Source organism: Mercenaria mercenaria, chromosome 8, assembly GCF_021730395.1.
Source record: "Mercenaria mercenaria strain notata chromosome 8, MADL_Memer_1, whole genome shotgun sequence".
NCBI lineage: Eukaryota > Metazoa > Mollusca > Bivalvia > Venerida > Veneridae > Mercenaria > Mercenaria mercenaria.
Genome location: NC_069368.1, coordinates 23,230,337 through 23,302,425, shown reverse-complemented (window position 1 = coordinate 23,302,425; position 72,089 = coordinate 23,230,337). Strand labels below are relative to the sequence as shown.

The 72,089-nt window shown below is 34.9% G+C and overlaps 2 protein-coding genes and 1 long non-coding RNA gene across 5 annotated transcripts; all 3 read right to left on the bottom strand.

Annotated features, from left to right (window-relative positions):
- Positions 1 to 21,684: 21,684 nt before the first annotated feature.
- On the bottom strand, positions 21,685 to 25,572 carry LOC123565461 (uncharacterized). The gene is made up of 2 exons (XM_045359328.2): positions 22,556 to 25,572; positions 21,685 to 22,393 (listed from the first exon to the last, which is right to left on the bottom strand). The coding sequence occupies exons 1-2, from the start codon at positions 25,570 to 25,572 to the stop codon at positions 21,685 to 21,687; spliced, it is 3,726 nt and encodes a 1,241-aa protein (XP_045215263.2).
- Positions 25,573 to 31,296: 5,724 nt separating this feature from the next.
- Positions 31,297 to 37,312, bottom strand: LOC123522880 (uncharacterized). 3 transcript variants are annotated; one of them, XR_008371988.1, is made up of 3 exons: positions 33,825 to 33,871; positions 32,588 to 32,692; positions 31,297 to 32,161 (listed from the first exon to the last, which is right to left on the bottom strand). XR_008371988.1 is itself a non-coding variant. In XM_053549535.1 (3 exons), exons 1-3 carry the CDS (start codon positions 36,952 to 36,954, stop codon positions 31,796 to 31,798), a joined length of 558 nt encoding a protein of 185 aa, XP_053405510.1. In that variant the 5' UTR covers positions 36,955 to 37,312; the 3' UTR covers positions 31,297 to 31,795. The 3 variants fall into 3 exon arrangements, 2 of the variants coding, with proteins under 2 accessions (XP_053405510.1, XP_045156304.2); XM_053549535.1 differs by lacking the exon at positions 33,825 to 33,871 and adding an exon at positions 36,868 to 37,312; XM_045300369.2 differs by having other exon boundaries at positions 33,775 to 34,089.
- Positions 37,313 to 39,322: 2,010 nt separating this feature from the next.
- Positions 39,323 to 52,896, bottom strand: LOC123560795 (uncharacterized). Its single transcript, XR_008371987.1, has 4 exons — positions 52,666 to 52,896; positions 51,147 to 51,254; positions 41,296 to 41,502; positions 39,323 to 40,876 (listed from the first exon to the last, which is right to left on the bottom strand). It is a non-coding gene; the product is annotated as an uncharacterized LOC123560795 (long non-coding RNA).
- Positions 52,897 to 72,089: the final 19,193 nt, after the last annotated feature.

The following is a 72,089-nucleotide window of genomic DNA, read 5'->3' as shown; positions in this document are numbered from 1 at the left end:
TGACGCCTGTCAAAATAGAGTCTATTTTATATTTTAAATTTATATAAAATACTTGTGGTTTTGCGTGCTAAAGCGTGGCGCGTGGCCGTTAACTGTTACCTATTGTAATCATGAGTTGCATACACACAATAGAATTTGAATAGCCGCGAAGCAGGGTTTTAAATATACAAATATCATTCATCTACAAACTTACAACATGACCGCTGCACATAATTAAAAACATGACCTAATCATAACACAGAAACAAACTATAGAAATATGTCACGTATATCAACTACTCACGATTTGCATGATTAGTGCAGTTTTATGAATGAAATTCCATAGTGACAAAATTTACTACTGTAATCTCATTAGTTTATACAAATACTACACACATATCATTTGATGAATAGCTTTTATGTAGTAACGTGTGGTAACAGTTATTTTATAGTGTATTAGTATATTAGTACTTGGATACAAAAATAGAAATGAAACAAATTGGAAGGATACGATTATGCAATAATTTTCAAATAGTAGATTTCTGCCATTTCGTGTGTTCGTGTCGGCGAGGCGAAATGTCGAAGTAACGAAAACACGAAAGGTCGAAATAATGCTTATTTGTCGTGTGTTCGCCTTTCAACTTTCGAGGCGAATATACGAAGTTAAGAAACATTGAAGGCGAAATAACGAAATTTCAGAGGCGAACACACGAACTTTTGTATTAATCACTTTTCGTGTCGGCGGGTATTAAAACTTCATGTTGTCGCACTTCTTTTGTCGTGTCTTCGCATCGAAATGCGAAAGGCGAACACACGACAATTGAGCTGTTCTCGACCTTTCGTTACTTCGACACGAACACACGACAAATGTTTCATGTAGGTTGCACACAAAATAAATGTATAAGAAGTTATGTGAAAGTCCGTCTTAAAGATCTAATTCTGCTGAGAGAAAAGGATATTATCATCGTACGTATTACCAAGTAAGGGTGTAGCTCTTCCCTCAACGGACATAAGGTTTATAGCAAATTTCATTTCAACAGCATATGTGTAATTGTTATGCGCATGTCTACCGGAAGGCGAATACACGAAATGACGAAATTGCACATTTGTCGTGTGTTCGTGTCGGCGGGTCGAAGACACGAAAACACGAAAGGTCGAAAACTGCTTATTTGTCTGTGTTCGCCTTTCGCATTTCGACACGACAAAAGAAGGGTGACAACACGAAGTTTTAATACCCGCCGACACGAAAAGTGATTAATACAAAAGTTTGTGTGTTTGCCCTTGAATTTTCGTTATTTCGCCTTCAATGTTTCTTGTCGTCATGTGTTCGCCTCGAAAGTCGAAAGGCGAACACACGACAAATAAGCTGTTTTCAACCTTTTGTGTTTTCAAGTCTTCGACATTTCGACCCGCCGACACGAACAAATAAGCATTATTTCAACCTTTCGTGTTTTCGTTACTTCAACATTTCGCCTCGCCAACATGAACACACGAAATGGCAGAAATCAGCCACCATAAGATTACGCTAGGGAAATTTATTTATGAAATTATTCAGTACCAATTAGTGGATTGAAGGATAAGTGGATTTAAAGGAGTTTTTGATATATATACTAGTAATACAAAATTGTGTATTCATTGGATATACATGTATGTGCGCATGCGCAAAGTTATGGACGTTCAAATTTTTGTGGCAAAGAAAGTTTTATATTTTGGAAAATAAAAGTGATTATAAGTACATAAACAATGTGAAAATAAGTGGATTTTCAGGGATTATATATGCTTAAAGCATGCAAGTGATAAACTTTTGATATCTTGGTTCTAAATAGGAAAAAAGAGAAAAAAGTGTAAAAGTTCACCTCAGGACAAAGACAGTAACAGTGAGAAAAGGTTAGCTATGACACATAATTTACAGCCAGTTACTCAGTCTCAGCAGATACTTCAACAAAACAGTCAATATCAGCCAAACACGATATGAATGATTTCAACAGGCAAGTCCAAACTTTGTAGATCAAAATCAACAAACGTTCTCTCCACCTGTTTTTCAATATCAACCTGTCGGAAATTCGGGGTCACCGACTAGGCCACACTATATTCAACAGTCACTAACACCGATGACCCCAGTGACTAACTTGAGCAGTGATCACTTTACTACATTAATCCAACGGCTTGATCATAAAAAAAATGAAACTGTCGCAACGAGACTCTATACAATCAACCGTTAGCGGTATTACAAGTCGTCTAGACAGTTAAGATCAAAAGGTCAAGGTACTGGAAACCAAAATTTTGGAAATGGAGATCAGCCGTAACCATGACAGTTGTATAGTAGATTTAAGTAAAAAAAAAGTTCGATTCAGTGATGTTGAAACTTAAAACACTAGAAAAAGAGAGGAGTATGCGTAATAACCTGTTATTCTTTGGAATTGAAGAAAAGAAGGGAGAGAAGGACTACGATTGTGTAAATAAGGTGCTGTCTTTTATAGAAGAAATGTTAGGACATTCAAATGCAGCATCGGATGTTAAGCTTCACCGGGCTTACAGAATAAGAAAATACAAGCCTGCGAGCGTAAGGCCTATAGTTGCAAAGTTTACATATTTTCCAGATAGGGAAAAAGTACGCATGGACTCTAAAAAGTTAAGTAGGCCTTATGGTATTAGTCAGCAATTTCCGGTTGAAGTGATGCTGACGGAAACTGATTCCGGTCATTGCCCCCAAAAATTCACCAATACTGATTTATTTAGACAGATAATGATATTATATTTTATCAGCATAAAGGAAATGCATATGTGTGTGGGGACACAAATTCAAGGACTGGGACTAAATCCGATTTTATAAATTACGATGTACCAATATGAGATTATGATTATTTTGATATTGATTCATTTATACCGCGGACGACGACGGATCGTAGTACAAACCGCTTTGGGGAACAATTACTTGATCTTTGTAAATCAACGGATATTCGCATTGTAAACGGGCGATTAGATATGAACGCCAATCACGTTAAACCTACATGTTATACGTATAACGGGAATAGCGTTGTTGACTATTTATTGACTTTTATGTTCATGATTTAACCACCCACTCAAATCACGCTCCGATTTCATTTTCGCTGAAAATAATGACAACGCCAGTCAGCGCAAAACCGCAGAAACGTACGATATATAAATGGAACCCCGATTACAGGGCGGATTTCATAAACGATGTTTCGCGCGACATAGAAATGCTTTGTCGAGATTTAAATGAATGCAAAGAAATTAATCATGATCCAGGTATATTAGTTAATTTATTTATCCGAAAGAGGTAATGTGTATTTTGAAAACTGCTGTACGACGACAGTTCACACATATTTTAGCGATAATAACAGAAAAAACAAACTGTTTTGATGATAGTTGTAAGCAAACATATGCTTTATATTAAAACGCCGTGTCAGAATTTAATGCTAACAAAACAATTGAAAATAGAGAAATGTTGTATTTAAGAAAAAAAGGTTATAAATATCACTGTAGGAAAGTAAGACGGAATTTTAATAGAAAACAAGCCTCAACTATGAATGAAATGAGAAATAAAAAAACCTAAAGATTTTTGGAAGTTGTTCCGTCAAAATAAATCTACAGGTTCTGATGATAATATACAAATGGAAGAATTTTACAATCATTTCAAACATTTAGCATCAATAAAGAAACAACCAACAGGAAATATATGCAGAAGTCGTTTTAAAAAAATCCAAGTTCAATTTTGTCAGATAATTATTTTATTAGAAGAAAACGATTAAAAATAACTATGATATATCAATGTGTCCATCCAGCAGTCTGCGCCTCGTTTTGGATAACAATGTGCAGATTACTCTGCATGTAGCCATATAATGGGAAAAGGGTCTATTGCCTGTTCCTGGGTTCGTCTGGTTGTGTACTTGCTATCTAACCTACTAGTATTACCTATGGTGGCCTCTTTCGCATACCTACTATTTACTGTGGCCCCGGACAAACAGAGTACATATATATTTATAAACGTGACGAGTGTTATATTGAACAAATAAAGATGCGTTTTGTGTAAATGTGCAACAAGGCCGGGACTAAAGAATTATAGATGGAACTATATGCTTACATTTCTGTACACTTCACGCCGTATTCAATGAATATATGGTAACTGCAACGAATACCTGCTAAATTCTAGATGCAGTGATAAAATAAAGTGTAAGACATTATTTTCATAAGTAATAAACATACATTAAAACAGGTTTTGGCACAAAACGGGGAGGACAACATTCTTTTTTTTTTTGAATGACAGACCTTGCTTATTTCATACAATCGTGTTCAAATGATAAAGCTTTAAAGTCCGCCCCCACCCCACCCCCACCCCCGAAAAAAAGGAATATATGACGAAATCCCCCTCTGAATCTGTGGAATAATAACACTAAAATTAAAAACCAAGATTAAATGAAATTAAATGAATCACAAGTTATTATATTATAAATATCATTATTTTAACGGAATGAGGTGAAAATTTGGATATGATTGAAAAGATCAAGGGGGTGGGGAGATTTTGTCCGGTAAGATATTACTTTACAGTAAGTTTAAAATTCGAATAATGTTTAGTCCTAAGTTTGTATAACTTTATACATATTAGTTTCAAATTTGACAGCAGGATTTTGAGTACACACTGTATGGAATTTGCCCAAAATATCGCTCTTTTCGAGCCAGGTAACCTCAAGGGTATGCACGGTGGTATGTTTAGGTCATATGTTATTTTTTTTAAGATTAAATTATCTCGTACGGACGACATCTTATCTTGAGTGATCAACATCTTATCTCGTGCGCACGACATCTTATATCGAGCGATCAACATCTTATCTCGTGCGCACGACATCTTATCTCGAGCGATCAACATCTTATCTCGTGCGCACGACATCTTATCTCGAGCGATCAACATCTTATCTCGTGCGCACAACATCTTATCTTGAGCGATCAACAATTTATCTCGAGCGATCAACATATTATCTTGAGCGATCAACATCTTATCTCGAGCGATCAACATATTATCTTGAGCGATCAACATATTATCTTGAGCGATCATCATCTTATCTCGAGCGATCAACATCTTATCTCGAGCGATCAACATATTATCTTGAGCGATCAACATCTTATACTGTGCGATCAACATCTTATCTCGAGCGCACGACAACTTATTTATATATATTAAGGCCCTTTGTGTGTGCATTAAGGTCACCAGTAAAACATACGGACAAGTTGTTAATTAGGGTCCCGCCTATTCCGCTGTTATTTAAACTTCCCACAAGTACATGTACAAGTTTATCACATCATTTGGACAACATTCTTTTTTTTTTGAATGACAGACCTTGCTTATTTCATACAATCGTGTTCAAATGATAAAGCTTTAAAGTCCGCCCCCACCCCACCCCCACCCCCGAAAAAAAGGAATATATGACGAAGTCCCCCTCTGAATCTGTGGAATAATAACACTAAAATTAAAAACCAAGATTAAATAAAACTAAATGAATCACAAGTTATTATATTATAAATATCATTATTTTAACGGAATGAGGTGAAAATTTGGATATGATTGAAAAGATCAAGGGGGTGGGGAGATTTTGTCCGCCTTGGTCAGATAGAGCAGGGGGTGTGTGGGGGGGGGGGGGGTTGTCCGGGGTGTAGTTTGTCCGTATTCCCAAAAATACATTTCATTGTACAGTCTTATGTTTTAAGATTAACCGTTTCTATTCATATATTCGTATAAGGAGCTATTCCGCGTCTAATCTTTACTACTAACCTTATAGGTAAGATATTACTTTACAGTAAGTTTAAAATTCGAATAATGTTTAGTCCTAAGTTTGTATAACTTTATACATATTAGTTTCAAATTTGACAGCAGGATTTTGAGTACACACTGTATGGAATTTGCCCAAAATATCGCTCTTTTCGAGCCAGGTAACCTCAAGGGTATGCACGGTGGTATGTTTAGGTCATATGTTATTTTTTTTAAGATTAAATTATCTCGTACGCACGACATCTTATCTTGAGTGATCAACATCTTATCTCGTGCGCACGACATCTTATATCGAGCGATCAACATCTTATCTCGTGCGCACGACATCTTATCTTGAGCGATCAACATCTTATCTCGTGCGCACGACATCTTATCTCGAGCGATCAACATCTTATCTCGTGCGCACGACATCTTATCTCGAGCGATCAACATCTTATCTCGTGCGCACAGCATCTTATCTTGAGCGATCAACAATTTATCTCGAGCGATCAACATATTATCTTGAGCGATCAACATCTTATCTCGAGCGATCAACATATTATCTTGAGCGATCAACATATTATCTTGAGCGATCATCATCTTATCTCGAGCGATCAACATATTATCTTGAGCGATCAACATATTATCTTGAGCGATCAACATCTTATCTCGAGCGATCAACAAATTTTCTCGAGCGATCAACATCTTATATTGTGCGATCAACATCTTATCTCGAGCGCACGACAACTTATTTATATATATATTAAGGCCCTTTGTGTGTGCATTAAGGTCATCAGTAAAACATACGGACAAGTTGTTAATTAGGGTCCCGCCTATTCCGCTGTTATTTAAACTTCCCACAAGTACATGTACAAGTTTATCACATCATTTGGGAGAGCAATGCATATAATCGGTCATCCTATCTTCAAAATCAAATGAACATAACCAATGATGCATACTGCATGTTAGAATAGCAAGAAATTTCAGTTCGACTGATAAATTCGCGCAGAAAAATTGCATGCATGAATGAAGGGAAAACAAGGAAATTCTTTAATATATGGGCGAAGCCTACATACTAATTCTTTTTTTGTCAAGGACTTAAATTTATTTCTTTGCATCATCACTGATTTTTTGCTGCCTTTTTATCAGTTTGCGTATTTAAATGTCTAACCCTGCAAACATGTGAAACGGTTATAAGTATAATCGAAACAAAAACAAAAACGGTGGCAGCCGTACGTTTTTACTAATGATCTGAATTCACACAAAGGTCCTTAATATATATTGATAAGATGACCGAGAAAAGATGTTGATCGCTCGAGATAATATGTTGATCGCTCAAGATAATATGTTGATCGCTCAAGATAAGATGTCGTGCGCACGAAATAAGATGTTGATCGCCCGAGATAAGATGTTGATCGCTCAAGATAATATGTTGATCGCTCAAGATAATATGTTGATCGCTCGAGATGAGATGTCGTGCGCACGAAATAAGATGTTGATCGCCCGAGATAAGATGTTGATCGCTCAAGATAATATGTTGATCGCTCAAGATAATATGTTGATCGCTCAAGATGATATGTTGATCGCTCGAGATAAGATGAAAAGCGCACGAGATAAGATGTTGATCGCTCGAGATAAGATGTTGATCGCTCAAGATAATATGTTGATCGCTCGAGATAAGAAGTAGATCGCTCAAGATAGTATGTTGATCGCTCAAAATAATATGTTGATCGCTCAAGATAAGATGTCGTGCGCACGAAATAAGATGTTGATCGCTCGAGATAAGATGTTGATCGCTCAAGATAAGATGTTGATCGCTCGAGATAAGATGTTGATCGCTATAGAGAATATGTTGATCGCTCGAGATAAGATGTTAATAGCTCAAGATAAGATGTCGTGCGCACGAGATAAGATGTTGATCGCTCAAGATAATTTAATCCTAAAAAAATAATTGCATGTCCTAAATATACCATCGTAGGCATGCATCATTTTTAGATAATTATAATTACATGCACCTTACTCTGTGGCAGAGAGAACTCAGCATGATAATAAGCATAATTAAATTATGATCTCTAGATTGCTTATGATAAGGAAAACACATTTCTTTTATATGAGTTTGCAATAGAGAATTCTTTGTTTCATGCTAAAAAAAAGACATATTTCTTTTTGAAAACATTTTTATTTTCCAGTTGAAAGTATGATAATAAAAAAATGAAGAACAAAGGGTATGAAATTGAAACAACGTTTTATCTACAATAGAATGAAATTATAAAGGTATTTTTACTATAAACCAATTGTTAAAATTAAGAAATAATTTTTAGCAAAACCGTGTTTTAGCACTATTTATACATGATGGACGGTTACACGTCGGGCGTAATAATTACACTTTGAACCCTTAGGCAAGTCTTTGTATCTAAATGTAAATATACACACTACTTATTTTTGTATGTACTACTCCCGCACGATAATTTAAACGACAGTATGTTTATATTATCGTTTGATCGTTATGGTTCTCATGCATCGTTGAACTCAAAAAGGTTGTCAATAATAGAAGTTAAGTGCATACTATAATATTATACAAAAATATTTTCTGTATTGTAACGATTTAATGAAGTAAATATCATAATTATCAAACATGTTATCGTTTGAGTTATCGTGTGGGATTTATATTTGTAGTTTATGTACATTTCAGTACACCCATAAATTATCAAATATTTCTTAGCTATCTTTTATGCTATTACTTAATAAATAAGATTTGACTTTTTCAGTGAAACAGTATGAATAAAAAAGGTCTGTCTAATACTTGCATTAGGAGTAATCAATTAATCCGGAATTCTAGAGATACAGATCGGTACTCCAAGACACTTCCTAGTTCTTATTTAAAACTTCGACAGAGGCTTTTAATTTCCAGGACTATTATCTAAAAGGAATATTGAAAATTATGCATATCTTCAGTCTCTTTAATTTTGTTAGTTTGTAGCTATTTCACGTCAGCGTTCCGATTGTTCATTTTGTTTTCAATAGTAATTTAACACTTTGAATTTTCCAGCAGTCATTCATTTATTTAAAAACTAAAAAATGAAAATCCTACATGTTCCATACCCATGTCCTTTAATTCTGAATATTGTACACAGTTACTAGCACTGAGAGAAAGAGTTTTCAAATTCTTGTAGTCAGTTGAAATGTATGAAGAAATCATTCATTTTTCTTTAATTTCGTTTGTGAATATCAGGTGGGGGTGGTGGGGGCGGGGGGGGGGGGGGGGGGGGGCGGGTTTAAGAGAGAGAGAGAGAGAGAGAGAACATAAAACTTCGTAAAACCTTCTTCAGGGATTAGGGGTGTCCTCCTAACACATGTCATAACATTTTGATTAATTTCTACCCTGTTAATTGTACTTTGCTACTATGACATTTGATTAAAATACACAAGTTTATTTATTTATCTTTCTATCCTAGATAATCAATTTAAAGGTTGGCCTCTTGATTGCACGACAACAAAAAGAAAAAGAAAAAAAAGAAGTATAAGGAAATTTTTGCTATATTTGTTAAGAGTTGTTTTCATGGGAACATTTTTTATTTTAAAAGAGTTGGTCCTGCCGAACAATTTGGTATATATGAAAAAAAGTCTAGGGAGGGGGTGTATGATAGACGTTATTGGCCCCCACCTAATAACTACATCAAGGATTTATCTGAATCGTGGCCTTTTAAACAAACAAATCTTGGTTAAGTCTATAAAATATTGTGACAGATTGCCAGCATAAATTTAAATGTACACACATTCTGAGATATAGAAGTCATGAAAATTTAGGTACAGACAGCCCGCCCCATGTGGTTCTGGAACAACTTGTGTATAAAAAGCATTGGAACCACTGTCTCATCCTTGATGATCGTAAGGGGCGATTAATAATGTCTGAACACTTGGTTTTGCTGTGACTCTGTTATTCAGGCAGGTATAAAAATCTTGATTCCATACTTCATGTTTCTATTTTGATGTAAAAGAGATGTTAAACCAAAAGTTTTTTTGTTTTTTTTTGCCATATAACCTGTACTATGTTGGTGTACAATAAAACCCGAATCAAATCAAATCAAAATTTGCCCAGTGCAATTCTTAAAATATGCAACTGTAACGAACAAATTATGCAAAAGCAAATTTCGTTTTAAACTGCTAACAGTAGCCGGGACGGGTGGGGGTCAGGACATAACAGTTTTGTTAAAGTTGGTCCCATAATCGTAATTCTTATTTCTTTTCATACAACTATTTCATTAACTTTGTACAAAAATACAAATGTCTAGAATTAGATAACAGTCATGAAATGAAGGAAACACATAAATGCATTAAATTCTTTTATGTGCCGGACATTATCAGATGTATCAAAGTGTTTTTTAAAGTAGGCTGGAGTAATATCAATGAAGATGCAGTCTATTGCCAGTATGTATTTGATGTATGTCACATAGGTGTTTCAGTTTTGAGTGTATTATATTCTATGCTACATGTATATTAACAGAATATTTTTTTCTGTACTCAAAGTATGTTCAGAAATGGCCAATACTATGGAATTTATCTTTTTTATCTTTCAATATCTGCCTTTTTCATGGCAAGCAATATCAAAAATTCTTATCTGATATTTCCGCGATATTTTTTTCTCATGATTGAAGAAGTTCGTTGTTTACTGAACAGTTCGCTTGAGTGTTTATTTGTAACTTTTTAGCTCACCTAAGCCAAAGGCTGATGGTGAGCTTTTGTGACCGCTCAATGTTCGTCGTCCGTCGTCCGTCGTGCGACGTGCGTTGTGCGTCCGTCAAATATTTCTAAAAAAAAATCTGCTTTAACGTTAAATGTCGCAATAATTTGTCCACCGTGATACGTCGCAACACCAACGCTAAATGTCACACTGCTTATTTAAAACTAGGGCATTTCATTGTGTCTGCAAAGTAATGTCGTGTTAGCTTTAAGCCCGACAGAAATATAGTACTTTTTCTAGGGCAGCAGACTTTACATGTAACTGCTATACAATTGATTATCCTTATACTAATTACCGTTACATATTGAAACAAGAGGGACACGATTACCCTTGAATAGAAAGTCAAAAAGAAAAATTATCAAGTCAGTTAAAAGCATTACCTGGAATAAAACAACAATTAGCGTTATTAAGTGATGAAATAAAAGATATACAAACATATCAAGGCTTACCACAGCTATTCCAAGAACCGCTACCATCATTACCGGACTCCTCTGAATGTGTTAAAAATCTTGAAAAAATATTGGCAGATTATGAAAATAAAATAAGAAAAGAACAAGCTTTAAAACCAACTTCCACATCAATAGATTGGGGAGATGAACCTGTCGGATGGGTTCCTCAAGATGAACTTAAAAGATTAGAAGATTATGGAAGAGAAAAGATGGGAATAACTGAAACATCTGATGATACAACTGAAGAATTTGAGGCAAATTTAGATATAAATATCGATAAAAATGTATTATCAGATTGGAACTTACCTGTATTATCAGAGTTAGCAATAAACAAAGATAAAGATGACTGGATAAAAACAAAAAAAGAGGTTACCGAAAAATTAAAAAAATGTACTCGTAGAATAAATGAAAACAGTAAAAATAATTCAGATGAAATAGTTGAATTTACAAATGTAGAACCTATGGCTGCAGGTGAGTATGTTTCGGAGTTAGAATTAGACAGAAAAAATCTTAAAAGATATAGTGAATGCTTATCAAAAATGATTAATGACTCAGAGGTATTTGGAAAAGGAATAAGATATCATAACCCATATAAAGTTTCACCAAATGGTCAATATGGAAATTTAATTATTGATCTTAATAAACTTTATGGTCAAAACAAATTAATTGCTAAGGATCAAATAACTGGAAAAGAAGTAATTAACACTAAAGTAGATGATGATTTGATTGATTTGATTAATAAAAGATATAACAATAATAAAAAACATTCAATTCATTCTAGAAAAATATTTAAAGAATTAACAGAAAAATCATGATTACCTATAAATAAAAGATCTATGAAATTTAAAAAAGTAATCAGAGGACAAGGTTATGATGTTTGTTCATGTAATCCAGAAGAATTGGTTAATGAGTTGGAGTTAATTTGTGGTTCAATTAATGCTGGAAATAATAATGAAGAACTAAAAAATGAAGGTATTAGAATAATTGATGAACTATTAAAAATGAATTCACTCTTACCAGAACAACATGAAATGTTATATAAAAATTATTTTTCTTGAATTTAAATTTTAATTATATATAAATGGAACAAAAAATAGTATTAAGTTCTGAAACAGTTAAATATAATAACAAAAATACTCTGAGTGATTTTACAATCAGATTTAGTCGTTCTTTAATTTTAGATAAAAATAAAACTTATCTTGTTGGTTTGGATAGTATTAACACTATGACCTATTCTTGGCATAATATTAGTGATGAATATGACAATAAAATAATTCGTTATAATAATGGTAAGGGTAAGGATTGGAAAGATATCATATTTACAAATGGTTCTTACAGTTACACAGATATTAATAATTATATTAGGGAAACATTAAAAAGTAATGGTGATTATGAATTTGATAAATCAGACATTGCTCCAATAAGTTTGGAATTTGATTTAAGTAGTTTTAAGATTTTGATTTCAATTAAAGATAATTTTATGTTGGATTTAGAAAAATCAAATTTTCATACATTGCTTGGATTTGAGAAAAAATTTGTAAACAAAACTGAATGGGGAACTACAACACCAAATATAACTAACTCTGTGGATACAATTTACATTCACTGTGATCTTATTGATAATTCACTTGTTGATGGTAATTTCAGTGATATTATTTATGCTTTAAGTACTGCAGATTTAACAAGAGCTTATCCATTTACAAAAAAACCACAAAGAGTTGGATATTCTGAAATTAATAAATATATTATAAATTCAATTAGAATATATATTACAGATGTATTTGGTAGAATAATTAATTTTAATGAGGTTGAAACAAGTTTTACACTAATTTTAAAAGAAATATAAATTTTAGTTTTATATAATGTACAAAAAAGTTTATGACAAAAATCTAGGAATATTTATTTATGTTGATGCTCACACAGGAAAAGAAATTATACGCGGAACAGGTATCTTTGACACTTTAACGAAATTGCTTTCAAGTTCAGCCGCATCTTCAATTAGCACAGCTGGAAAAAAAGCTTTGGAAACAGCAGGAAAAGCAGCATTTGAAAGTGGAACAAAAAAGGTTGGAACAGAAGTTGGAAATTTAGCTGCTAATAAAATTGTTGAAAAATTTAAAAAGAAACCTGCTCCGGCAGTTGGTAATTTAAAGAGTAACAGTAAAAATAATAATAAAAATAATAATGATAATGAGGAGGATATTAATATAAGATTGAATAGATTATTGTCAGGATCTGGAACTTCAGCTCAGCATAAACGTATTAACAGATTAATTTATAAAAATTAAAATAATATATAGTATATACATGTTTAGAACAAAACAATATTGTGAAAGATATGAACTAACTCCTATTCAATTAGATATAGCTTTAATATCTGTCTTGGGAAATAATGTTAAGCAACAAAAAAACGGATATCATTTTACAATTAATGATAGAAGTTCATATTTTGATTGGTTAAATGCTTATTTTGAAGTAAGTTTTAAAGTTAATAAGCTTGCTAACGGTAATAATTATGCTGATGGAGATCAAATTGCTCTAATTAATAATGCAGCTTCATTAATTGATCAGTTAGTGGTTAAACAAAATGGGAAAATTGTATATGATTGTAATAATTTATATAAGGTAGTAAATGTAAAGAGTTTGGTTGAATTGTCTGAAGATTATGCAAAATCAACTGGAACAAATGAGTTTATTTATTTAGATGAAGCTGCGGCTGTTGCTGATAATAAAGGTTTCAAATTTAGAAAGGAATTAATCCAAGGTGGTAAAGAGGTGAATGCTAAAATTCCATTAAATAATTATTCATTTTTTCAGGGTTTAGAAACTAATAATTTACCTCCAAGTCAAATTCAAATAACACTGCAGCTGACAGATGATGATGAATTAATTTTTAGAGCTAATGCTGCTGATGCTGGTAGAGTAATTGTAACAAAATTAATTCTATGGGTTCCACGTTTGATTTTTAATGAATTTGGACTTAATCTAATTGCTACTGAAAGATTTAAAAAAGCAAGATGGTCATACCTTCGGGAAATGGTGACACAATCAAGTGATACACAACAAACTAATATAACCTTTAGAATAACGGCTGGTGTAACAAAACCACAACATGTATTTGTTTATTTACAACGAGCTGATAAAAGTAATTCACAAGAACATAATCCACATTTATTAGATACATTTAGAGTTAATGCATTAAATGAAAATTGCACTTTGAGCTCTTGTCGTCTTGAAGTAGGTAATGGTGTTTTTTTATCCAGAAACAGAATACACAAGTATATCAAGAATATATGATGATGTAATTAATTATTATTATATACAAAATAACAAAACTACTGGAAGTCTCTTAAATAGATTTAATTTTCAAAGTTTGTTTGGATTTGTTCATTTTAACTTGGAATATAAAAAGGAAGTAATAACAGAAGATCCTAAGCATATTACATTAACAGCTAAATTAAATATTCCACCAGCAGCTAATATTCGTGTTTACGCAATTGTATTATATAAGGAAACGGTTGAAATAAATACTACTGGAAATGAACTTGTTATTGTTTAAATAAAATAAATATAAATTATATATAATGGTATCAAATTATATTGAATATAAAGTTAACCTAACAGATGGACAAAAGAAAAATTTAGCACAAGCTTATAATAATAAAATTCCACATACTTTTAGATTAAAACATGAACAATTACGTGGAAACTTTCCTTTACTTTTATCAAAAACACAAATTAATCAAATTATAAAAGCTGTTGCAAATAAGAAGGGATTAGAAATTAAAATTTCAAAAAAACAAATGTCCAGTCAAGGTCAAAATGGTGGATTTTTAGGAGCTTTAGCTGGTTTGTTAGGAAAAACAATTCTTCCAATGGCAGCGAAAATAGTTCCAAAAATATTAGCCCCTCTAGGCATCGGTGCTTTGTCTGGGCTGGCCAGTACTGGCGTTAGTAAAATACTTGGAAATGGTATGATTTCAGTAGCTAATGATTAGAGAAATATAATATCGCCATATCTTACACCTAATCAAAGAAAGCAACTAGTAGGATCTGGAGTGATTAAATTAACACAAAAACAAAAACAAGACGGTGGGTTCCTGGTAATGCTGGCTGCTAGTCTAGGGATACTTTTGATTACATCTTTGTTAAGTGGTAAGGGACATGGTCAGGGTATACAGATTGATTCTCAACGAAGACCGTACAGACGAATTCCTATAGTAAAAAAAAAAAAAAATTTATAAACAAACCTATTTCTAACTTTGAAATTGAACAATGGGTAAAACAATTAAAAATTAAAAACTTTAGGGGTGTATTTAATAGAAATAATTTACTAAAATTAAAAGTAAAGGACGAGTGTGGAATAATCAATTTAGATGACTCTGTTGGGTCTGGAACACATTGGGTTTGTTACTTAAATAATATGTACTTTGATTCATTTGGACTTCCTCCGCCGGAAGAAGTAATTAAGTATATACCAAATGTAAAATACAACAATGTTCAATATCAAGACAAAACAAGTACACTCTGTGGATATTATTGTTTATTTTTCATTAAAATGTTACAAGATGGTATAAACATTTATGATTTATTGTATAAAATACTAAAAGTTAACAATCAAAGAGTAAATGAACAAACAATTATAAATTATTTTAATAAAATGAGTTAAAATGTATCAAGAATGTAATATTCTTTACTACTAACAAAAATGTATCATAAGCGTTATATTCCATACTACTCCCAAAAGCGTATACGGAAGTGACGTGCGTTTACACTGTAAACGTTACTATAAATAGAAGTATAGATATATAAAAATAAACTTGAACGGAAGTGACGTGCGTTTACAGTGTAAACGTTACTATAAATAAATGTGAACATTGTACATGGAAATTCCACTAATGTTAAAAATAAACTTGAACGGAAGTGACGTGCGTTTACAGTGTAAACGTTACTATAAATAAATGTGAACATTATACTTGGAATCCTTATATAGATTCCTACTGTTAAAAGCTGATTTTGTTACCAATTCAACTCTGTACATATTTCTTAGATTAATTTCCTATTTTTGATTAAAGTTCCAGTGTTTAAAGCACATTTCAATAACAGCTGTAAAATAAAGTTCTGCGTTTGTAACTACCTAATAATTTGTTTAACGTTTTTAAAGTTTCATTCCTTCAATTCTGTCGTTGTATGGTTTTTATACTAGCAAAGAAAGTCCTAGTGTGTCGTCTGATACAATATTACACCGCCGGTGAATGTCCTAGCTGTGTACGGCACTAAATCGTTTCTTTTCGTTTCTCAATAATATTCACATATTCCTTGTTATTAGAGTCTAAAATCATATCCTTTTTATTCGATTTTATTAATTGATCAATTGTTTTTTCAATAAGTCCGTTCTTATCCAAATTCCAGAATATTTGTCACAGTATAGCAAATTCTATTCTTACATCGTGCTGTTGTATCCATCCTCTGATATATAGTATCTTTGTAAAAGTCTCAAATAATCATATATCTGTATAAGTCCTTTCTTTAATTATTTAATTTTATAAGACATATCCTTTGTTATAACTGTTCAAAATGGCGTACCTAAGTTCATAAATCTGATGCAATAACACAGTCACGATTATAATAGAACGTTCTAGCAATGCGGAAGTTCTCTCGAGTGGATAAATATGTGTCTTTACTTCCTGATTTAAACGTAGTAGCTGATGTCACACTATACAGTTAAATCATGGGTAGCATTCGAATAATCCGAGTTTGAGCAAATGAACTTGGATTGCACGACTGTATGAATAAGCATATTGGTTATTGATAATCTTAAAGTTTCACGGATCGTCATATCTTTTTATATCTCTGGTCTTGGGAATGTTACGGATTTCAAGGTTATACGCTTAGTCTTACAGGCCTAAAGATTTTTCTTTAAATTATGTGAATAGCAAGTGAATGTTTCAATACAATATATCTTTGTTATGGAAACAATATCGAAACGATTAAGAATTATTCTAGCAAACATGTTGGTTTCGTACAGATAAATTAATAAAATTAGATTATTAAATTAAGTAAGATTTGATTTGTCTTTCCAGCTATCATATGCGTCATGGAAAGATATTATAAAAATATCCATGAAAAATGTTTATATTTTAGACACTGCTCCGTCAAAAACTAAATCAAAATCCAAAATGGCGACCTTTAAAGACACTGAATGGATACGGACAAATTTCTATTTGTTAAGTTTGCTGGGAACGAATTAACTTCCTGTAGAAACTCCAAGTCATGATTTGCAAAATAATAAAATACTCATTTTGTGCGTATTTTCTCTCATGGACATGAAAAACTGTGTAAGGGCCACAATCTATACAAAATCAAAGGAATTGTGATTCAAACAACTGAAAAACAAGAAAACTTTTAAGCTTATATTAATCGGGGGTTGAACTGAAAACTGTCGTAACCTTTATCAAATAGAGGAGCTATGGCAATTTTCTGCAAAGCATATACAAAAATAATATCTTTGCTCATAATGAAATTACATTAAACATAACTGTTCCCTCACCTTAGAAGTACGAGATATAACAAATATATACATATGCATAACGAGGAAACCTACTAAGGATTGAGAATATGAGGTCATAACACTGTGTAGTAATATACACACTAAGTTAGTAACACTTGATCAAATAACTTATTTTGGTCGTTGTTAGGTTAATAGTTTATGCAACCAGCTCAAAAATTATGTAATGAGTTGCTTCCTGATCAGTGTGTAGAGTAACATCGTATGAAATGTAGTTAAACAGTTAGTGAGCAGGTCTTGCTTGGTACGAATAAATAATAATACATAAATTCCAATATTTTATCAGGGAATAATATACTGGCAGAGGATTCATGTGGGGAAGTTGGCAGTTACTTGCGGAGAACAAGTCTGTACTGGTACAGAATCCAGGAATACTGGTAAGGTTAACTGCCCGCCGTTACATGACTGAAATACTGTTGAAAAACGGCGTGAAAAACCCAAAACAAACAAACAAAGATGTTTGGGTGAGAATTATTATATCATGATAAATCAGTACGCATCTCAACTTTCAAAGGTAAAATATAGGATTATATCTATCATTTCTTAATATGAAAAAACATACTCAATGCCATTATTTGTCTCAATATTGTAGCGAGCTAGTGGCCTTAAGAGTTATAACTGGTAGCGTGAATAAGATTACCTAACCCAACGACACCTCGGTAGCCTGGTATTGTGTCAGTGGATTAGGATATCTGAATCTGAGTATACATGTATTACGTCTGTAGACTGAGTTGAATGTGTCTAAGTAGATTGTGAGGAAACTTCGACGACCTTGATCTATGTAGACTATGAGTGGCGCGCAGACAACCCGGTGTGGACAATGATTGTAGCTCTAGCTTTGAAGTTCACCTTGGTATATGTTGTGTTGGCTCTTAAAAGGACTTACAAGAATTACTCAGATAGAAAGGGTTGGTCTCCACAGGGCATTTGGGAAATGTACTAAACTTTGCATTAACTAATTAAGTGAATACAACAATAGATTTCTAAAGAATAAAATGATTTGTTTGTTTAGCCCCTAACAAATACTCAATGAGTGACAAGAATACTCGATTCAACAAAGTGAAAAATATCACTACAATAAATAGCACAAATACGGTATCTTATAAGACTTACAATGTCACAAGCTTCGAATAAAATACGCGAAAATGCACGGTCAGGCACTACTAAAAATATCACGTGAAAATACAAGGATCTGTCAACAATCAACAGGATCCAAAGATTACAATGCTACCTGGTTCATTATGCAAAAATCGATCTCTAAGTGGACTTCACAAATTCGGATACACACGTCCGGATAAACAATAAACAGATTAAAATACCTGACATAGCATAACTTCTACTCTGAATGGTATTATATACCATACATTAACATAACAATAAATATCATGTATAGTACAATATCTGGGGCACTACATCACCCCCCTCTTACAATGTCAAAGTTCCAACTGACAAAACAGAATAAAAATGTTCACTTTGCCAAAGTTACACCTGAATCCAACTAACTTCAATGCAGAAAATTCATCTTTAAAGATTGCAAAACATTTTATCCTTACAGTAAACCTTTAAGGAATTTTCCATTTACATCATGGCAGTCAATCTTTAACTAATAATTTTAACTTACAACATGACAGTTAATCTTTAAATTTAACTAACATTATAACAATTACTTATTAAAGACAAAATATCTGAAATGATGAGTTTAAGTCAACTAGCACATATAAAAATGAGAAAATTCAAATTTAAATACAAAGATGCCTACAAGCATTAATTTTACATGGTCTTTGACCATAAAACACACTCCATAACTTGACTAGTAAATTTAACTTCATTTTGAGCAAAATTAACATTAAATGTCCAGTAAGGCTGCCATATACCTATATTAACACATGTTATAAATATTATAATAAACAATAATAATACATTGTGGCTCCTCACTAAATTGCACAAGAAATACAGTCTTTATGTCCCTGAGTTCTGTGATCCGTCTAATACTGCTCTGCGTAAATAGTTCACTAAATATGAGTAAATTTAAATATTCCTGAATTTGGTAATTCCTTAACATCTTTTTTAACACCACTCGAGACGCCTAAAACTTATCCTAGTAAGAAATACAGTCCTATTTGTTCCTGAAATGTGCGATTCAACTACAACTGCGTAGCACCACTTAAAACGCGTAAAAGAAATACAGTCTAAATGTTCCTGAGGTTGGAGATTCATCTGTATCTGTTCAGAACCACTTGACCCGCGTTAAAAGAAATACAATTCCGAATGTTCCTATGGTTGGAAATTAATCTACGTCAGTTCAGCACCACTTGAAACGCGTAAGAAAGAAAATACAGTCCTAAATGTCCCTGTCTGGTTACTTTCATTTTATCTGTGTTAACAGATTTACACCTTTTTTTACAGTGGATTTTAACACTCTGTTCTCTTTTCCCTCACTCTTCTTGGAAGTTTCCTTTCTGTTGTCTCTCTCGTCGCTTCTTTTTGTTGTTTCCGCCTTCTCTCGCCTCTGACTCTCCTCCAGCCTAAGTTCGTGCTCCCGCCTCTGCTCCTCACCCATCCTCTCCATCGTCCTATTCATCTTCTGCAGTACCTCTAGAAACTGTCCAAGTGTTTTATCAACCCCTCTGATTGCTCTACTGTTGGTTTCTATAGCAGAAACTAGCTGTTTAGTGCTATCCCCCACAACTTTAGCTATTGTTTCATACTGTCTTTTACTTTCTTCTGCATCAAGTCTTGCCCTTTTTGCTTCTGGTTCTCCCTCACAAGTTAAAGTTACAGTTTCTTTGACTTCCTTAGTGTTAATGGTTGGAGTGGCCATAGGTTGAGGACAAGTGATCTGTGCTGCTGTAGTTTGCGGATTGGTGATCTGTGCTGTGGTACACTCAGGACCTTTGCTAACAGGTAAGATCGGTGTCTTGATAGGCTGTTCATTTGAGATAGGGCTGTCTGTCCAGTCATGGTCAAAATTAAACTCAGATCCGAAGTCATACATGTCCCCAAGAATGCCTGGCATTAGGTTTTCGGTCGTGCTGCTCATACGTGGTGTGCTTAATGTAGATTTTGGCTGTCGTTCTTCTGTACTAATGGAATGCGTCTGGGCATGACAAGTAGATGGTTCTGACAAAGTTACAATCTGTGGCATGGACAGTTGAGGTGTACCAAACGCAGTTCCAGTGGGGTTCAACGAAGAAGTACTCTTGTTGGCTGATGATATGAATGGTGATGTCTTAAGTAGCGGCGGTGTCTTTGGTGCGATAGGTGTAGGTGTATAAGACGGTACTGAGGCAACCACAGGGCTGTAAAGAGGAACTTCTGCTGGTTTTGTAACAGACATCTCAGAGCTAGTTGCCTGCGGCAATGATGAATGGAAGAGGTTGTTTTGCAAGGACTGGTTTTTAAGAAGACTGGAGAGCATCTCTGGCGTAAGCTGTACGTTGATAAGGCCAGATGTACTATTACTCACAACTGGCAAGGAACTGACCGCTGGGCTTGCTCTTACCGCTTGCGCTGGTTCATGGCAAACTCTCCCTCCTGATATGAAAAGTCCTCTACACTATCCCTGCAGTTACTACGAAATAACTTGGAGGCTTCTATGGGAGATATTTCCCGGTAGTCCCTATCACACACAAGCTCAGCTGCCCGAGGATTCTCTACCAAGTAGCGTCCATCATTTGTTGCTCCCAATTCTGCTGCGGCCAACCGATGTCTGCTGTACTTGGTAACATGATTTATTAGAGCTGATTTGGTGGTGCACCTCATGAGACATAGGGTGCAGTAGTACGGTGCTTTGTCTAACGCTAGGTGGTGTTTGTATACATGCGCTGTGAGACGATACTTCACTACCACATAGGTCTTCCCAACCGCTTGACAGTGTAGACATACGTAGGTCTTATCCCTTCTAGGTTCAGCCATAGCGTTCTGAAATGACAAAAATGTAGAAATTTTGCAATTTTGCCTTTATTGTTTGATGGGGACAGGAGGTTGACAGACCCTTCTCGTGTCTCGTGCTACAATCCGTTACGTCGCGGTTGACAAAATCACGTATGGCGTAATCGCTAAAAGATAAAGCAACTACAAACATACCAATACACATGTTTATTTTTCTGATATAAAGATGTGACAAACATGTTTATGTGAATATGATGAATACTGATTTCAAGATTAGAGGTCTAATGTCTTCTTCACTTTTTTATCCATCTTGGAACACTGCATCCTTCGTACGGTTTTAGCTTGTTATGATGAACAACACGCTCTGCCCCTTGATCTCTTAGCTGTATTACAAAGGTCAAGGGAGACAACTTCCTTAACACCAAACATGGTCCTTCGAAAGCTGGCTGCAGCTTGGGAGCTTCGCCAACTTTCCTGGATTCAGCTAAACACCAAACCACATCACCCTTCTCGTAGTTATTCACCAACATCCTTTTGTCATATATCTCCTTGCTTCGTGCAGCTGACTTCTGTAAGTGTTTCCTGGCTATGTCATGGGCATGGTTCATCTTTGACCGGATACCATCAACATAGTCACCATAGCTGGTCACTGGTACTTCAGACTTATTTGTGGTACTGCCAAACACAAGCTCTGCCGGGAGTCGCACTTCTCTTCCCATCGTTAGCAAATTCGGAGTCAGCTTTGTAGACTCATTCGGTGTCGCCCTGTATGCCCCGGCCAAACATCCTAGGTTCAAGTCCCAGTCTTCTTGTACTCCCTGAAGGTAGGCTCTGATTATGCGGACTAATGTCCGGTTAAATCTTTCGACTTGACCGTTGCATCTCGGATTTCGCACGCATGTCCGCACTTTCTTTACTCCCAGCAATCTGCACAACTGTTGAAAGACTTTGCTCTCATATGTCCGGCCTTGGTCACTCAGGATTGATACTGGACATCCCCACCTACAAACAAATTCATTAACAATTTTGTCAGCACAAGTTTCGGCGGTCTGGTCTGAGACCGCAATTACCTCGACAAACTTTGAAAAATGATCAGTAAGCACTAGGATCTAACGGTTTCCTCTAGGGGTTACGGGAAAAGGGCCTAAGTAATCAGTCGCTAACACATCCCATGGGGCACCAGTCCTAACTGATCCCATAGCAGCTCTGGGGGGTTTAGGCGGTTTCTTATCCCTAGCACAAATGTCACACTGGCGAATGAACAGTTTCACATCTTCCCTTAGATTGAACCAGTAAAACCTTTGGAGAATTTTAGCCTTAGTTTTCTTTGTTCCCATGTGACCTGCCAATAGTCCTCCATGCATAGACTGTAGTATCTCTCTTTTCACCTTTTCTGGTACAATTACTTGTCCATATGTTCCTGACCCATCTCTCTTTATGAATTCCTTCAAAAGCACACCATCTGCTACTTTCAGCTGGTCCCACAACAGTAGGTAATGTCTAGAACATGGGCTCATAGTGTCTGTCCGTTCCTTCACAGGTTTTTTACCCTCCTCCTTGGCCTCTAGCACTGGCTTTATGTCTGAATCTTCAAGCTGTCTCGCTCTCAGCTCTGCTGTTGTTTTCCCTGCTCCTACCATTGTCCAGTCTGTGGACTCACTGCTCGTGCCGGCTCTAGGTTCATCTGTGTTGACCTCCCTCACCTGACTTGAGGCTACTTCTGATTTGCTTTCACAGGATAAAGCTTCACTGTTTTCCTCACCATTGCTGTCCACGTTGTTTTCCTGTGAGTCCTCACCTTTCCTCCAGTTAAGTACCATAATCTCGGCTCGACTTCTACATTTATTACAGGGACCACACTTCAGCGGCTCACTCATATCAACTTCGCTACAATCGCAATCTCTCGGACTGTCGCACCTAGATAATGCATCGCAGTGAGGCTGCAGTTTACCTGGCCGGTACTCAATTGAGAAGTTGAAAGGTGCCAGGATTTCTATCCAGCGAGCTATTTTCCAATTGGGCTCTTTCAGACTGAAAAGCCAAATAAGGGCTTGGTGGTCACTCCTCACGGTAAATTTCCGCCCAAGAAGGTACTGTCTGAAGTACTGCATGAAGTATACAATTGCAAGAAGCTCGCGCTCGGTCACACAGTAATTGCGTTCGGCTTTGTTTAGCGATCTACTGGCATAAGCTATTACCCTCTCTTGATCAGACTGCACTTGCGAAAGTACACCTCCTATCCCAGTACCTGAAGCGTCTACATCTAAATAGAACTCGCCACCTTCGTTGAGGGGAAATCCCATCACATCTGCATCTGTCAGCTTCTTCTTTAATGTCATAAATGCTTTCTCACACTCCTCAGTCCAAGCAAAACAGGCATCTTTTTTGGTCAACTCAGTAAGCGGTCGTGCAACTTTTGCAAAGTCCTTGATATAGCGCCTATAGTACGTACCAGTGGCTACAAACTGTTTAATTTGCTTTGGTGTTGTTGGCCTTGGCCATTCGGCAATCTTTGCTATGTTTGTGGGGTCCGGTCGTATACCCTCTTCAGACACTACATGCCCCAAGAAAACTACTTCCGTTTGAAGCATATGACATTTGTCTGGTCGTAACTTCATATCAGCCTGTTTTATCCTAACAAGTACCTCGTCAACTCTCTGTATATGTTCCGCAAAGTCTGCTCCAAATACAATTATGTCGTCGATATAGACTAGGCATGTTTGCCACTGAAAACCCTGCAATTCTAATTCCATCGTTCTCTGGAACGTGCTGCTGCTATTGCTGAGACCAAATGGCATCCGTTTCATTTCAAAGAGGCCGTATTTACAGGTAAAGGCACTTTTCGGAATATCCTCTTTCTTTAAGGGGATCTGAAAGTATCCACTTGTTAAATCGAACGAGCTGAAAAGGCTCATACCTGCAACAGCGTCTAGACAGTCCTGTACCCTTGGGAGTGGGAATCCATCTGGTTTCACAAGCGCATTGACCTTCCTATAATCAACACAGGGCCTAACCGCTCCCGACTTCTTACGAACAAACACAATGGGGCTGGCCCACGGGGAGGTACTTTTTTGTATTACATCTTTTTTTAACAGATCATCTATAGCTGCTTTTTCTTCTGAGGCAAACGCAAGCGGGACGCGTCTCGGTCTTTGCTTAATGGGTGTGGCATCGCCAGTGTCTATTGGGTGTTCAGCTAGGTCTGTGAGTCCGATGTCCCACTCATTCTTTGAAAAGGTATCACTGTACTTATTAAGTAATGTCGCCACAGCGCTTTTCTCGACTTCATTTTTACCGACTGTTGATCTCTCAAATAGATCTCTCAGGTGGTCCGGAACAGTGCTACCCTTGATATTTTTGACACCCTCCCCCACATTCTTAATCTCTTTCCTCTGAGTTCCTATTCGCCTAACCCTGGACAAATTCTCATCTTCTCCCTCGTATTCTTGCTCGGCCACGACACTCACGATCTTCTCTATTTGTTCAGCCCCTCCTATGTGGGCATTTTGATGTAGTCTCACCTCCATCGGAAATGGGTTAAGTACTCTGACTTTACAAGTCGGGCCTTTGTTGATGTCAACCAGCGATGATGCCATTACCAACTGATACCTCTGCCTGAAGTTTTCACTGGGTTCTACCAGGTACTCAGCATACTTGTCAAAATCATCGACTTCCTCCCTTTCAACATATACATCAACAAGCGCCTCTGCTCTGCCTGGGATACATACATCATCTGCAACAGTCACTCTCCTTGACCTATTTCTTTTACCAACCTGTAAACAAGGGATCTCAACCCCATCTAATATTATCACCCCCTTGCTTAACAGTAAGTCAGCTGGTCCCTTTTCACTTCCCCTTAATATGTCGAACCCTAAAAGGGCGTCGTCCTCTATATCAGCGACCACGACCTCATGCACCATCTCGTACGGCCCTACGGTGATGCTGAATTCTGCTTTGCCTAATTCTGCTATTGGCGAACCATTGGCCCCACGAAGACTTCCACACTTCGCTAACTTTGGTCTCTGGCTCTCTTCTATCTTCCTATATATTCTAGATGACAGCACTGACCTTGCTGCACCTGTATCTGCAGTAAACAACAACTCCACTCCTTCTACTTTACCCTTTACATAAACCCCATCACTGAGTCGCTTTCTCTCTTTAAGGAGGTAGGTTACCTTCATATTTGTATGTGCGCATGTCCAACCGGAAGCTAACGTGACGATTTACGACGACGTTTACGACAAACTAAATGTGTTTGTATATTCATTCTTCTGAAAAAAAATCATGAACCTGTCTTCGATCCGATGCTTTATGGTTTAATAATGCAGAAATAATGAATAAATTGCCGCAGAAACGCTTCAAAACAATGTTGTCTTAAAATGACGTCATTGACGTCATGACGTTACGTGTCAGTTACCGCGCAAAATTAATAGCTTTTATCTTGAAAGTACGTAATTCTGTGCATTTTCTTTATTTTAACTATTTTTAAATAACCATTATTTGCTGAAATATTTTTTATGAGTCTTTTGCTCTGAATAATAATCAATATTTTGCTTCTTTTATGTAGTTATATCGAAATGTTATGCGGAATGTAAGAAAATGGATGATGGTAACCAATGTTATTTGGAATATAGTTGGGTGAAAGGTTACTTGTTACGGCCATTTTCAAATAAAAAATCTCGCAGTTTGATTTGTAATACCTATTTTTCAGGTTCCGTTGATAATTTGTTACTTATATGCTAAAAGTAAGATCTAAAATTGTTCAAATTTCAGTAGAAAATTGTGGTTTCTTGAATTGAATTGATGTTACCATGGAAACGAAGCCCGTGACCTATGTATCTAAATGTAAAATTCAAAAGCGTTGACACTGGTCTATTTAAGAAACACAGCTGCGGCATTTTATTTTCATTTCAACAATATCTATGAGAATAATAGCAGCATGCTTAACGATTTTTCCATGAAAAATGCCAGACGAGGGGTACTGCTGTAAGTATTCTAAGCTGTGAAATTTGTTTGAATAAATGCAAATAGCACGAAAATATTACTTACGTTAGAAATTATATGTTTTAAAGCTAAATCAACTAGAAAGATAATCTTATTCAATATTTTTTATAAGAAATTACGACAAAAAGCAAGATATAAGCTATTTTAAACATCTATGTTGCCATGGTTACTTTAAACTTTAAGAAAAATAGGGTACCATATAAAGTGCTTGGTATTTTGCTAATAATATTACCCAAATATTCCATGTTGGTCATTAACAGAATGGCACTGAAGCCGTCGAAAACCCCTATTTTTATACATAGTTGTTTAAAAATGAGAGAAAATGCGTTACCATGGAAACACGAGCACCGCGACATATACATTTTAAGCTTATATTAGAAAGCTTACGTGCATGCTAGTAAAATTATCAATTATGCAGACTTCTACGGATAACAATAAAACTATAATACAATGAAAAGTGTTAAATATCCGTATTTTCCTTCTTCTTTCAATATGAAATATCTTTGGAGGGTCATGTTCTTCAAACCTGGATTAAAATTGAACTTGAAGGGACAGAGACAAATGAAATTGAAATTGTAGCAGTTAAAACTTCATATTACACGAAATACAAAATAATGCTGCGTTTCAACTAATTTGAATTTACCCTTGTAACAAGGTAACCTACCTCCTTAATACCCTCTTTTGCATTATAACTCCGCTTGTCCTCCATGTGGCCACTGAACTCTAATTGGACCGCCTCCCGGCCACTGAGGTAGGTCCCTGGTAGTTTAAAGGCTCGGCTCCTGCATTTTCTCTTGTAGCACCACGATTGCTTGGACCTCTATCTCGCCAATTTCTAGACCCTTTTGATGACCCCTTTTCTGGGCAATCCCGAGCATAGTGACCTACTCCATGGCAACTGTAGCACTCCACCTGCCTCTTAGCCGGTGGCGAAGCTTTCTTTGATTGTACACTCCTATTTGCTTCCTCCAACTTTTCCAACCTTGCTAAGATTTTCGCCAGCACGTCATTTTCCTTACACACCCGGTCTGTCTCCCTGCACGGTTTGTTTTCTTCCATAGAATTTGCTCGAGATGTTTCTTTATCTGGCACCCTTAAGACATTGGTCATATGTGAGTCTGTTCCTTCGTGTGACTGGAATGCTCTCCTCGCAGACCTGTATTTTCTGTCTGTTGCACCACTATTGCGCGTCTGTATGAAGTTGACCACATGATAGAAAGCCTCATCTATTGTTTCAGGTTCCTTGTGAAATTCAATTTCAAATCTTATTTCTTCATCCCTAAATCCATCTAAGAATTTTCTAACCAAGTCCTCCTCCCGGGTCCTCCTGTCACGATACCCATGTGCCTTGTCATATAGCATCTTAAGGTCAGCTGCGTATTCCTCCGCGGTTTCTCCAGACTTCTGATTACGACGACTAAATTTTGCTGCATATGCCCTGCTTGTCTCAATAACCCTAAAACGATTATGCATTTCCCTGACTACTTCCTGGTAGTTTCTTAATGTTGCCTTTGGCAGTTGTCCATATAGAAATTGTGCTGCTTGGCCCTCTATACGTGGCAGAAGTTGGTCAAGTCGGTCGTCATCACTCCATTGATATCTCTCCGCGATTGCTTCAAACCTGGCTATCCACACTGGCCACTCTTCCTTCCCAGTGAAAGCTGGCATCTTAACATTATCTGTTGCACGCGCTCGCGTGCCAGAACCCCTAATGTAATTTCCTTGTTGAAACCTCACTGGTTGGTTTTCATATCTATGCCTGTCCCCATTGTACAAGTTTTCATATCCCCCAGGGATCTGAGGAGCAACTGAATTGTAACTGGCGTTCAATTGGTGTGCCCTCGGCAAAGCCCCATCCCCCCGTTCATATGTGTCATTTACGCGGTAGGAAAATAAAGGCTGTTCTCTTGATGTACATTGAGTATAACTATCATCCGCTTCATTGCATGCAGTACTACGGTCCGCAGCAGACATGACACGCGGCACAGACGTGGCATGATTATTCTTTGGTAGGGCCTGTTTCAGTACCTGAAGTTCTAAGACCACCTCTTTTAAAACCCCTGAGATTTCACTGAGATCATTTGATTGGATTCTACTGTCAACAATTTGATTCCCAAAGGAGGTATTGACTGCAGTGTCGACATGATGTGGTAAATTGGTTGGAGTAGGCCTAACATTATCATAAGAAAATCTTGATGTAACTGATAAATTATCATCTGTCTGCAAACTCTGCATACTACATGACCTTGATATGGCCACATGATGCTCGCCTCTTGTTTCCGGACGCTTAAAGGATATCTCACCATCACTCCCAGCTGGTGTATGGTACTCCATTTTGTTTGCGCTCTATTTACCCAGAGTATAGGATTCGAATCTCTGGACCCTCGTTTGTATTAGAGGATCCCACCGCTGCCACCAAAAAGTATGTAGGAGCTAGTGGCCTTAAGAGTTATAACTGGTAGCATGAATAAGATTACCTAACCCAACGACACCTCGGTAGCCTGGTATTGTGTCAGTGGATTAGGATATCTGAATCTGAGTATACATGTATTACGTCTGTAGACTGAGTTGAATGTGTCTAAGTAGATTGTGAGGAAACTTCGACGACCTGGATCTATGTAGACTATGAGTGGCGCGCAGACAACCCGGTGTGGACTATGATTGTAGCTCTAGCTTTGAAGTTCTGCGTAAACCAAGGCAACAAGTTCACCTTGGTATATGTTGTGTTGGCTCTTTAAAGGACTTACAAGAATTACTCAGATAGAAAGGGTTGGTCTCCACAGGGCATTTGGGAAATGTACTAAACTTTGCATTAACTAATTAAGTGAATACAACAATAGAATTCTAAAGAATAAAATGATTTATTTGTTTATTCCCTAACAAATACTCAATGAGTGACAAGAATACTCGATTCAACAAAGTGAAAAATATCACTACAATAAATAGCACAAATACGGTATCTTATAGGACTTAAAATGTCACAAGCTTCGAATAAAATATGCGAAAATGCACGGTCAGGCACTACTAAAAATATCACGTGAAAATACAAGGATCTGTCAACAATCAACAGGACAAGAAATACAGTAGTCTATGATAAAGCAATTCTCTTATATCTGTAGTGCACGAACCTAGACTTTTAAATTCTCTTTAAAATACTGTGAAAATTCTATCAGTCAGCCTTAAAATGTTTAATACAAATATGTAACAAAATAAATAAACAGTCTGATATTTGAGACAGATTAAAGAATTAATGACCTTAAAAGATTTCTGATTTATTGTGATAAATATGGTAGCCGGCCTTGAACTCTTGGAAATAAACTTAATCTGAATTTCTGATGTCAACTGACAAGAATTTGCCCTTAGATGTCTTGAATTGTGGAGACCCCGATAATCGGGAACAACGGGTATATATACCCAAGACCTGTGCACTAAAACCAAAAGTGGGTACGCCGCAAATTCGTGCGGGTACGCAAAAATGCAACAAATGCACCAAAAACAAATGTGTACAAGACGCCAACGTCATTGGCTAAAAATGTACACAAACAAAATTTCCACACTGGCAACCAGTATTCAGAGTCGGCAACCATAATTTTACGATAAAATTACACTAAAATAATTAGGCTTTAGCTTGATACATTAGAAATTATGATAATCTATCACATCCTTACAGCATAAGTCCTTTTGTTGCTCATCTTTCGTCTATTTGCCTTCAAAACAAAAATGGTGACCTTCTATCGTTACTAAGGAGAAAGTTACCGTGACACCGCTCAATAACAACCCGGAAGTGAATGTAAATTTGTAAATAAAGCAAGATTTCTTCGTAAATACATCTGATAAGCAGTTAAATACACCATGACCTGAAGGTAGTAAAAGAGTCTTACAGAAATGATCCAAAGATTACAATGCTATCTGGTTCATTATGCAAAAATCGATCTCTAAGTGGACTTCACAAATTCGGATACACACGCCCGGATAAACAATAAACAGATTAAAATACCTGACATAGCATAACTTCTACTCTGAATGGTATTATATACCATACATTAAAATAACAATAAATATCATGTATAGTACAATATCTGGGGCACTACAATATATTGCCCAAAAGAAGACTATAGTGTATATACCAGCAGAAAAAAATAAATGTGCATTTTATAACTTCTGACCCAATGTCGAAAAAATATCTAAGGTAATATTTAAGGTAAACAGAAAAGCAAACAACTATAGAACATTTTCTGTATTTCACAATAACAAGTAACATAATGTCTAACGGTAAAGTCTGTTATGTGGTATATACTCATTCGTTGTAATATAAAAACCCTGAGGTAATACTCCATAATTAGAAAAATAAACCTAACTAAAACAATAGTCCAAAATTTTGTAGTAAAATAGAATAAATATTTATGGCAGTAAATGCACTTATAGAAGTTTTTCTTGCAGGAAATATACATGAAGACTTAACTTCAAATTTCATTTTTTTTGTCATAACAATTTGTTAATTTCCATTTATGATTTGGATTCAATGAGTCAATCTTCGCGTATAGGCAGGTGTATTTTTAATCTTAACATGTTGTACATGTGATTAGACGTAACTTGACTATGTTACAAAAATGTAATGTTATGATACTTGTAGTTTGAAAAGCTTGTGAGCTTACGTTAGGAAACATGCCACTGTACAATATTAAATAAATACGTAAAAATTGTGAACGTACAAACAAGCATATAATATGAATTATGTTTTGTATAAAGTTTATATATATCACAGTTAATTTGTTATATTCATAATAAAAAAATTATGTGAGATTGATTGCCACTGCAATGCTTGTAATGTTAATACTTGATCTATAATGTAAATAGACTGACACATATTTGACACAATGGAAAGGCATAAAATGAGAAACTGGTATTTATCACATCATTTTATTGTCAATAAAGACGACTTCAATGGTGGTAAATCAGTTTTTGGTCAACACTTAAACAACTGATCATTTACACTTAAATTTGTGTTCGCACACCAGATTTTCACTGGAAGAATTTTTTTAATTTTGATTTTCCTATCCTGGTTCCCTAACCAAGAATGCGTTATTTTAGCAGAAGTATAAATTAGATAAACATATTTGCCGAAGGAATAAATTATATTACATTAAATTAAAGTATATTAATTAGAAATTAATGTAAAAGTAGATATTATATTGAAATCAAAAGAAATAGTCCACTTTTGAAATACTTTTATATCGAAGGGAGGTAACTACAAAATCTCATAAAAAGTAATAAAATATACATTTCCTATAGGGATCTAACTCTATGTAATGGTTCTTTTTGTTCCTTAAATAAATCTTTTACGAATAAATGAAAGCTGAAAAATGTTATAAAATACTGCTCAAATGAGACTGACCGCCTTTAAGCCGTCATTATGGATTCTTCTACTTTCTGATAAATGATGTTCAGAAACTCCATCAAGTTAATACCATCCTTCATCGTAATGTATGCTCTATATATCGCATTCATTAGCGGAGAGCTATTTGCCATAAAATTTGGATCGAGAATATCGTTTGTCACGTTCCTGGTGACGTCACTTCCGGAAGACTGAAGAGCGATTTTGAGGTTGCACATGCAATTGTAGATTTTTGTTTCCAGGTTATATAGTTTTTTCCTTGTTTCGTCTTCGTTTTTCTTTACAGCGAGTGTACCGTTTGTTCGTAATTGTTTGACGTATAAACCAAATACAGACAATAGATGGTAGTGTGACTTGAAAACTTCATTTGGCTGAAAATGAAAGAAATGTTAAAAGATGTAGAACGTCAAGCGAAATTGAAACAAAAATGCTTACCGAATATTTTAAGCTCATGAAAAAAAAAATGAGCAGAATCTTGAAACTTGTTGAAAGGTCGAAGAAAATATTTCCTTTCAGTTTTTTTTTTTTTGCTTTCTATAAACGAAATACTGAATTATGGATTGTGGATAAAATAAAAATTAAAACTACCGAGTTCATTATTTGTTAACATATCATTTTCCCTGTTGAAACATTTTTTAATTCCATATTTTGATCGGCTTCTGAAACCCAAATAATGAGTTTACATTGTCAGATGTTTGATGCAAATTCCAAAGCTCTTGTTCAAATTGAAACGTGCTATATGTTTGGAAATTATATAAAATACTAAAGAAGAATGTATTCGTGTATTCGTCATCTACTTTTTTAATTGCTGCTCCATTTATAATCATATCCTCTTGATTCATCCAATTCATTGCATCTAAAAATTGTGTCGTGCCATCTGGAATTTGATATTGTTCCTTCAACTGCAAAGATAAATGTAACATCGTTTAATTAGAAAGATGTAATAATGCAAATATTTCTAGTAAAGATGGTAGCCTGTACGAAATTTTACAGCTGTAAAAGACCTTCATTTTTGTTCAAAATTACAGTCATGATTATTTCAATTTTACACCTGTATTTTATTTATCAACGTTGATTTTACAGCTGTATATTTCAATTTACAGCTGTAAAACGACTGTAAAACAGGTCGAATTATGCATATGCGATACAGCTGTAAAAAAAACTTACAACTGTAAAAATGAAAAAAGCTACAGCTGTAAAAATGACTAAGAGTTACAGCTGTGGAAATATAACAGGTGTTGAAAAAGAGAACATTATTTTAAGGTACTTCCGCCATCTTGAATTTAGAGTGACCTTCATTTTCGGTGTGAAAATATAGTGAACCAAAACTTTCAAATGCCGCTGTTCCATAGCACAAAAAACAGCTCAGTTTACAAGACCTTAAATAAAAGTAGCTGTATAAAAAGTAAAACTGAAATTTGGAAATAAACAAAGCAGATATTTTAGTTCAAAGTTTCAAGTAATGCATAGGAGAATTGTCTTACTGAATAGAACTAAACTTATTACAAAATTTGTTGTCAAATCTGACCACTGCATGTATTAAAACGAAATTTTCAGCATACATAAAAGTATTTCAGCATACATAAAAGTAAAGCAATGTGTGGACAAGATTTGTTCTATGTATGGTGTACCAAACTGCCTACAATTGTCAGACAAGTCTCAGACTTAATGTGAACAAGATTTAGTTACGATCCAAAATTCGTTTCAAGGATTGTACAAGTTTAATAAAGGTTTAATTTATTATACTGGAATTTATATTTCTTGTTGCTGGACCTGACTACCCTTGTTCATTATGCCAAAGAAAACCAAGATAAGATATGGTTGAAAATGTCTGACCCGATGTGTCAGGAGATATCTGACCCACCGAGTCAGACGGTTTATTTCATGAACAACGAAGTAAAATAAATGCAATATAAAATCAAATGTAACCAAATTTGGCATAAGTTGGAGATGTAAAACCACCGTAACAATAGGTGATGACTACCGAGATGTACATGTAAAGGAGGGTGGAGGGGTGGAACGGGTTTTTGATACAAATCTGTTTGAAAATAGCTCCGAAAACCCAGCACACACAAATAGCTCCGACACCTTGTAAACAAAGAAAGCTTTTAGAAATAAGTCGATTGGTCATTTCATGGAGCACGCTCGAACGGCGCTAGGCGATTGGCTAAAATCGTTTAACACGCTACTGTCACGCATGTAAAACATGTGTTAGACTGTGATACTGATAAATTTAGTAGATTAAACCAAAGCACATAGAGTACCATAAATATAAATCAATTTATACTCATGCTTCCTATAAATTACTATTTTATTTACACGTTTACGCGCTGCTTATCGCGCGGAAAATTCGGCGGAAATGGAATTTTCGGCACTTTCTGTGATAACTACCGAAATTACTAAACGTAACTTTTTCACACATACGTAATTGTATGTTTATAGATTATATAAACAACTGAAATATTTGCTTGATCACGATATATGCAAATCTTGAAACATCGGGCCACTGTATTTCCGCATACTGGTCCGGGACAAGTTAGACCTTATTGTGCCGGATGTGTATAGTGATTCCTTATTAGATGTTTCATGCGTCGTAAAGTAACCAATTTTGATTTATCCATATGTTTTATACAATTTGAGAATTTATGCAAAATGTTGAAACACACTGAGAATAAATCGCAGAAAAAAAAGTACAGCCAAATATGTTAGGAGGTAATACAATTTGTATACAATTGTAGGTAACCACGAAACATTTAGAAGTTTTGAAACAAAATACAATCAGTTGAACCTTTCGCACGAAAACCTGATGATTAAAATCAGAAATATCTCAAAAGTAACGTTTTTATATCTTGGCTCTTCGTTAAAGAACTTTTCACACTTTCATAGATTTAAAACTGATAATAAATGTGTATTGCAATTCCAGCATAGAAATCGACACTGACTTTACATTACTGCGTTGTTAACAGCGGAAGCAGCGGTCCAGTACTAACACTGTCTACGAAATCAAGGATCACGAATTCTTCATCTGAAAATTACGAACATTGGGACCAGTGTCCAGTATACACCCAAAAATAATAGTCTTGCTATTTGCCGAGTGCACACTTGTTTTCTGTCGTCGTTTATATAGAGTTCGTACACATGCATAATCTCATTACCACTTATTAAACGTATGTTCTCTAAAATTAACAGATAACTGGCTCAACTGAGACACCATACTTTGAAGTAAATTCGGTTTATTCACCACGAGGTTCAAAATACACGGGAGTCTCGTGATAGTACGTGCCTTTAATTCACATGGTTGAAGTGTAAACAAATAGTTAAAACTGCTTCGTTTTATTTCTCACGGAAATGATCGGACAGTTTTTGATATTGGAATAATTATAGAACATATAATTATGCATTTAAAGTTGCAAGTTGATTGTTTTCTACAGGACGTAAAACTAAAACAAGTAAACGCTTCTACTTTTTCAACAATTTCCCTCTGGTGAACTTTGACATTGTTTACGAAGAGAAATCAGTTTTGTGTCATCTTTAAATGCGCTGTTCGGCGGAAACGTTTAGTTCCCGGAATAGTTCTAAAATGGTTTATTTTTGGGATTTTTGTTTTATTTATACATTCAACACAATGTGCAATATTTACAGTTTTTGAAAATGAGAAAAAGTTCCGATCTTCATTCATATTTGGCCAGCGGATGCATACAAATTTTAAGTGAAAAGACTTTCTTGTCCAAGAGAGGTTTGTTAAGTGAAAAACTATGTTTACACAATGCGTTTATTCTTTAAATGTAAAGGATCGGTAACAGATCAAGGAGATCGTGCAAGGCTATACTAAATGGATATCCCCAGCTATGAATAAGAAGACATATATATTTCAGTAAGGAAATCTGAGGTAAAAGAACAATAATATGTTTGTTTCCCTGAAATAAACATGGCGGCGAAATACTGTGCCCATGTTTTGCACATTAGAATGTTTAACGACATTTCCTTGAAAACACTCGTATGCATTATTCTGGCATTTCTTTGGTTTGAAAATACATATTTTGTAGCAGTTTGAGTTGCATACGATACCAATATTTTGCACCGAAAAAGTTCACTCATTTTATTTCAATGCACTTTGAAAATAGGTTTTAGCGTAGCTTTCATGCTCGCAAATTTACCTACAGAAATATCATTTCAACTTTTATCATTTATTTTTTGTCTCCTTGCATTTCCAAAGCTGTTTCGAGGATTCTGATTTTTCACATGAATTTCTAATTCCAATTTGCAGAATATCCTTAAGGGACGAAAGCAGAAGTACAACAAGTTTTAGGATGAATTGTAATTCTCTAGAAAGGGTAGCAATTACTACACAAGTGGCAAAACAAATGACCTAGTAAGTAAAGAACAATATGAAATATGTTTCTAGAATAGCAATTGCAAACGTAAAGAGCAGGATACAAAGTAGAAACTATGCATCATTAATAAAATCTTGTAAATATTTCCTTTAAACGTATAATTATTTCCTTTAAACTTATCAGTTTCAAATAAAGAGTAAATTGTTAATGCATGTGCTTACACATGTCCTTTTACAACTGTATTAGATAATTAAACTTTTGTACTTGCTTCATAATGGCTAGATTTCCAATATTTATGATGATGTGGTGTCTCTTTGAATTTCAATTATATTCCGCCAACATCCATTAAAGATGGCTGACAGTACTCATGTTTCCCTCCAAAAAAGTTACAACTGTAATTTTGAGACATGACCATTTTACAGCTGTACCTTTCAACTAAAAGTTTTACAGCTGTATTTTTGAGACCTACAATTGTTTTACACCTGTAAATTTCAACTGTATTTCTGGTAATTCTCCACTTACAGGTCTTTTACAGCTGTAAAACAGGTCCTATTTTCGTACAGGCGTAGTACCATAACTTTGATTAAATATGAAGATGATAATGTTACATCTTACTCAGATTTTTTATTAAGTAGGACAGATGTTGGCTGATATCGTACTTAGAAAGAAATTCATAAAAAATAAGTCAAAATATTTATAAATCAAACCCTTAAAACCTTTCGAGCATAAATAAAATTACGTACATACTGCTTAAATAACTCTGCATATTGTTTCAATCCCCTTGTTCTTGTTTTTAGGTCTGTCATGCTTTCTTTCAATGATCTTAACATTGTAGATCCTTCTCCTTTACTGGTAAAACAGGGACCATCGAAAAGCCCTTCAGTTGATGACCGTTCATTCAATTTCAGAGTGGCAGATGAAACCAGATACACTGTTAGCAGTGTAAGGAACACCTGCGTTGATATAACTCCTGAAATATGTTATACATATATGTGTTTCACTTAATCCCACTTTATCAAAATATGCTGGTCCAACGTAAGTGAGATCTTTTTAATTTTCTTACACAAGTAACATATCATAACACATATTTAAAAAAAAATAAAAATAAAAATATAGAAAAAATATAAAAAAAAAATAAAAAAAAAAAAAAAAAATTGGGTTAGTTGTGAAAAAGAAAACCTTAATATTCTGTAATGTTCTGAAATAACTAAGAATAATCGACACGTGTGTTAAATCAGAAAACCAATGCATCTAGAAAGATATAATGGCTAAGTTATTTAGCGGTGATATTTTTTATACTTACTCAGTACAGACATTGTGATAGGCTTATATTTTAAATATCGACAACTAAAATAGGTATTACTAATTAGCAAAGCTTTAATATATGGTTACAAAATTAAAACAAAACGAACAAAATCAAGTATGTCTTCCGTTTTAAAAGAATTGAAATAATATATATTTATTGTGTGATAAAATAATTTACTACAATAAAAAGTTTGCCTTTATACTGCTGATAACAGGAATACCGAAATATGTTTCTGAGAAAATGAATCTCGCCGCCACGCACTTTGCTAAATATAGCGTAGAATGTAGAAAAAATAATTATTACTTTGCTAAATATGCAGTAGAAAAAAAAAATATTATTACGCCGTCTCAAATCAACTGGGATTTTGGACTAAAATATTAAGACAGATTTAAGTTATAATAACAGGTCAATTGTATTGCTAAAGTTTAGTATATATTAGCTGTTAGTCTTAAAACAATTTGATCAGCAAGACAACGGTTTGGCGTAGTAGGTAATAGAAAACATTACAAAATCCCTTAAATTTACACTGTGTAATGTACCAGATTTTGAAGTTTTGCTAGATATATGTTAGTGCGTTATCAATTACAATGTCATTTTTAACCTAGCGCATTTAGAAATGTGTAAATATTTGTGTATTTCTGTTTATATATGTTTCTGTATATACATATGTGCTATGTTTTGTGTATGTAATCTTCATTATTGGAGGATAATAAACAATAATAACTTTTTTTCCACCCTTGCCTGAAAAAACAGTAATGAGCTCGAGTTTGTACAATGTTCAGACAATTGTGCTCTGTTGAAATTTAACCAAACACAAGTTTACCTGCATAAACAGAAAGCATGATATGTCACCATGCGCGGATCCAGATGGGGGGTGGGGACCGGGGGTCCGGACCCCCTCTGGAAAATCTTTAAAAAAGGAAAGAAGACAAGAAGGAAAGAAAATGTTTTTCGAAAAAGGCAACATTAGGACTGCATGTAAAGTATATGCGGCTGCTGCTACATACGACCCCGACATAATTCATATTATTTATCTAAAAGAAACTAAGAATTTTACCTTCAAGAAAGCTTGATTTTATCATTTTCGCAAATTTAACAGGTTAGTCCATAAAACTGTCCCAGAATGCAAAAAATGAAGTGCCAAATTGCAAAATTTCCAGGGCGGGTGGGGGGTGGGGGCAGGGGATCGAACCCCCTCTGAGAAAATTGGCTGTGTCCGTGCATGGTCACTATACCTGTCCAGTACTGGACATTATGGTAAACGCTTCATTCCAGCACAAATGACAATTTCGCAACTTCTGTCCGGTTTGTACAAATTTCTGGCCGCGATAAACCATTTGACTTGGGTATATTTTGACTCGGGTTAGATATACAAAGTTATAGGTCTATTTAAGTACAATTGATTTTTATGAAAATAAAAATGAAATACACATTTACATCATGCCATCAATTTTAATATGCGTTTTGTAGTATAACTTTAATCAACAGGAAAAGGAATCATATTTTATATCTACTGGAATATTTATGAATGGCATTCCAGCGGGACTTAGTGTGCAGCTTTATTTGTCAGCCAATGAAATTCCTGTATTTTATAATTTTCGAGAGTTCTAAATACCATAGAACGAACAAGATTGTTTACTATGTAAAAATTGGTTCATAGAACGCACTATGTAACATAGTACCGCAGTTCTATAAATGTATTCATAATGATAATGGGAGGGACAAATATGCGCAATGACGATGCGCAATTCAGCAAACGCCGCAAAGTGATGCGCATGTATAAGTGATGATGTTCTGGGGCTTTCCCGTATATAAAATTAGACAAATGGTATTACAATAAAGCGAGAATAACTGCAAGCACTTGGTATGGCTGAAAGGAAACAAAACCACAAAAATGTTTTAACTTTAATACAGGACAGTTGATCCTAAACAGCTAAAACCAAAGCAGCTTACCTTAGCTAATAATATCCTTAAAATATAATATTATAATAATCCAAAATCACCTTCCAGTAATATTTACTGAATTTATAGTTTTGATAATAAAGAATAATTGAACTATTCAGTTTTCAAGGGAAGTTCACCGTCTGAACTTATAAACTTTACACTTCAATTATGATCTTTTTTTCCATCCTTCTTTTGGATTATTAACTTTTACACACTGCCTGGAACATTAATAATTAAAGTATCTTCATCATTTTTTACAGAGCTATCATTCAAAGATTTTACATCAAATTAATTCTTTATATTAGATTTTACACCAGATTCAGTCTTTATACCCTTACAAGAAGATGTCGTAGCTGCAACAGTCTAAATCGAAGGGTTTTCATCACACTTTGGTTTCAACACACTGGGTTCGAGTGCTTTACTGATATTATTTAAATTTTCAAACTGTTCCCTCTGGTAAAACTGAACAGCTGAACTTTTGTGCTTGCTTCGACTCATAACGGCTTTGTCAGGAAAGTTTTTATTACACAGTGTAGTACACAAGGTAACCCTAGCAGAGTGATTACTTATTTTACGGTCATTTGTATCAATCCCAGCTTCCGCGTAAAATCTCTTAATCATAGATTTGATAGCGTGCTGTGCTATTGAAGCAGCACAAAATTTTGGTGAACCATTTTCATCATAATTACCGACAGGTTTCCTGTATAAAGCACCAACCCTTGGTATTAATGACAAATACCGTTCGTACAGGTCAACTATAGAATATTTTCTATCTTTTTGCTCGTAGTGAACAAGTGGCTTATTTGCAGGGTTCCGGCTCTTCAGTCCCCATTGCGAATTTTTGCGAAATCCGAGAGTAAACTTGATATAACGTAAGTCCTTCGCACTATCTTTACGTATCTCAAATTGGTCTGCTTGGCAACTGACATGTTCCTGAAACCCTCTAAATCCGAATAATTTCCCGTTATAAAAAAACACAGAGTTGCTCAAACCTACAGATGTGTCAAAATTAAAAACACCTGACTCCCAAAACTGTAATTCAGCTTCCATAGTAACAGGATCTGGAGAATTACTTTTAATTCCAACTCCCTGTGCATGGAGTTCTTTCATTCTTGTATCAATACATCTACGAAATTCACTGAACTGACTTCCTTCACGAAAAAGTTGATGTTGTTTCTATTACAAATAGTAGTAAGATATCTCTGCAAGCCACTGACAATCTGAGTCAGTGTATTAGGGGGTAGTCTTTACCATCTTGTCTCTTAACTTCCATAATGAATCGTTGACCCCAGAAGTTGATCATACTGTCATCTAAATCACCTATATCTTCCGGGATTGGAAAACTACTTTCCAATACAGAAGCTGGCTGGCTGTTTCTAAATTTTGCTCAGTCAGACCATACCTTCAAAGCCCATTTATTTGCATCCCTAGTTTTCTTTGGAATACTGTTTGTTTTTCGATCTTTTATGCTGATGACACCGGCACAGCAAATCTACCATTATCTGTAAAAATTAAATAACATAATTATATATATATAGTAGAATCCGTCTAAAGAGACCACCTATGGTTCTTTAAAAAAGTGGTCTTAATAGCGAGGTGGTCTTATTATCGGGGTTTCCTCTACAAATGATTGAAAAGTTTAAAAAAAAGAATATTATTTACATCTTATATGACTTAATGTAGAAATAAGCAAAATATTGTATTATGTTCGAATTCTTTCACTCTATGCAGCCATGTTATTACCGGGACTTGAACCAATGGCCGGCTTAATCAGTGAAATGTTCACAAACACAGCACAAACACAGCACGAGGATTTAACTGCATATCAATCAATTAATGCTTTTCTATATTTTTTAATTACATATGTATTAAAAAACCCAGAAAACTCATCAAGAAATTGTGCAAGTTGAAAGTAACTAACCTGAGATTTCCCTTTTAGGCTGAACAATGTCTATCACATTACTATCAATGGTCGTAAGGGGTGGCCTCTTAGGTATCAAATTCGGTGGAACAGGTTCAGTCAAATCGTTGGAATTACTAGAAGAATCCGGGACAATCACCATAGGATTAGGAACCAACTCCGTTACAGTTACTGAACCTCCAGGTGTGCTGCAAGTGATACCAGGACCTGCAAACCATATAAACATTCATAAGTTTATCAAATCCAATCATTTGAGAGCGTTCCATACTGAAATCAATCATATTTCAACACAGACACAGACGTATGTAAATGTAACATGTGACATTGAAATTTTGACCGATCAATACGAATAATGACGACTCCTTTTTATCACTTTTTATATTTTTAAAATATAAAATCATGACATTCGACAATCTTACACGTTTATTTTGATACGTAACAATAGTATTAGTAAATCGTTTTATTTCTTCTATGAAATGCAAAACGAACAGTCATGTGAGCATATTTCATGAGATGGTGTGACATGAGCTTTTGACGCACAGCAACTGATTCATTCGCTGAAGTAGTACTAAATGTCATTAGGGCGTTGGACTACAACCTTACAATACTATCGTATGATGTAATGTTTACTATATACAGTGGCGCTTGCGATAAATTTCCGTGCTTTCGGGAAAAGAGGCGGTATCCGTTAGGTAAGTGTTCATGATACGATAACCGTGTGCAACAAAGAGAAACGTGTAAATGAAATACGCATGCGCATCGTTAAACGAGAACCGTGAAACGAGAGATTATTGCGCCTGCGCAGCGAGAAAAGAAACGATAACCGTAAAAAAATCTGAGTCGTTTTATTCAATAAAGACAATATCATCTATTACGGGTTTATGTTAAGGTTGAATTTTTGTAGCAAGTCAAATAAAATCTGATCTCGTGAATTAAAGAAATCTCACCGAAACTAAAAATTCCCTTTATTGCACTTAAAATGTGAACGACAGCTATTAAGAAAGCAAATTAACCACAGAAACTTATAGAATATACTTTTAACAATATGGTCAAACGTTTTTCTGAATACGTAGTCCTTCAAATTCTTTTGTTTCATCGTTTACATACATTGGTTTTATTCATAAGTTAAAAAAGACGTTCTAATTTATTGTTGTCTGCACATGTCAGTGATATATATTACTCAGCTGATGGTTGAATTGTTTATGAACAAGAACCACAGAATATACTTTTAGGGTAAAGCATGTTCGCAATATTTAATTTAAGACAATTACATGTATATGATTTTTGGTGACTTTTAGGAACATTTAGCCGGGTGCTGTATTATTTTGTGTATATGTGTTTTAATACTTATGCACATGTCACGTTAATAAAACATTTACCTATTTATTTATTATCAGCGGCATAATTCCACAAATCAATTTATCAACGCAAAAGAAAATAAAATTTAAATTTGCGATTTGCTTTTGCTAACAATTAAGGAGAAGCAGATTTTATTTAAATGATCTGCTTACACATACTTAAAAGATATTTTTCTTTGCCTTAAGCGTTAAATGTCACAGTTGCACGTGAATTGAATTTACGATGTTTAACTGATTCTGCATTGGAAGACAGTTGTGCCTCACATGTTGATTCAAACAGTAGTTAACTATCTGTCAGGGGCATAAAAAGGATCAAAGTTATAAAATTGTTAACGGATCCAAATAAGGCAATAAATCATTTTTAAAAAAAGCTTGCGAATGCGAGAATGAATTAGATTTTGTATATGCCGGATGTTTTTAAAATAATGCATATAATCATTATGTAACAATGGTTATGATATTCTTTATACAATCTGACTTCACACTTCAACTGAATTTGCGTCCGTTTGTTTCATTTACCATATACTTTCCTTAAATATAAAATCGCATTTTTCAACAGAAGAATTAGAACAAATCATACTCCTGAAAGCACCGTCGCCGTCGCTGGACCCGCTCCCTACTTTCACCTACAGCACACATAATCCCACCCCTTTATCCCCTTTTTAAAGGCCTAGATTCACTACTATATAAGTGCCCCCCCCCCCCAATCCAATATACAACCCCCATCTTATCTGCTGCTTATCAGCGATTATGTAACATAACTGATTAGAGGGTAATTAGCACAGCAGGGACCCCAACTAGACCATGAAGATGTGTGCAGTGGAGCTGAAAGAAATTTATTTTTCTTCAGTGAATGTGGAATGATAATAATAAAAGTTATTATTTTGATATTATATGATATAATAACTATTACTTTAATGTTATAATAATGATAATAATAATAATAATCATTATTATTATTATTATTATTATTATTATATTATTATTATTATATATAGGATGATAAAATATACAGTAATAATATTGAAAATAATAATGATAATAAAACACAAAACTTCATGAGTTCTTTGTGCTGACAAACAATATTTTTCCAATTGAAAATTGATTTTCTTGTATTCATGTGATCAACATTATTTGAATATAAAATTATTGTGTTCCATCTATACTGAATTTTCATTTTCAGTATGTTGCCAAAAGTAACTTTTTCATGCTTTGCTTTGTAACTTTGAAATGCACATTCTGTTTTCAGTTTTAGACAAATGTTATTTACAGTATTCTGCAAGCTTTAGATGAGTGAAAGTCACATTTTTCTGAAATATCACAATTCTCCAGACAGAATTTGAAAAAATGAAAACTTGCATATTTCTTTAAGTATTAAGTTTCTCATTATTTTATTATTGTGTTTGATCAACAAATATTTTTCTTCACATAAGAATACAAAAAACAAACAAACAAAAAAAAAACAACTAGTATAACTTTACAAGTTATCAATTATTCATTAATTTAAAATAAATTACATTGTTTCCACTTCTCACTAATTGATACACTTGTAAGGTAGACTGACTCTCCAATAAACAATGACCCTTTTTTATTGGAACCATACTGTGATGGTCATTAGCCCCCAACAGTGCAGGTGAAGACAGAAATCCATTGGCCCACTGCCAAAATCTAGGCTTCCTCACCCCATCCCCCACCCCGCCATTATTACCGTTTTTTTCTAATTTTGTTCACATAAATTTACATTCACCCAGTTTAAAAATTGGAAATCGTCTCTCCGTGAAAATATTATTTCACAACTTCGTTTATATTTTCTAAATTTCTTACAGCTAACTGCAAAAGACAAAACAAAGTTAAAGAAATAAGTAAGTGAAAGAAAAAACTGAATTAGAAAGCAGTGAAAACGGCAAAAAGTAAATATGCACATAAAAGAAACTGAACATAGCCTTCTTTTGCATTGCACAAAATTGTTTAGTTCCGAACAGGCATCATTACAATATATTACACTGATTGACATGTGACCAATATCCGGTCCCAAAAAGTTTTAAGTACAATACCGCTTTTGCGGTGTTTGTGATTTACGTATAATCAGAATTGAGTGTCCTCTAATTAGCATAGACTAAATGTTATTATATTGTTGGCCTCGCACCAGTCTGTAAGTCTAGTATTAAGTACTGATGTAAAAAGCTTTGATATAACACTAACAAGTGTAATTCCTCTATAATTGTCTACATTATTTTCATCACCTTTTTTGAACAAGGGAATGATTATTCCATCCATCCAAGCAGACGGAAAATGGCCACTTGAAAATATAATGTTAAACAAGTCCACCAAATGTGCAGCAAGAATATCCCCAGCTTTAATGAAATATTCATTAATTATGTCATCACTTGAGCCTGCTTTGGCGCGCTTTAGGTTTTTAATCGCGCGTTGAAGTTCAGCAACTGTTATATTAGTGTCTAATTCTTCAAAAATAGGGTCATCTGGCGATCTCTGTTCACGACAAAAATCTTCGCTTTCGTCATCAAACGTAATATTGATCTCGTCTGCCAGATTTTTAAAATAATTATAGAAGTCATTCGCTGATATATTGCTACCTGTTCTGCCTTTCCGTTTTGAAAAGTATTTCCAAAACTCCTGTGTTTTTTTTTACTTTAAACTTTCAATTTCTTTCATTTTATTCGCCTTAAATTGCGATCTTTTAGTTTTAATCCATTTTTTGTAAGCACGCTTTTTAGACGTTTGAATTAATCTATTTTCGTTACTTTGTGTTTGATTATAACACTTTAAAGCTTCAAGATAATCCTGTTTTTTATCCTGACATGATTAATCAAACCAGTCTGATCTTTTAAATGCAGCATTTCTGTTAAATTCATAAGTGTGTAAGCCCTTTGGGCGTATTTCTTGTAGAAATAGCGGTTTAGCAACACCGTTAATCAGATCGACAAATTCGGTAACTACTCTATTCACTGTCGATTCATTGACATTGTCCACTGATTCAAAAATATAATTGAATTGTGGTAATTTTGAAATCAGTCCTCTTCTGTACTCAGTCCGTTTCTCAGGATTCCATTTTATTTTATTCAAGCAGGGTTGCTCAATATACGGCATTTCATGGGTATTCGCCGAGACACAAAATTGTAAGATCTTGGGATCCTAAAACATGTTAAGTTCAAACGTTTTAATGATCTCATAGTCACATTGTTTGCACAAAATGTAATCTATTACCGAATTACCGTTATATCCCCAATAAGTGTATGATTCTGTGTTTGGAAAACGACCGTTACAAATCCGAATTTCCGTTGATTTACATAGGTCCAATAAGTTGGTGCCGTTGGCGTTACATTGCCTATCCATTGATATTCGCGAAAGTGGAACGTCAGGGACGTAATCACAGCCATCAATTATTGAGTTAATTCTGTCGTAACGGATAAATAGAGAATAATAGGTTAGTGCCGTAGATGAGAAAGTTTATCTGGCGAGGTGAAGGAGGTTATCGGGTGAGCCGAAGGCGAACCTGATAACGTCCGGAGCCGAGCCAGATAAACTTTCTCCATCTTAGGCACTAACCTATTATTCTATTTATCTTGTCATTACTTCATTTTCCGATATTTGGCAATTTATTTTACAAAAATAAGTGTGCGACAACCGCTTTAATGACGTCTTATTCGTGATTACGTCACTTATATAATGACGTGATTACCGGCAAAATCGCAATAACTTCTTCGTTTTTGAATAAAAACTCATTATTTGACCACTCATTTCCAACACAATGGTGATGGTTTCGTTGCAAAATTTCTTATGACAACAATATCGATCATAAGGCCACATGATCAACTGACCGTATATCACAGGTCACATGATCAACTGACGGTATATCAAGAAAGATATACGGCACCCTCAAACAAATTAACATTTGCAATATTATAAGCTGGGGACTCCTGGCCCCATAAATATGATGCACATACGAATATATTTGTAGTAGTGTTGAAAAAATTACTGTCTAGCTTTATCCAAATTATTGTGTCAAAATGATTACGAACAACCGTTATTCCTGAAGAGATAGGATCTCTACAATAAAGGACGATACCGCCACTACATCTTCGGGCATTTCTATGTTGAAATTTGAGGTAAAAACTATATGATTTATAACCACCGAATTCTATCAAACCGTCATTACTAGTCCACGATTCAAGAAGGAAAATCAAATCAAATTTTGAAATTAAACTACAGAAGTCCTCATCTTCCATCTTGACAGACCGTTACAATTCCACACTGCAATTGACACATCACTCTCGTGTATATCCTACGCGACTTTTCCGTATGCACCGTCCTTGTAAATACTGCCGTCCACTATGAGCTTATTGTATTTTATATAAGCTTCCTTATGGTCCGCTCTTGCCTTTTTCATAATTGGAATGAGTCTCTTTCTCTGGGCTACAATTTCTGGAGGAAATTGGTCGTGCATAAACAATCCAGTTGCTTTTGAGTCTACGTTTTCCTTGAATGATTTTACATAGTTTTTATACCTCGAATGAATTAAATTGAAACTGTACAATCAATTGTTTATTCAAGCAATCATTTTAGCACCTGTCGATAGTCCCATTAATGTAGATGTGATTAGATTAGCACATTGTTAGCAAAGTAAACATCCTGTGTTACACCTCGAACTCATCAAAGGATTGTCAATTCATTTTTATTATTAATAAATGAAATAAACAAACAACAGTTCGATTACTAGGTCATACGTGTTTACATGTTTTCAAACCAAAATATCTCTACTTACAAAAATACCTTTCTACTTTTTGATTATGTTTTGTTTTAGCTTGAGCTCACGTTTTTCTTATACAAGACACACTAAAATATGGAACCCTCAGTTTAGGTTACTAAACGCAATCTCTATTGTTTATAAACATGATGTATACGAAAACGAACTGTAGTACTGGTTATCATAAAGTTTTAAAATCATATAAAAGTAAATTTTCGAATAAGTATTGATGGTAAGAAAAAATATTTCATTTTTTTCCAATTTACATAATTTCTTTTTCAATATGATATCGAGATTATTGTCAAGCATTTGTAGTTAAACAGATTCTAGAAAATTCCTGTCTTTGGTGTTAAAAAATATTATTGAAAAAAAAAATTCTGATTCCCATACCAATGAAAAAATCAGGCTCCAAGTCAGATTAAAAAAATAATAATCCATTACTCTGAATGCCATATTCTTGGTTCAGAAACTGTATTTAGATTTAATATTTTATAATTTATCTATATATGTTATTCTGATAATTTGTTGAAATCCCCTTAGAATTCAGGATTAAGCTATCGCAAATTGCAAAATCATATGGGGGAGGACCCATACTTTCCCTATACAGAAATAATACAACACTATTTCAAAATTCTGGTGTATTTAAGGATACGCTTCTTTAAACATTATCAATCAACTGTCATTAAAAAAATCAAAGATACTTTAAGCAGGTGCTAATGCTTCTTTTGTTATGATCAATCATATATCATATCAAAGTTTCTTGTAGCTAAAAACATTCAGCTCAGGGATGTTTATATGCTGTTACGGACGCGACCATCAGAAAATATACCAACATACCTATGTAGGTGAAATACTTGTCCAGATATTGAGCGGAAACTATTTTAGTGTTCAGGTCCCTGTGACCTTGACCTTTGACCCAGTGACTCTGAAATCAATAGGGGTCATGTACACATCAAGACCAACACACCTATGAAGTTTCAACGTCCTAGATGAAATACTTGTCCAGATATTAAGCGAAACTATTTTCAGTGTTTAGGTCCCTGTGACGACCTTTGACCCAGTGATCCCAAAATCATTAGGGGTCATGTACACAACAAGACCAACATACTATGAAGTTTCAAGGTCCTAGGTTAAATACTTGTCCAGATATTGAGGGGAAAACATTTTCAATGTTCAGGTCCCTGCAGTGACCTTGAACTTTGATCAAGTGATCCAGAAATCAGTAGGGGTCTGTACATATCAAGACCAACATACCTATGAAGTTTCAATGCCCTAGGTGAAACACTTGTCAAGATATTGAGTTAACAAAAAGGTTAACATGAGACTCATTATTCCATCCATCCACCCATTCATCCATCCATCCGCCCGGACAGACATAATCTACAAGCAGATTTTTCTTCGAAAACCCGGCCAAAAATGAATGCCGATATTTTCGTTCTTAAAGTGCCGCCTGTAAATAGAGTTAGTCCCTAGGTTGGATTTGAAGTTGAGATTTTTTGCTATTCATTTCTCTCTTAATTTATTACGGTCAAACACAACAAAATGAAAAGCCAACCTTAAACATAGTTGTTTCCTTTCTTGTGACCCATGATATCAAAGGCTGGGTAAGTAGGTACATGTATGGAAATATTTTTTTTTCATAAAATTCTTTTCTATTTAATCTAATTCTTATTTAACAAAAATTCAAAACATGCCATGTGTAATATAATCTTTTGCTCAGTCTTTGTCTCCTGCATATTAACAATAACACCACTTTTACAGTTGTGTAATCTTTATCATCACCTTGATTTTAAAGTAACAACTCTGACAGTTTTGGCATTAATGCGTCAAAAACTGCGATTTCCTAGACCAGCGGGAAATATGATGAGACCAAAACATTATCCTTTAGATATATTTCCTTAGTATAACCTCTTCATACAAATCCATTTGTGTTAATAAGATGAGAACTCAATGACAGTACAGTCATTTGCTGGTAAGGATTAATGACAGTATACGCATCTTATCTTTGCTGTTCACTATGTATGAAAAACCTATTGAAATTAAAGCTGAAAGTAAAATGAAACAATACGTCAACAAGGAAACAATAAAAAAGCATGAAATTCGGTAAAGTGGTACAATTGTTCTACCTTACACGGGATAAAAAGCAGAGCGATGTTATGTAAGGGGTATTTTGTCTTTTTTGTTAGGTTTATATCTGCGGATGTCTCTAATTTGTTGTTTTTTTTTTTACTTTTAGCATGTGTAAATGTTGAGTTCTGCTCAACCCGGGGCTAGAGGGCGTGGAAGGTAGCTTGCATTTCCACTACCGTCCATGAACAGTCTCAGTCAAACCGAGCCTGCAACATTTTCGTTTTTGTTGTGTTAAGCGACCTGTGGAGTTTTCATTTTTTTTCTATTTTTTTATAAGCATAGTGAAAAAAAAAAAGAACCCTCGCCTCAGAAGAAGATTTCCTAAGTACTTCTTCATCAGATCCTATTCTTAGGCACTCATTTTCATCTGCCGATGCTTCCCCTGAAATTTCATCAAATAAAACATCGTCAACCATTTCTTATTCTCTCGAATTATCAAATCTTTCTATATATTTTGACGGCGTATGAATTAGTTGTTTCTTTGTCGTCATCTTGGCACTTGGACAAGGAGTAAAATAAAATGGCGATGTGACATTTTTTTATGTGAATGAAGTTATTGTCTATTATTTGTTATATCATTGCTTTCTGTTTGTCTATTGTTAATTGTTTGTACTCTGTTTCTCCTTTTTTTATAAAAAACAAAAAATCTAAACATTGTTCATGACATTTCGAAACCCTGTGGTTAAACCTCAGAAAAGAAAAGGATATTGTAGAAGTAGAGACAAATCAGTCTACTTGTAAAAAGTCTTAATTCATATAACGCAGTTGCTCAATGGCATTTTGTTATGGTATATGCAACGTATTAGTAATGTTTTTTTCATTAGTCAAATTGGTATGTTATATGATGTAAAAGGCACGCGTGGGGTCAGCAATTAATCAAACAATCGGTTCTGTCAGTTGATAATTTGTATACATTTAGTGAAAATGAAGTTAAAGAAATCTTTCATGCGTTCCATAAACAATCATAAAGAAAGTGCATTTGGTACGAAAGAATATGGTGATATGGTGTTATTTCTTGGCAGTAGATTATGTTTCAAAACTTTAAACTTACTTTTCGTGTACGTATTCAACAGAACGGAAGTGCAAATCAATAGTGTATTATTACTAAACATTCGGTTTCTATTGCTGTCTAATGTCAAAGTGATTTCATTGACATACCCCATTCAAACTACCGGGAAAAGTGCAGTTTAGTTAAGTTATAAGTCCGTCACGCACATAAAAGAAACAAGATACACCGCAATGCGTTGCAATTGTTCCCACCGCCACTGCGTTGGAATCCTTTTTTGGTTGATTATCTTATATTCCTGCAATAAAAATTCACCGATTACTAAGAAATAGTTTTTGCTTGACAGTGTCATACGTACGATTTGAGGCAAAAGTGCTCAGGGGTCGCTTTGTATAATATTTTATCATTTTCGATGGCAATTCTACAAAAACGGCAGTCCCTCGTCAAACGGTACAGAAGTGTTTACATTAATGACAAAGAATTGCACTGAACAAGTGTTTTTGGCTGGAAGAGTACACATGTGGGTTCCTGTCTCACTGGTTGTTTTCATTCAAACGTGAATAAATATGGGAAAACTCATTAAAAAACTTACCGTAATGTAGTCAGCCGGCCATATTTATCCACCGCTTCTTCGACGAATCCTCCACCGCCGCGGCGTTGGAACCACCGCTTCTGCGAAAGCTATGGCCAGTGTGATTTTCTACAAAATAGAATTTGGACAATCGAAGTACATTTGTTGTAAGACAAAATACATGTTACCGAACAAGATGACCTTTACAGAAAATATTTTCTACCGCTTCTGAACAATTATGTATGTATATGTTATGAATATTACGGGTCTGTCAGGTATGATTTCCAAAATGAAAATATACCCGAGGGGTTGTCTCAAAGGTGTTTACATGATCCTTAAGTACGATCATAAACAAACTAGAATCTATATGTATAGACTAAATCAGCACGTATGTCGTATAGTTAAGATATGTTTTGACTGATATGAATAGTTAAAAGTAGATATTTACCTCTTTTTGATCGAGGCTGACATGCAAAGGATGTAGAAGAAACAAAGGGAGAGGGTGGGGGGTGGAAACTAGGCATATACAGGCTGCAACCATCTTGACTTGGTCGTACAAACATGTAAAAAAACACAGTTCCTGTGCATGCTTTCCTGTATTGTTGATAGTTTAAAACACAACACCATTTTATGCCCCCGTCATAAAATGGGGGAGGGATGGGGGCATATAGTGTTACCCCTGTCCGTGTGTGTGTTTGTTTGTCCGTCCGTGTGTTCGGAAAAGGGTGATGTTCGCGTCCGGTCCATATCTTTGACGTGCATAGTCCGATGTCAAAATAATTTGACACAAATAATAAGCATGGATAGATAAAATGTCATGCGCAAAACCAGGTCCCTAGCTTAAAGGTCAAGGCCACAGTCCTTGGTTGACCTTAGCCAATTTTCACTACATATATACTGATAATATGGTCTTCGTGTCCGGTCAATAACTTTGACATCCATTGTCCGATTTCAAAATGATTTGACGCAAATAATAAGCATGGATAGACGATGTGTCATTTGCAAAAATCCAGGTCCCTGGGTACATGAATGATTTTGTCTTGAGCATTTCTTCTTCATGCATGGAAGGATTTTGATGTAAGTTGCCTCAGTTGTATACCCTCATGAGACAGAATGCCATGCGCAAGAGTCATGTCCCTAGTTTAGAATTACTTCCCTTTGTTGTTACTATAAATAGCTTGTGTTGTAACTTTCTTATTACTGGTTGTAGGGAAAAAAACAAGACCACTTTTATGTAGTACAACATGCATGTTACATCCAATTTTGAGAAGTATTTTAACCTATCTCTACCTGGTATGGATTTTTGTGTGGATCTAGGATTTTTTTAAACATTAACTTCCCTTAGTTGTTACTAAAAATAACTTATGCCTGTGACCTTTCTCATGTTGCGGGGGCATCCGTGTCTGTGACACATTTCTAGTTTTCTATAGAAGCTACTAGAAAATTATCAATTCACATAGGTATTTACCTTCGGTGATCAAATATAAATCTGAAGCAGACGCAGTTACATACGAAAATATATATAATGCTAAAAAAGTACCAGCGACGATACTCTTTCCTGTCCCTCGTTCTTCTTCAGCTTTCCTTTCAAAATTGCGTCAGATTTTATCTGCTTCTTCTTCTTCTTCACAGGTATATTCCTTCAATATTGATTGAAGCACCTCTCTTTAAGAGAGTAATATCCATTGTATGAATATAAAATCCAACCAGAATATAATTTCAGCACTTCATGATCATGCCTTTTTACATTAGATTATGTACACAATTTTACCCTGACCTACATATCACTAGTCATTACAGGAATGTATAGCCTTTTTCAAAATAATGTCTATATTTTAATTTTATCTTATTTCTTAATGATAGCTAGAGGTTTAACAAGTGGGCTAGTTGTCACCATTTTGTGCACTCTCGCTGTATAGAAGTAATGGATTGCACTCTGGCTCGCAACTTCAGCCCTTATCTTGGTCCTTTTGGACAGATTAACTCCTGGCTTAAAACTACTACTCAGAAACAACAATACCAAATATATTAATAAATTTAATGATCTTAAGATGTGTCACAATTCAAAATATATTTGATCAAATGATTCAATAAACAAAGACAGATAAATAAGCTACAACTGCTTACTTAGTAATACTCACAAGTTCAACTTATGGAAATGAAATCCATTTGTAAGGTAAAGTTCAAGTGTTTAACTAAACTGTCCAAATTCCATTAACATCCGCCAAATAACAGCCAATAAAACAAAGCAAAAGCAAAACAATAACTTAAGAAACAGTTCTTCTTTACCTTAATAACAATGACTTGAGACTGTGAAATCTACAATTGAGACCAAAAAGATTTCAAATATGTTGTAATTAAGGATTGCAAATATTGTATTAGTTTTAGACTGCTGATTTTATGAAAGAGTCGAAATAACTCTCAAAAAGAAATGTCTTAACCGATTTGCACCTTCAGAATTTAAATGAAAGCCTCCGTCTAATTTAGCGAACAAGTAACGTTTCACAGAACCTTTAAAACAAAACAGTCTGTATGAGCGAATAAACTTAAAGTCTAGATCAGCAGCTAGAATATCTTCTAAAAAGCGGTTTAATTCTTTTATGCAACTTTCTGTTATCTCATGATCCACCGGACGAGGAAGTACTGAAGATACTATTATACGAATAGAAGGATTCTCAGTTCTAATTGCGGCAATCAGATTTGAGAAATCGGAAGACATAGAAGCCAGTGAATCCTGGTTACTGATATTATTGGTACCCACGTTTCTCATACAAATTAACTCTCTTTTTGCTAACCAGGAATGACAATTTACCAACTGTAGCTCCTGGAAAGGACTGCACAGTAACTCCCTCGATCGGTGGTAAAAACGTTACAATTGAATCTCCTAATATAACTACTCTTCGAACAACATCTGCAATGAGAAAGGTATATTTAGTAAAAGTATAATATGAATATGTACATAAGATTATTCATATGTAACACAATAATGAGTATGATAAACTATTCAGCAAAATTTTACTACCTACATTCAAATGTTAATGAATCTGTCTTTAACAATCCTCATTTACTTATAATCATCTACATGTAACGAGGAAAACTGCGCAGAAGGTTAAAACATCCAACTGACCACAGAAAATTTCCTCTGTTAAGTCAGAAATTCCCCACAAGTTGAATATAGGAAACAGATTGTAAGAAAATGTAAATAGCAGAGCAATTTTCTCTAGGCTATTATGAAAAGTTATTTATCAAATTCTTTATATTTAAATTACCCAATGTGTCAAACACACTTTATGCGGACATAATGTAAAATAGGTTAACACTTTCAACTGATCATCAGAACATTTCCTCTGTAAGACGGAAATTCCATATAATAATTTTTGATGTCAGATCACATACTGCTTTTAACTAAATTATTTCCTATTTATGATGCTCTTAATATTCTGACATAAAACTGTGAAACTTTAACTTTATCACAAAGAGAATACTGAATGTAATTCTTATACGCATCAGAACGCCAGTCTCCCATAAGCTGAATGAGATCTGCTGGAATGTCAAATCTGAAGGCTAGAGTTGCTAAACCTCTTCTAAAGGAATGAGTTGAAAACTGTTTTGGATCTAACCCAATATCCTTAATTACCGACCTTAACTTTGATAGAAATAAATTGTAGGAAACAATTTTGCCTGACCTTAAAATGAAAAGTGGAGACCCATCTGAGGCTGGTATTTTTTCAACCATTTCATTGAATGCCTTAACTGGGCACAAGACTGAATCTGGTATGACAGTTAAAGGAGTCAATTATTCTCTTTCACCCGCTTGAATGGTCTTTGTCCATTTCATATGGACTATTAAATTCAATCTAGATCTTTCCACATCTTTTCTTAAAAGAAATTTAGGTTTAATTTAATCTTTCGTATGAGTAGAGACCAAGTTTGATTTTCTTGTCATAAGAAAAAATGCAAACAAGAATAAACAACAGTAAACCAGATTATCTGTACAGAAAAAATCTAACACCGTGTAAATTTTTTCTAAATATTCTGGAGTCATTGGTTCAGCCCTTTTGACCATATGCAGATTAAACTTTGCTATGCCTTTTAACGACAAATTTATTAAAAAGGAATTTAAGTGATCAACACTGTACCCTAATAACAAGTGTATAGTTCTGACTCCACTGATATAATTCTTAATACTATTAGTAGATTTAAAAGATCTACTGAGAAACTGTGAGTAAAGTTGAAGTGTAGCTGTACTGGCTGGTAAATAATTCAGACTGAAATAAGTACAGAACATCATAAATGATTCCCATTGAATTTTAAGGTTCCTTCTTGAACCCTCGGCATAAGTCTTTTTGTTTGTATCTTTTAAATCTTTCTTCAGAACAGTCAGCTGAGATTCTGAAAATATACATCAATCATACAATCGACAAACAAAATAAAACTAAACACAGGTTAAAATCACAGAAACTGAACTTCTCATCTGTCAAGATAAACACACCATGATAGTAAGACGGAGTTACCAGTCATTCAAAAATTTGTCAACTGTCTGAATTGCTCCTCATGCATTTGGTCTAAATGCCATCTGGATAAATGGTCTGCAATGCGATTTTCCTGAGATGGTAAAAACTGAGCTTTAATTTCAAATTCATTAACAGCTGCACAAAAACATATATTTCTCTAAGGCAAGATTGTAAGAAAGGGCAACGTGCTTTCCCTGTATTTAAAGGAATACACACTGACTGATTATCACAAAGCACAAGCATTTTGTTATGCTTGAAATATTTTCCCCATAAATGTAGACAAACTACCAGGGATAACATTTCTAAACTGCTAATGTGCAAATTTCTCTGCAAAATGTGCTCAGGGAAACGTTTGTGAAAAAAGTGACCTTTCCAGAACCCGCCACATGCTTCTAAACAAGAACCTGATGAAAAGACTGCATCAGGTTCAGACCAGGAGCCTAAAGTCATCAAGGAGACACCGTTATATAATAGTAAAAAACAATTCCACCGCAACAAATCTTTCCTAACTTCAACTGGAATATCATGTGAACTACTTTTTTCTGATCCATGCAATTCTCTCAACCAGTTTAACATTCTACTTATAAACACCCTACTAGATTTGACACAAGCTCCTATAAAATTTAGCTTTCGTAACAATGACTGTATTTGTTTTAATGACGCTTTCGATTTGTCTAACCAAGCCGTAACCAACTGCATAATTTCTTGCAGACGTTCTGGGGTTATTTCCATAGTCATCTTCAGTGTACTAAACAAAACACCTAAAAATGACATTACATTTGAAGGAGGGCAACTTTTGTCTAAGGACTCCTCAATACCACACTGTACAAGAACTTTCCCAAGAGTTAAATAAGCTGCTTGAGCCAAGTTTGGTTTCTCTACACCAGCAAAATCATCTAAATAGTTTAGTACTGCTATTCCTAAGTTAAATAAAATGAAAGATACTGCATTAGTTACTCTCTGACAAATAGCTTCAGCACTCCGTAAACCCATTGAAAGAACTGTATCACAAAATACATGTTTTTTCCATACAAAGGACACTAAATTGTATTGTGACGGACAAATGCTGATTTGTCTGTATGCTCGTTTTAAATCTTTTTTAAACATCAATGACCCCTGACCTTTGGCGATAATCATGCTAACAAAATCATCAATTTTTGGATATAATAGCGAGACAGGTTCACCAAGATACCAGTCTTTGTCAATAAATTCATTCACTGCATTTGATGTACTACTACTCAAATCCAATATAATTCTTCTTTCCATTGATTTTTTGGTACTGTGTTCAATGGCGAAATAAGCAAATTGTTTGAAAATGGATTATCTTTAAATGGTCCTATTATAGCTGAAGCCTCAGCTTCTTTAACCAAATATTTTTGTATTTCATTTGGAAATTCATTTGCCCCTTTATAATTCTTGTACTTTCAAATATTTTTGGTAGGCGAAAAAGAATTTTCATTCCCTGAGAAGCCTAAAGGAAAACCAAACTCTAGGAAATCACAAACTATCAAATCAGAATAATTGAATAACTTCAACATAGTGCGCATATAGTTAGTATTAATACGTTCGTTTACCCTGATTCGACATTTTTCGAAATTGTATTTTCCAGATTTTTTTACTGTCTCGTGTAACCTGATTTTTTTCTTTACTTGTGTAAAGGATTTGCAATGTTTTATTTCACTGCAAATTTGACAAGATTGCGCATGATTGCATATATGAGACTCTGTGTTATTTAATACAACTTTCTGTTTTTCTCTTTGTACGCAGTACTTTGGTAAGAAAATGTCTACTACACTATCCCCCTTTGTCATTTGTATATCTAATTGACCAAGTCAGGCTAAAGTATGTGGGCAAGATGTGGAGCTTTCCGGATGTTGTAATTTAACCTTGTCCTTTTGCCAGCATGTAGCACAAATATGCTGAGCATACTTAAGTTTACCTTTTACTACTGTAGTATGAGCATTTTTGTGATTACATCTATTTCGCTGATATAGCGAGCAAAACCAGACTTGAGACTCTTCGTTTTGTTCTATTGATTGTTTCAGACTTTCGTTTGCGGCTGACATTTGAGTTTTATGGAGCCTGGCGCTCTGATGTATGAAGCCCTTGTTTGCAGAAGAGCTATTATTTAGTGTCACAATCTCTAAATACGTAAAATCATCTGCCAATGACTTACTTCCTAGCTCTATTTCTCTTAATACTGCTGCATAATATGATTTTAACAGCTTAAAGTCATGTGTAGCATGTAAATACATCATTCTTTTAAGAAGTGCAAGACGACCAGTTTTCTCTTCAGTCTTTATCTTTTTATCAGAAATTATTTCAAGTTCCCCTGCTACAAATAAATGCAATTCTAAACTGTGAAAAGACATGTGTTGGTTGACAAACTCATAACGTAACTGCGAATGTGGATATTTTTGCCGATTTTTTACTTTATCTGATGATTTTATTGCAATACCAGATTTTTTTGAGTGTTTTTTATGTTTTTTCTTTTTCTTATTTTTCTTAACATTAACTGTATTAATACCCACTTGCATACTTTCTGTTACTTCTTCACCACTAGAATTGTATACGTACTGTCCGAACTACTTGAACTGTCCGAATCAGTGTCACTCTCACTTGTCTCGTCTAAGCCTAAGGCCTGATTTTCTTTCTTGACTATCTTTTTAAGAGGGTTAGATTGTCTCAAGTCGTTTAAAGTTAATTTACTGGAGCTGACACTGATATCTGGAACGTTAATGTGTTTAGAAATTGACAAACCTTGTAATTTCTTCACTTCCGCTCGTTTCTCCTCCAGTTTCTGGCGTAGCAGCGCTTTCTCGTTCAACTTTCGCAGTCTACTCTCTTCTTGCTCTAATTGCGCTAGTTCTTTTTTCATCGTCTCCGCATCGTCGGATTCATATCCTGAAGCGATTTCTGGACCTTCAGGAATTTCTTCTATCAAACCGATTTTTCCTGGTGATGTAAAAGCCGGTAAGGCCCGTCCTTCGTTTTCGCCGGTAGCCATTTGCATACTGCTAGACTAGTCTGGTTCCCGTCGTACTATGTATTTTAGTACCAATCGACAGTGAAGGGGCAGGTAATCCAGACTAACTGCTAGACGACAACTCGTCTTCTGCGGTGCCTTCTTGCATACGTTTATAATCTTTTCTAGTGCCTTTTCTCAACTTATCACTATTCATCGTTCAGTGATTTTCAACAGATGTTGCACAATGCACAAATTTAAAACAAAAGTTCTTACAGTTCTTGGGACATCAATGTTCGTTCCCTAAATAACACTCCACAATTTCCTCCTGTTTTGTACTACATTATCTTCGTTTTATGAATGCAACCAGTTAAAAGTCCTTTATAATTTTTTCTTAATTTGATTAACTACTACTATAAAACTTTTCTGCTTGTGACACTTCTGACAAAGAAACTACTAACTGGCGCGAAAACCCCGGCGGAAATAAATTAGAAGGTATGGACGAATTAAATACAAGGCGCTGTCGTCATTAATTAAATATTTTAATATACTATTAAAATAGTCCCATGATGTGCGGCTTAAGACTATAATGTGTACAGTCTACCAGCATCTGTGTTAATTAATATTCCAGTATCCTGTATGAGTGAGACCTTGTCTGGATGTACTTCTTGTAGAATTTACTAGAAGCAATAGCAATGCTTGGGCATCTAGTCATGAAGGGTTCGATTGTCTCATCCTCTTGGTTACGCAAGGCATGTACTAGATAATTCCGTCTTACTGAACTTTACTGAATATGTTTGCAGAGTATAAGTACCTGTAGCTAATCTGGATTTCAATTTGGCCTGTCGTACTTCATGATCAACAGCAGCTAGTAATCACGTGATAAAAAAATACGCGCGTATGTACATCGATACCTACGCAATATTGTTCTTTTTTATTTTTAAAGAATCGGATCGGAAAACGTTAAGCTTGTCTTTTAATGTGATATATAATAGGTTGCCGAACCTGCAACTTTTGTTTTCATACCGATTATAGATCTACATGGATGATGCTGAAGCACTGTTTTGTAGGTTATTTGGTTTATTTTAGCCACATGATCAAAACAAGCGTGCTCATTTTCATACACTTAGTTTTTGTTATGAAATTTAGAGTACGACAAATATGTCTTAAAGACATGTATTTTTGATAAAATTGTATTTCAAAAGATATTTCTCAAAGTTTAACAGATTTGCACTATATGAAATTTACGGAGGACATGGAACTACCTTCATGTGTAGATGCTGTTCGGTTTCAGATAGGACTTCGTCTGTAAATTTGTGGTATGGTAAATCTGTGGGCGTGGCTATGCCGCCCACAAAAATGAAATTTCAATGATTTTAATGGTATTTCAATGGTGTCCCTGGAGGGATTGTAATGTAATATAAATGGCAAAGATAAGATAAGATTTATTTAAAGTCGGCAAAAGGCAACATTACAACAAAAGCTCCGAAGAGCTTTTGAACCAACTATTACAACATGATGAAAACATTAAGAACATATTATATAACAAGAGCTCGTCGACCACGGTATGCCCCCCTTGATGCATTCAGTAATTGCACAAGGAACAGAAATTATATGCTCATTGTAAGCAAAAGTTCTACCATTCTGGTTTAATCTGACCTTGACCTTTAACCTATTAACCTAACAAGAGATTACGGAGTGATCTTGGCGCCATCCACTGAGCTATTTTTGAATGTTCCAAATTTCAAGACTAGCTCAAGGTCAAAATCAAGGTCAAATTTCATTTCGGTACATAACAATGTGTATGTGGTCCAAATTAGAAAGCTGTGGCATGAGAAATGTGAAAGCAGGTCACTATATCAATTTCAAGGTCAAAGTTCATTTTGTTAGACAGAACTATGCATGTGCTTCAAATCTGGATGCTGTAGCTTCAGAAATGTGAAAGTAGGTAATAGATAAAAATCAATGTCAAATTTCAATTCAGAACACAAAAATATGCAGGCGGTCCAAATTTAAAGCCTGTAGCTTCAGAAATGTGAAAGTAGGTCACTAGCTCAATCTCAAGTTCAAAGTTCATTTCGGTACACCAAACTATGCATGTGGTTCAAATTTGAAGGCTGTAGCTTGAGAAATATGGAAGTAGGTCATTAGGTCAAAATCAAGGTCAAAATTTATTTTGGAACACAAAACTATGCAAGTGGTCCAAATTTGAAGCCTCTACCTTCAGAAATGTAAAAGTAGGTCACTAGGTCAATCTCAAGATCAAAGTTCATTTCAGTACACAAAACTATGCTTGTGGTTCAAATTTGAAGGCTGTACCTTGAGAAATGTGAAAGTAGGTCACTAGGTCAAAATCAAGGTCAAATTTTATTTTGGGACAAAAAACTATGCATATGGTGCAAAAAGATCAAGGTCAACTCATGTCAAGGTTCTTCTTGCCACTCAAAACTATACATGTGGTCCAAATTTGAATGATGTAAGTTATGGACATGAAGATTCTAAGTTTTTCCCTATATAAGTCTATATGAACCATATGACCCCTGGGGCGGGGCCATATTTGACCCTAGAGGGATAATTTGAACAAACTTGGTACAGAACCACTGAATGATGCTACATTACAAAATAACACAGCCATAGTCTTTGTGGTTTGGACAAGAAGATTTTCAAAGTGTTTCCCTATATAAGTCTATGTAAACCATGTGACCCCCAGGGCGGAGCCTTATTTGACCCTAGGGGAATAATTTGAACAATCTTAGCAGAGGACCACTAGATGATGTCTTATATAAAATATCAAAGCCCTAGGCCCGGTGGTTTAGAACAAGATGTTTTTCAAAGTTTTTTCCTAGGTATATAAGTCTATATAAACCATGTGATCCCCGGGGTGGGGCCATATTTGACCCCAGGGAAATAATCTGAACAATCTTGGTAGAGGACCACTAGATCTTGCTACATACCAAATATCAAAGCCCTACGCCCTATGGTTTTGGACAAGAAGATCAGAAACCGTTTAACTGTTCCTGGCCAATATGACCTTGACCTTTGACCTAATGATCTCAAAATCAATAGGGGTCATCTGCTGGTCATGGCAAACCTATCAATTTTCCTGAAACTAGGCCCAAGCATTCTTGAGTTATTGCCCGGAAACCATTTTACTGTTTCTGGTCACTGTGACTTTGACCTTTGACATACTGACTTCAAAATCAACAGGGATCATCTGCAAGTCATGACCAACCTCCCTATCAACTTTTGTGACCCTAGGCCTAAGCGTTCTTGAGTTATCATCCGGAAACCGTTTTACTGTTCAGGGTCACTGTGACCTTGACCTTTAACATACTGACCTCAAAATCAATAGGGTTCATCTGCTGGTCATTATCAACCTCCCTATCAACTTTTATGATCCTAGGCCCAAGTGTTCTTGAGTTATCATCCGGAAACCGTTTTACTATTCAGGGTTACTGTGACCTTGACCATTGACATACAGACCTCAAAATCAATAGAGGTCATCTGCTAGTGATGACCAACCTTTCTATCAACTTTCATGATCCTAGGCCCAAGCGTTCTTGAGTTATCATCCGGAAACGGATTGGTCTACATTCCGAACGACCGACCGACAGACCGACCGACCGACAGACAGACCGACCGACATCTGCAAATCAATATACCCCTCCTTCTTCGAAGGGGGGCATAAAAAGCTTTAAGAAGAGAGATAACTCAAACAGGCCAGAATTAAAACTATACTGAATTTGCTGATCTTGACCTAAAGGGTCTAAAACTTGCCATAAAAGGATCTGTATGAAAACTGAGACAAAATAAGACACAATCGTGTATAGCTAGAAAATGGTTTTAAAAGACCTATATCACCCCAAATCAGATTTGGGGGGAACTGATCAGCAACTTCCTCACATAGGTGCAAGGTACAAAGCATTCATGGATAAAACAAAGGCAATAAACATTTAAAACAAACACAAGAAGCAGTAAAGGCGCATGAAACATGCGTATCTGGGATCATACCTATGAGCAGGAGGTAGTTAAATACGTTAGCGAATGAAAACACCACCAGATGAGCATGTCTCTATAGCTCTGTTCAAGTAATACATTTACAAGTACAAGCAGTTGTGACGGAAACATAGGCAAGCACATTGAAAGCAATAAACGGAAAGAAAATCAATCAACAAAATAATAATAATTTGCGGAATTAGCACAGAGCAAACAAAAACAATCAACAAACAAGGCAGTCTGAAAGACAGCTAAATCCCCCGCCACTGGTATGGAAAATGAAAGGGTAAACCTTTGACCTTGAGCTGTGAACTTGACCTTGAACTGACATGGCTGACCCAATTCTGCACATCGTCTAGATGAGGTGATCATTTGACCCAAGTTTAATGAAAATCCTAAAAGGGGTTTAGGAGATACAGAGCTCAAACCTTTGACCTTGAGTTGTGACATTGACCTTGAGTTGACATGGCTGACTCATGAGTTCTTGATGAGGTGATCATTTGACCCAAGTTTAATGTAAATCCTTCCAGGGTTTTAGGAGATACAGAATGGACACAAAATGGAAGGCTCAAACCTTTGACTCTAAGTTGTGACATTGACCTTGAGCCGGCATGGTGACTCATCAATTGTGCGCATTGTCTTGATGAGGTGATCATTTGACCCATGTTTGATAAAAATCCTTCAAGGGGTTAAGGAGATACCGAGCGGACACAAAATGGAAGGCTCTAAACTTTGACCTTGAGTTGTGACCTTGACATTGAGCCTACATGGCTGACTCACGAGTTCTGCACATTGTCTTGATGAGGTGATCATTTAATCCAAGTTTCATAATTATCCTTCAAGAGGTATAAGAGATACATGGCGGACACGAAATGGTAGACTCAAACCTTTGACCTTGAGTTGTGACCTTGACCTTGAGCCGACATGGCTGACTTATGGGTTCTGCACATTGTCTTGATGAGGTGATCATTTGATTTAAGTTTCATGATTATCCTTTAAGGGGTTTAGGAGATGCAGAGCGGACACGAAATGGAAGGCTCAAACCTTTGACCTTGAGTGGTGACCTTGACCTTGAACCAACATAGCTGACTCATGGGTTTTGCATATTGTCTTGATGAGGTGATCATTTGATTCAAGTTTCATGATTATCCTTTAAGGGGTTTGGGAGATACAGAGCGGACACGAAATGGAAAGCTCAAACATTTGACATTGAGTTGTGACCATGACCTTGAACCAACATGGATGACTCATGGGTTCTGCGCATCATCTTGATGAGGTGATCATTTGACCCAAGTTTCATGAAAATCCTTCAAGGGGTTTAGGAGATACAGAGCGGACACAAAGTGTTACGGAAGGACGGAAGGACGGACGGAGACCATTCCTATAACCCCCCCCCCCAACTTTTGGCGGGTATATTAATGAATGCAACAAGAGGGCCATAATGTCCCTTTATCGTTCGCCTGTTATCATTGCACTTAAGGCCAAGAAGGTCAAAAAATCATAATCAAGATCAATCAAAAGAATTATGAGAAAATATAGTTGAAATTTTCTTAAAATTAATTTCAAATCAGGCCTGTAGTTTCATACAAAAAGTTTTCTGTATAGCTATATGGGAAAATGAGCCCCTCCCCCAGGCGGCCACTTTTTCAATGAATCAAAATTATTTGAAGGAATTTGGTAGAGGGTCACCCAAGAAACATTTGTGTAAAATTATTTTAAAAACGGACCAGCAGTTTCTGACAAAAAGATTTTCAAAGTTCTATATAGACATATAGGGAAAAATAAGCAAAACCCCTTGGGGGCCACGTTTTTCGCTGAATCAAAATTATTTGAAGGAATATAGTTGAGGGTCATCCAAGGAACACTAGTCTTGTGTAAAATTGTTTTGAAATCAGTTTTCTATATAGCCATAAGGCCAAGGACAGGAACAACAAAGGGAAGAAATTTAAACAAAAAGAAAAAAGAATTCTAACAAGGTACAGATATGTCAAAATACACCTAAAATTGGAGGTACCATCCATGTTGTACGACAGAAAAGTGGTCTCGGTTTCTCCCTACGGCCAAAAATAAAAAAGTTACTAAATAAGCTATTTATACTATTACTAACATAAAAGAGAAGTAATTAAAAAAAATATTGTAAGTGAACAAAAGAAGGATCTGCCAAATAAAAACAAGAGCACTGCAATGCTACGCAAATGTAGAGCAATATACATACAAAACAAAGTAATATGACTTTTGACCCCTAAGTGTGACCTTGACCTTGAAGTGCGCCATCCGAAACATGCGCTCTGCACGTCGTTTTGATGAGGTGAACATTCGTGTCAGGTTTCTTTGAAATCCTTCAAGGGGTTCAAGAGTTATAGAGCGGAAGGGAAATTGCTAACCAACAGACAGACAGATGGACGGACACCGAGGTGATAACATAATACGTACCTTCGGGCGTATAAAAAGGAATTGAGATCTTATTGTGATACAAGTTGTGTGCAAGTTTGGTTAAAATCAAATCATAAATGAAACTGCTATTGTGCAGACAAGGTCAAAATAGCTAATTTTGGCCCTTTCAGGGGCCATAACTCTGGAACCCATTATGGGATCTGGCCGGTTCAAGAAAGGAATCAAGATCTTATGGTGACACAAGTTTTGTGCAAGTTTGATTAAATTCAAATTATAAATGAAGCTGCTAATTTGCAGACAAGGTCGAAATAGCTAATTCTGGCACTATCAGGGGCCATAACTCTGGAACCAATATTGGAATCTGACCAGTTCAAGAAAGGAACCAAGATCGTATGGTGATACAAGTTGTGTGCAAGTTTGGTTAAAATCAAATCATAAATGAAGCTGCTATTGTGCAGACAAAGTCAAAATAGCTAATTCTAGCCCTTTCAGGGACCATAACTCTAAAAACCATAAAGGAATCTGGCCAGTTCAAGAAAGGAAGCAAGATCTTTTGATGATACAAATTGTGTGCAAGCTTGGTAAAAATCAAATCATAAATAAAGCTACTTTTGTGCAGACAAGGTCAAAATAGCTAATTTTGGCCCTTTCAGGGGCCATAACTCTGAAATCCATAATGAAATCTAGCCAGTTCAAGAAAATAACCAAGATCTTATGGTGATACAAGTTGTGTGCAAGTTTGATTAAAATAAAATTATAACTGAAACCACTATCATGCAGACAAGAAATAGTTGACACACGCACAATAGAAATTCTGACCATTTAAGGGTCCAATAACTCTAGAACCTATGACGGGATCTGGCCAGTTTTCGACAGGAATCAAGATATCACGCCAATACAAGTTTTGTACAAGTTTGATCAAAATTGCTTGCAAAATGTGGTCTCTATCGTGTTCACAAGAAATTGTGGATAGATGACGGACGGACGACGGACGGACGGTCGGACGACGGACGAAGGGCGATCACAAAAGCTCATCATGTAACTACGCTAGGAAAATAATGCACAAATAAATAAGGAAGGACATAACGACCGACAAAGGATCTATATTAATTATTAGCAGCAACCCCTGTGTTGTGTCACTCCTTACGAACATGCAACACACTTACAATCAGTTCCCGTCCATGAAGACATCAACTGCTTGAACTGATTTAAGCTTGTTGCAGTTCTGTAATCGTCTAGTAAAGAATTCCACAGCAGTGGGGCAGCATACGTAAAGGATTTCTTATCATAGGTTATTGTTTTTACTCTTGGAACCTGCAAAATATTAGAATATGAAGTTTAAAGTGTTAAGATGAATTCCTTTTTATAATAAGATTTGAAAGTACAACTGGAGAAATTTCATTTAAGATTCTATTTGTTTCCATTGCCATTATTCTCATTTCTTGCAGCTTTTCCATTTTTAGTGTTATATTCTGATCGAAAATGCCATGCCATTGAACAAAAATTAAGTTCGAAAGAATAAAAGTATTTAAGATTGTAAGTTTGTTAAGCTTATATAAGTTATTTCCAAGTCTTTGAAGGATATTTAATTGCCTACCTGCTTTTTGCAAATATTGCCAATATGGATGTTAAAGTTTAGCTTAAAGTCAATATCGATACCTAACAATTTAACTGTTTCTTCACAAGTAATGCTACTCCAACCAATTTTAAAGACTGGATTTTTTGCAAAAGTTTTTTTTTTTACCAACTGCTATTGATTGAAATTTATCAAGATTTGCTTGCATCTTATTAAAATTAAACCAATCTATGAGGCTATTACTTTCATTTTGTAAGGTATAGATTAGGTTGTCAAAATAGGGTGTTATCATCTGCATAGTTATACAATGTGCTTTTTTCTATGAAGTAGAAAATATCATTTACAACGTTAATGTTAAATAGCAAAGGTCCTTCTACAGAGCCCTGGGGCACCCCCTTATTAATTTTGGCCCACGAACTGACAATGTTTGTTGTTTTCTGTTTCTAAGATATGACTGCAGGAGAGTGGAGGCAGACCCTGACTACCCGTATGCCGCTAACTTTGGAAGAAGTATATTGTGTGGAAGGCACTCAAAGGCCTTAGATAAGGCTTAGATAAATTCAATAATATTGCTGCAACGTATTTATTGTTGTCAAGAGCCTGTCTCCAGTCCCCCAGCAGGCTAAGAACAGTTGTCTGGAAGCCATGACCTTTTCTAAATGCACACAGAAATTTAACAAAAATGTTTTCAAAATATGCAGTAAGTTGTTCTGCTAGCACCTTTTCAAAGATTTTAGATGATAGTGGAAAAATATTAACAGGCCTATGATTTGATTTTGTTAAAGCATCATTTTCTTAAATAAGTGGGTAACTTGACCCTGCTTAAGCCTATCAGGAAATATGCCGGTTGTAATTGAATAATAAATAAATGTGTAATGGGTTTCAAGAGAGAAGATTTACCATACTTCAATAGTTTAACAGAAATGTTAACATCTATTACTTTTGACACAGTGTTTCTGTCTAGTATACACAAATACAAAATTATTTTGCTGGAATTGTTTATCTTTTATTTTTTCTAAACTGGGTTGATTTTCAGGATCACTGTTATAGTCCTTACCAATACTCTCTGCTACATTAGTGAAGAAATTATTAAATAGTTCAGCCACATCTTGACTATCAGAAATAATTTTATCATCTTCATTTAAAATAATTTTGGTTTGTGAAGAATTTGCCTTCTTAGACAGATAAGGTTCAACAGTACTCCAAAATTCTACAGATTTGCTGTCTCCAACACATCGCTCCTGAAAATACTTGTTTCAAGATTTTTTCTTTAATTTGTTAACAGGATTTCTACTCTGTCTATATTTTTTCCCATTTTTTTTATTTTTTGTATTTTAAGTACTTGTTATAATGCATTTTCTTGTTGTAAATGGCCTTTCTCAGTTCTCTATTCATGTATGGTAAAAATAATTGATTAGATTTCATATACATCTGTTTAATAGGAGCTTGATTATCAATAATTTCTCTAACATCAGATTCAAAATTTTCATAGACTGAGTTTATTTTTTTCTCCACTTTCAGCAAGTTCCTGTGTTGTTTGTATGTCAATACTTGAGAGATCATTATTAAAATTCTCAACATTATTTTTTTTTTAAACTGCGATAATGAATGTTCTTCTTTTTTAGTTTAGGTGTGTTATTATTTATAACAGTAAAGATCATATTATGACAGTCACTTACACCTGTTGCAAAATTTAAAGTTTTCATACACAGAGACTTGGAATTAGTAAGAAACTTAGAATTTAGCTAAGTTACTTCGCATTTTGACGTGGAAATAATTAAATACAATTGTTTGAATAACATTATCAATAGGATATCTGTGGCGTTTCAGCCAGTGCAAATAGGTACCGAATTTTGTCAATTTAATCTGAACGCTTCTGAACATTCGCTGAATATTTCTGATTTGATGTATTAACTGATATGAATATTTCTGAAACTATGGCTTTATATTTCTGAATGTTTAGCGTTATGAACCCTTATCATGCTGGACACGATTGATTCTGCCTTTGCGACCAGTGTAGATCATGATCAGCCTACACATCCGGCAGTCTGATCAAGATCTGCACTGTTCGTCAGTATCTTTTTGGTAAGCACCCCTTTTAATAGTTAATGGTACTGTCCAAATTGAAATTGTGCTACTCTTTCATCAGTGTGGGTGTGTTTTGTATGTAAGGTTTGTCTGGAACTACTTACCAAATGTTTTTAAACTTCATACATGCATACATATATGTATTAAGCATAATGAGATGGCGTCACACTATGGACAAGTTACATACAATGTAACACCACTTGCCGAATAGCTCAACCAGGTTTCTCAGAAACTACTATGTCATATGATTTCAAATTTTAAATCTTCGCAGGTCCAATCTTAGTTTGGGTTTAAGTTGGCTTACATAATTATATTTTTGTAAATTTCAAAAACATGCATTATCCTTTCAAAATCATTGTTTTATGTTCAAATCTGAATGTGTTATATCCCAAGGGGTATGCAGGAATATGAATTGAAGTATTATAATCTCAAACTGTGATTTGCTCTTTAAAAATGTCTGTTGTTCTAATATATCACTCTCATCCATGGTAGAATTAAAGTTTAATTAGTCACGTATTGTCAACATGTTACATTTGACTGCACATTACCACATCAGTTTTTGAAGTGGTCGACAGTATTTTAATATTACGATTCATAGGTTGCAGTTCCCCTTCAGCTAAGTGGCAGTATCATTGAATTTCCTCCCCAATGTTAAAAATTCTTTAGCATTGCTGTAGCACCAAAGCCATTAAGACCCGTAATACAATTCTGAATTCTGCTATTTTCCATATATCATGGATTGAAAACATCGGATATGCAGTTGATTATCTAGAATTCTAGTATGGCTTGATTTTATCACCAGTTATACAAAGAAGGTCAAGCCATATATATTCTTGACGCATGGACCGGTCACAAAGCATTATGATTTCAAATTACCGCATGACGCCCGGTTCATGACTCCTCAGGTAAATTTAGCCTAGCATAATTTTTATCAAAATATCTCAATGAGCATGTAAGAATGAAAACAACCAAGGCCTTCTTGTGGTTTATCGTCTAAATTACCATGGTTCATCGTTCAGATGCTAACGCCCTTGTGGTTCATTTCCTGCGCATCTGAACTCTGAACCATGATGTATTAGATGACAAACCACTCGAATACCTTGATTTTTTTGATAAACAAAATCAGGTTTGTATCAGAGGTCTTCGCGTGATTTTCCCACCATTATGCTTCGCATGGCAATTTATATTGTTTATCAATTCATGCATGTGTCACAGTATAGGACTTATCAAAACGGGGAGAAAATGTGTAGTTGGTCGGGTAGCTCACCCTGTAGAGCATCGGAACAGAATTCTGAGGCCCCGGTGTCGAGTCCTGGTCAGGCTGCACATTTTGCTCACCTTGTGATATTTGGCCATGTTCACCTTTATCTCTGTCCCATTCGAATTCACAGTTATATTCAGACTTTAATTGGTGCATTCATCTTGTAAATGTAATTTACTTCAGAAATATAATATTTAACCTAACAAATTATGATCTGCTTATTTTAGACGGAAAAGATGTTGTTAACTTCTGCAAACATATAGCATTTTTATAGACTAATTTACAGCTTACCGAAAATATAGACTCCTTCCAATACCACTAACATCTCAACACAAGTATAAATGCATGCAGAAAGTCAGTTTTTGCCCTAAACATTGACCACAACATCTGGTTGTGATCAACTTGCAGATCAGATTTCATATTAATTGACTTACAATTACCACATTCAAACAAAAAGTTTCATTCTTTCCTCTTTTTATGTAAAACCTTGCAGTTTACAGCTATCTGGCAACAAAAAGGATCAGGTCCAGTTAAAATGGGTAATCAGTCAAATGTGTGTGCGTGTTTTTCTAACATGCTTGTTTAATCAAGGTTTTTTTATACTGCTCGAAATTTATAAATATGTCAGATATCGTACTGCTTAGTTTATAACATTTGTTTTCATGTTTTTAAATAGCAAACGTCTAGACATGTGAAGTTACATAAAAGAACCGTTATATAGACAGGAGCATGCAAACAAAATATGAATACATTGTGTCTTTATATTAGTCTCATTTTGATCAAGGAGGAAACTTACTTTACATGTTGTTTTTCTTTTCGAAATATTTAGCCACCTCCTTATGTCGGACTTTAAAGTTTCAAAAACAAAAGGATATAAATTTATTTATATATATTTATTTTCTGTTACATGAAAACACGAAATCCGTAAGATCGTAAGCTAACATAATGTTTTTATATGTTTTTTAATGCAATGTTTTATGTTTTTACAAAGATAATCTTTCTATTAAGTAACAGAAGTTTTAGCTTTATTTCAGTAATAACACGATCTATGTAAAATATATGAAAGTGAATTATTAATATACGACTTAGCTAATGTAAGGGAGACAATCCAAGCAGGGGGAACTGCTTTAAAACAATCGATAATCAAGGGAGAGAAAACTCGATATTTCTTATCATAAGCTGGCCATGCACCCCCACCCCCCAACCACCCCTCCACCTACCCTTATGAAAATATCTGTCTACTTCTATGAAGCATTAACCTGAATCTGTGGAAAACAAATAGGCGAAATCCGTCCGGATATCCAATTTTTGTATTAATAATAATAATCATCTCCTTTATTCTCAAAAAACTGGTCAGAATATACAAGAGCAGAAATAATGTATATCTATCTATGTCCATGATAAGAGTAATGATTAAAAAAATTAAAACGATTATCTAGTTTGTTGCCAGGCTAGCGTTTTACCGATATATTGATAACTTGTTATCTCAAAAAGTCAATGTACATCCTAGTTGAAACGCTTACACGTGCTTTAGGGTATAGTGGATAGCTAAGAAACTGTTTCAGCATGCCAGTTCAAGAAAATAAATGTGGTAGTTTTTCCTGTATATTAAAGGAAAATTGTCTATTATTTTCAAAACATTCATCTTTTAATAAAAAATCACGTCTTTTTCCTCTCTTTGTCATTGTTTTCATACGCACTGATTTAGAGGGTGCAGTTATTACTTATAAAACAACATCTTAACAAATTTCCCAGGGTTATTTTACTATTATAGATGTATATCAGAATGTCTCTCATATACATCTACATTTATATGGTATTCCCGTCAATAACTGACTATGACTGGGAGGCGACTGTCTGTCTTCGATGATAATTATATAGCCGCTATTGAAACATGAATCTGAATCTCAGCTCAGGCATGTGCTTACCGCCTGTTAGTCTGTGTACAGATTAGGTCATCGTTTTTATATTTTTAATAATTTCTCTTATATATTCTGACCATCTTTCTTGGCTCTGAGTATCTATCTTCAGGATTCAGGATATGCTGAAACCAGTTTTTCAGAGACCCAGTGTTTTGAGAAGAAAAGGTATATAATTATACAAAATTTGAATAGCCTGAGGAGTTATCTCCTGTGAACAAAACACAGGTCTGAATACAGACTAACCGCTT

Bases quoted from the DNA above. Each gene is read 5' to 3' on its own strand.
- LOC123565461 (XM_045359328.2), bottom strand. From the start codon at position 25,572: ATGAAGGTAACCTACCTCCTTAAAGAGAGAAAGCGACTCAGTGATGGG. The intron at 22,394-22,555 runs GTTAGCGACTGA...ATTTGTTTGTAG, and splicing joins ACTGGTGCCCCATGGGATGT to GTGGGGATGTCCAGTATCAA.
- LOC123522880 (XM_045300369.2), bottom strand. From the start codon at position 33,921: ATGACCAATCGACTTATTTCTAAAAGCTTTCTTTGTTTACAAGGTGTC. The intron at 32,693-33,774 runs GTAGTCATCACC...TTATCTTTGCAG, and splicing joins TCCTTTACATGTACATCTCG to TTGAAGGAACAATATCAAAT. The intron at 32,162-32,587 runs GTAGATGACGAA...TTTCATTTTCAG, and splicing joins ATGGAGCAGCAATTAAAAAA to CCAAATGAAGTTTTCAAGTC.